Below are 72,089 nucleotides of genomic sequence, written 5' to 3' on the forward strand. Positions count from 1 at the left end.
AATAGTTCATCTTTTGAGAAGTAAAGAAGAGACCGGGAACTACGCGAACAAGAGGAGAAGGTGAGTTTCTTTTTTTATTTTTTTAACCCCTAATTGATCACCTACTAAGCATTCTGTATTCAGAATGCTATTATTTTCCCTTATAACCATGTTATAAGGGAAAATAATACAGTGAATAGACTGTCACCTAGCAACCATGCGTGAAAATCGCACCGCATCCGCACTTGCTTGCGGATGCTATGCGATTTTCACGCGGCCCCATTCACTTCTATGGGGCCTGCGTTGCGTGAAAAACGCTGAATATAGAGCATGCTGCGATTTTCACGCAACGCACAAGTGATGCGTGAAAATCACCGCTCATGTGCACAGCCCCATAGAAATGAATGGGTCGGTATTCAATGCGGGTGCAATGAGTTCACCTCACGCATCGCATCCGTGCGGAATACTCGCCCGTGTGAAAGGGGCCTAAGGGTGTAAATTCACAAGTAGCAATATTTGTGGCAGAAATGTTTTTGACTGTCACATTAACCTGGATAGAGCGTGCCGAAAAAAACAGATGGGCTGAACCGATTTCAGTTCCATTACAGAAAACTGGATGGAAAACCTGCTGCAGTCCGAGAACCACATCACCGGGAAGCTTTAAGGTAAATTCACATGTGGCAGAAATTTATGGACGATGCAGACAAAACGGATGAATTGAACTGATTCTCAGTTCCATTAGACAAATCTGGGTGTAAACCTGCGGCAGCCCGCAAGAGAACCGCATCACCGGGGAGCTTTAGGGGGAATGCTGAAGATTTCTCAAGTATTAGAATAGGATTTGTCCATGTGTTTTCCAACAAAACAATCCCAATCAGATAAAAAGACTAGACTGAAATATCTGCAACAGATCTGCTGTTTGTGAATATATTTTTCCAATTTTGACATGGGCCAAGGCAACAGAGCCCTCTCTAATCACACTTAAAGTTTCAATACCTACCAAACGTAGCCTGGCAAAATCATAACTTGCGGGTGTGAATACTTACGCACTGGACTACTTTGCATTTAATTTAAGCTAACTAACTAGCGATGGGATATTTATTATTATTATTTTATTTTTTTAATACACAAAATACAAAGTGAAAACACTGTGATTGGATGCCTGGGGGCGTGAATACTTTTTAGAGATACTGTATCCATTCTAACAGTTCAATATCCGGTAATGTACATCTTCTCCTCGTGTTACATTGTTATATTAATTAAATGATAAAAGAAGCGACCCCGCTCTATTCCTCACACATCCCTTGCATTGCGAGGGTCACTCAGACCTAGCCTAAACCAATGGCAACCCAATAATGCAGATTGTGCGTTCAGATCATCCCTGCGCAGGCGATGAGGTTGTAATACTTGATCACGCAGGCTTATATTCTGCGTGTGCCCACACAAAAGGCAATCTATGTAATTATTCAGAAGTCACATTTAATAGGATGATGGGAGTGCATGTGGCAAGCTCCGTAGTAGTTATGGCACAGGTGGCGCCCTGAGGTCTTCACGTTCCATCCAGTTGAAGTTTGCAGTACCGGTGCAAGGCTGTAGACTCTATATACCTCTGCATATAGGGGGCGCCGTTGTGTATTGGCAATACATAGTCGTTTTAGAGTAGTAGTCCGTGGATCGAATGGCGGAGTCCTGGGGTTATGTTGTCAGGAGGTCTGTGGAATGTTTTTCATTTTGTCTCCTCTTCTTCTTCTGGTTAGGTCAGTGCTTCTTGGGGGATTCCACCATGATCACCGGCCACATCCCAAACATGAACTGAAGAAGACCACAGAGCATACAATTACTACACATCTCCACTGTTTCCTCTAAGGCTACTTTCACACTAGATCCGGCAGGGTCCAGCAAAAACGTATGAATGGATCCGGTTGTATTATCTTTAAAGGGAGTCAGTCCCCTCCATGTGGCCATATACAGCGCTTACATTGTCCTATAGCACACCTGTACATGAATGTAACGGTACCTTTGTCTTTACACTTGCAGAAGCTGGAAAAACGAAGTTTAATACATATGCAAATGAGCGCTTGCAAGTGCCCCGGGGCAGCGTTACCCGTGTTGGAGCCCCGGGGCGGCGTTACCCGTGTTGGAGCCCCGGGGCGGCGTTACCCGTGTTGGAGCCCAGGCTGCTTTGCCTTTTTTCATTGTTTCCCCGCCCCAGCCTCTGCCTCTGCCCACCGTCATCCTTCGGTCCGGCCGAGATCCCCCGCATTGTGGGCAAGGCATCGCTTTAACTACTGCGCATGCGCCGGCAAGCGCAACATTGCTGCTGGTTTCACGCCGTTCGAGGTACCGTTACATTCATGTATAGGTGTGCTATAGGGCAATGTAAGCGCTGTATCTGGCCATATGGAGGTGACTGACTCCCTTTAACATTGCCAAGACGGATCCGGCATTACCCCCATTGAAAATCAATGGAGGACGGATCCGTTTTCTATTGTGGCAGAGAAAAAAACTGATCCGTCCCCATTGACTTGCATTGGGGGGTCATGCCGGATCCGTCTTGCTCCGCATCCCAGGACAGAAAGCAAAATACAACATGCTGCGGTTTGCTTTCCGGTCTAGGAACGCAACTAAACGGAACAGAATGCATTTCGGAGCGCTCCGTTCGGTTCAGTTCAGTTTTGTCCCCATTCATTGTCAATAGGGACAAAACTGAACTGAACAGAATGGAGCGCTCCGAAATGCATTCCGTTGCGTTATTTTCCGGTATTGAGCCCCTATGACGGATCTCAATACTGGAAAACTTAAAATGCTAGTGTAAAAGTAGCCTAAGATGTGCAGCCATGCAGATGAGAAACCATCCCCAGTCAGGTGAAGTGCTCCTGTGCAGACCACCTGAGCTCTCCCCGTAAGCACAATGGAGTGACCATTATTCCTTTCACTGACCCTGACCACCAGGGGGTACTGCCATTAAACCCTACACTGCCATAGTCCACAAGATATACTGACATTACCCCTTCACTGACATTTACCACCAGGGATTCTGACATTAACCCCTTCACTGCCCTAGACTGCCAAGGGTACTGACATCAACCCCTAGGCCTCTTTCAGACGGGCGTTGCGCGAAAATGTGCGGGTGCGTTGCGGGAACACCCGCGATTTTTCCGCACAAGTGCAAAACATTATATTGTGTTGGTACCCAAACCCGAACTTCTTCACAGAAGTTCAGACTTGGGATCGGTGTTCTGTAGATTGTATTATTTCCCCTTATAACATGGTTATAAAGGGAAAATAATAGCATTCTGAATACAGAATGCATAGTACAATAGGGCTGGAGGGGTTAAAAAAAAAAGATTTAACTCACCTTAGTCCACTTGATCGCGCACCCGGCATCTCCTTCTGTCTTCATCTGATCTCTGTGCAGCAACAGGACCTTTGGTGACGTCACCACAGGTCCTGTTGCTGCACATAGATCAGATGAAGACAGAAGGAGATGCCGGCTACGCGATCAAGTGGACTAAGGTGAGTTAAATTATATTTTTTTTAACCCCTCCAGCGCTGTATTACTATGCATTCTGTATTCAGAATGCTATTATTTTCCCTTATAACCATGTTATAAGAGAAAATAATAATGATCGGGTCCCCATCCCGATCGTCTCCTAGCAACCGTGCGTAAAAATCGCACCGCATCCGCACTTGCTTGCGGATGCTTGCGATTTTCACGCAACCCCATTTATTTCTATGGGGCCTGCGTTACGTACAAAGAGGAGCATGCTGCGATTTTCACGCAACGCACAAGTGATGCGTGAAAATCACCGCTCATGTGAACAGCCCCATAGAAATGAATGGGTCGGGATTCAGTGTGGGTGCAATGCGTTCACCTACCGCATCGCATCCGCGCGGAATACTCGCCCGTGTGAAAGGGGCCTTACACTGCCCTAGACCGCCAGGGGTACTGACATTACCCCCTACACTGCCATGGTCCACAAGAAATACTGACATTACCCCTTCACTGACCCTGACCAACAGGGATTCTGACATTAACCCCTTGACTGCCCTAGGCCGCCAGGGGTACTACCCTATTCCACCATGGGTACTGACATTAACCCCTATACTGCCATAGTCCACAAGCAATACAGACATTAACCACTTCAATAACCTGGTCCATTAGGAATACGGACATTAAACCCTTCACTGCCCTAGACCACAGGGATCCAGACAATAGCCTTCACTGGCCAACTCTAGATGCCATTTAATACTTTATCCTATATGGCGGTGTATGTTAATATGTATTTTGCGCAGTTCTGTATTGCTCGGCTTAGCACAGTCCCCATGTCCCTAACCTCCCCGCTAACTGGCTATATAGGCTTAGAGGGAACACTGGACACATCTACTGCATGTCACATGATTTGTCCTGGCAACCAAACGCCACTTCTATCCACAGGCCGTGTGTGGTATTACAGCCCAGCGTCATTCACACTTGAATGGAGCCACTGCAATACTAGATGCAACCAGTGGACTGGTGTGGTGCCGTTTCTGGAAGAATGTTTTTCTAATGCTGGACAACCCCCTTTGACTAAGCTAATGCAATCACTTACCAAGCACAAATATTGAAAAGGTCTGCCATATATGTTGTCAGTTTTTCAAGATTTAGGCTTGCTGTCAGTGAATGGGATACCACAGTACTGTTCACACTGTGAGCAGTTCTACACACCATGGTGAGCAATGGAAACTTCTCTGACATTGAGTTTTGCCTGGAGTGGCGGTATCCGCCAGACCCCCCCCTTCCCCCCCGAGGGCCCAATGTCTGCAATGGGGCAGACATTTTTGCCTCTGACAACCCCTTTAAGGAGGGAAGCATATGACTTATCCTAGAAACATCGTAAGCTTCTCATGTATCTTGCAAAGCAGAACTACTACTCTCAGCAGCGACGAGTCAGAGGTGTAATAAACAGGTACTTACCTTCACCTTGGGCCGATACCGAAGGTAAAGAGTCCGTGTATATAAGCTGAAACAGACAACACAAAATCCAGTCAGAAGAGACGACCCGTGGAGCACACCCGGATTAATATACATTTTTAAAACCCGATTACTGGAAAATTCAGAGGAGACCCCCCAATATCCCCAAGTCACATTTATTAGAGTCCAAAAAGTTGAGATGTGGCGAGCAGTTTGTTAAAGCCCTCACAATGCAATAAACCCGAACCAAATCCATGTGTGTCATATGCAACTTTTGAGGCATAGGTCTTCAATATCACAGGGGTCCAAATCCCATCACCCCTGCCAACCACTTGGGCGAGCACGGTGACGTCGAGTACACTGGTCAAAAGTGAATGAACTGCAATACCAAGCACAGCCACTATACAATGTATGGCGCTGTGCTTCAAATAATATAAAATGGCTGCAGGGCTCATCCCAGCGTCACAGCCACTTTAAACAGCTGATAGGTGTGGGTGCCAGGAGTCGGGCCCCCACCGATCAGATACTGAGAAGTCAACCAAAAAACCTCTTTAAACCTTGAGTGGCCAAGAAGGTACATAATCACCTAAACAAGATATGCAGGTAGGAGCCCAGTCCAGTCAGTATGTGCCACCAGGCATGAAACTGTGTCACAGCCCCGAGGACGGGAGGCATCTTCTGTCGGACATCCCTGCAAAATGAGAAATGTGGAACTGTCAATGCCAAGTATGTCTGTAAGAGAAACCTTTTACATCATTTACAGGGAGGCAGTACTAACTGTGCCTACATCATAACCGGCAGTACTGCTCCATCTGTAAATTAGGTAAGTACAACTGCCACTGTTTTCTAGTCAATGAAATAGGTACAGACAATTCTGCCTCCCTGTCTCTCTCTTTACATGATGTAGGTACAGACAGTACTGCCTCCCTGTAAATGATGTAGGTATAGATAGTACTGCCTCCCTGTAAATGATGTAGGTATAGATAGTACTGCCTCCCTGTCTCTCCCTGTAAATGATGCAGCTACAGATAGTACTGCCTCTCTCTCTGTATAAATGATGTAGGTACAGATAGTACTGCCGCTCTGTCTCTTTCTGGTAATGATGTAGATACATATAGTTCTGCCTCATTCTCTCCGTAAATTATGCAAGTACAGATAGTACTGCCTCCCTGTTTCTCTCTATAAATAATGTAGGTAGATACAGTACTGCCTCCCTGTCTCTCCCTATAAATGATGTAGGTACAGATAGTACTGCCTCCCTGTGTTTCTCTATAAATGATGTAGGTACAGATAGTGTTGTTTAAGCATGCATGGGATAGGCATAAGGCCATCCTTTATATAAGATAGGGCCAAGGGCTATTCAAAGTATTCAGTATATTGGGCAGACTAGATGGGCCAAATGGTTCTTATCTGCCGACACATTCTATGTTTCTCTGTCTCTCCCTGTAAATGATGTAGGTACAGATAGTACTGCCTCCCTGTCTCTCTCTATAAATTATGTAGGTACAGATAGTACTGCCTCCCTGTCTCTCTCTATAAAATTATGTAGGTACAGACAGTACTGCCTCCCTGTCTCTCTCAATAAATGATGTAGGTTAAGATAGCTCTGCTTCCCTGTCTCTCCCTATAAATGCTGTAGGTACAGATAGTACTGCCTTCCTGTCTCTCTCTCTATAATTGATGTAGGTACAGATAGAGCTGCTTCCCCGTCTCTCTCTATAAATAATATAGGTACAGATAGTACTGCCTCTTTGTATCTCCCTATAAATGATGTAGGTACAGATAGTACTGCCTCCCTGTTACTCTCTATAAATGCTGTAGGTACAGATAGTACTGCCTCCCTGTCTCTCCCTGTAAATTATGTAGGTACAGATAGTACTGCCTCCCTGTCTCTCTCTATAAATGCTGTAGGTACAGATAGTACTGCCTCCCTGTGTCTCTCTGTAAATTATGTAGGTACAGACAGTACTGCCTCCCTGTCTCTCTCTATAAATGATGTAGGTACAGATAGTACTGCCTCCCTGTCTCTCCCTATAAATTATGTAGGTACAGATAGTACTGCCTCCCTGTCTCTCTCTATAAATGATGTAGGTACAGATAGTACTGCTTCCCTGTCTCTCTCTGTAAATGCTGTAGGTACAGATAGTACTGCCTCCCTGTCTCTCCCTATAAATGATGTAGGTAAAGATAGTACTGCCTTCCTGTCTCTCTCTCTATAATTGATGTAGGTACAGATAGAGCTGCTTCCCCATCTCTCTCTATAAATAATATAGGTACAGATAGTACTGCCTCTTTGTATCTCCCTATAAATGATGTAGGTACAGATAGTACTGCCTCCCTGTTACTCTCTATAAATGCTGTAGGTACAGATAGTAGTACTGCCTCCCTGTTACTCTCTATAAATGCTGTAGGTACAGATAGTACTGCCTCCCTGTCTCTCCCTGTAAATTATGTAGGTACAGATAGTACTGCCTCCCTGTCTCTCTCTATAAATGCTGTAGGTACAGATAGTACTGCCTCCCTGTGTCTCTCTGTAAATTATGTAGGTACAGACAGTACTGCCTCCCTGTCTCTCTCTGTAAATGATGTAGGTACAGATAGTACTGCCTCCCTGTCTCTCTCTATAAATGATGTAGGTACAGATAGTACTGCCTCCCTGTCTCTCTCTATAAATGATGCAGGTACAGATAGTACTGCCTCCCTGTCTCATCCACCTACCTACACAGTCCTTACCTCCAGGTACTGCAGAAAATGTTGTCCACGTTCCAGAGCACAAATCCAATTAAACACAATCCTAACGAGGTGTAAGCCAGGCCCCTCAGCCACGGGTACACCCTGCAAGAAGACAGACGGCAATCAGAAACATCTTCAAGATGTCATTAATGGAGACCAGACCACTGGTCAGACACTGAAAGGACCCACAACATGTCACGTTCGGGATCACTTTCCCCGTCTTCCCAGAAGGTCACATCAGCACCAGGGAGAGGGATCTCACAGGCGACAAGTCAGAGCGTAGAAAAATATAGAAAATTACATTTTAATTTGACCCTTTCACTGCCATCACGTAATTAATAGGTGGGTAGCAGCAAAAAGCTTTAACCCTTTAATGACCAGGCCTGTTTTGGGATTTTCCAGGATTATGGGTGTATTTACCAGCCTCCAGAGCTCATACCGCTACCCTGTCCTGGAGCCCTGTCTCCTGTCTGCGGTCTTCTAGTCCCCGTCCTGTAAACTTCTGGACAGATGGGGTCAAGTGCACTGCTGCAGCCAATGACTGACCTCAGCTGTGACATGTCTGCAAGTAGCATGTGACCCAGGAAGGACATGCCGATTGGGATCACGTAACCCCTGAGGTCAGTCATTGGCTGCAGCGGTGCACGTGACCCAGTCTGAACCTCAGCTGGGAGTTAACAGACAGGGGGAGATGGACAAATGGAGCCAAGACAGAGCGGGGGGAATAAGAACAGATCTCATCTCCAGGCTGCCCTGCCGTGCAGATTTCCACTGTGCATTTCATCTTTTGTAATGCAAAAGGGTAAAATCGGTGGCAAATCCACAGCAAAACCTGCGACAAATCCACAAGTAACGCGCAGAGTTTTTCGTGGATCCAGAGCAAAAATACGCGTCAAAACCTGCATCCGTTACATATACAAATTTGCTGCAGATTTGCCATGAAATTTACCCCATGCTCTGCAAAGGGAGAAAACTGTGGTGGAAATCCGCAGACGGTACTTTACTGGTACTGTAATAATCCGGTGACCGGCAGCCATCGAAGGGTTAAACAGCTGGGAATCAGAGGTTGCTCCAATCCCAGGCGTTAGAACAGAAGAAGCTCCCCTCTCACTCGGGGTGGCACACAAACTAAAACTCCCAGCATGCGCACCGCCTCAACTGAACCCTCATAGAAAAGAAATGAGCATGCTGGGAGTTGTAGTTTCACAACAGATAAAGAGTGCCGGAAGCCGCTCCCTCTTAATCTACAGCGCCATAAAAAAACACATATATTGGGTGGTCATTAATGGGTTAACATTGCAAAGCGTAAGCCCAATGTCATAGGTCCTTGGTTCTGGGTTAATTGGGTTCAGCGAGTGGAGGGGCAGATACGGGTCAGGCCTTACCATGTCACTATATACACCGATCGGAGGACGAGGAAGGTCACCAGGACTCCGTACATCACCTGGAGGCAAAAAGGGAAACTAAGAAGATCAGACACGGATCCTGCAGCCACCGACCGGCGCTAAAACATATGAAACTTCTATAGTAACCACTTCATTACAGGGCGATTTTCTGTTTTTGCCTTTTCATTTTTCACTCCCTGCCTTCCTAGAGCCATAACTTTTTTATTCTTCCATTCATATAGCCGTACGAGGGACCTTTTTTTTTATCACTTTTTATTCAATTTTTTGGGGAGAGGTGAAGCAACAAAAAAAACTGTGAATGGGCCACTTTGATTTTTTTTTTTTTATATTTTAATAGTACAGGCATTTTCGGACGTGGCGATGCCCATGAGGTTTATTTTTTGTTTATTTTTATTTTGGCAAAGGGGAGTGATTACAAGGGCATGGCCCCAACCACTGCAAATGAGAGGTTAAATGTCTACGACTGGCGTTATCGCCGATCGCAGACATTAGCCCCAAGCGTCTGCTGTGTGAAACAGCAGGCACCTGTTGGTTATGGCGACCACTCGGCATCAGGTGCCATATTTAAAGAGCCTACCACTTAAGTATATAGTCGTACTATATAGTCGTATTGTCGTGGTAGGGAAGTGGATGAACCCATCTCCTCTCCTGACATGTCCGTTTTAGTAACTACCTGAATTCCCCATGTCATAACAATCCTGGGGCATCTTCCCTTGCGATTCTATATTGTGTCACTTCTCTATTACTCCTACCAGAAGTCTGCAATAAAGGTCCAGAGGGGGGTTACAAGTTGGGGATGTGTCCTTGCACAGTCAGACTATCCAATCAGTGCGGATGGTGTCTGACTGTACAGGGCTCAGGAATCTTTTATAAACAACAATAAACAAATAAAAAATAGGCTGATACATTGTAACAAAACCTCAGGGAATTGCGCTAAACTTAATGTGTATAAAACATAGTAACGTTACCTGATGAAACACCGGCTCCTTCCATTGCAAATAAACCTGAGGAAAAAACACAACGGATATTATTAACTCCAGTATTCAATTTCATCACAGTACTACACCACATGCTGATGTAGCAGAGCTCAGTCAGCTAAACATACCTGGTCATCAACCTTAAAGGGGTTTTCCATAGTTAATACGGTTGAAAAAGCAACATAAGTCCATCAAGTTCAACCCCGCGAATCCCCGAGATTTTTTTTTTTTTTTTTTACTGATGACCTATCCAGATGACCTCTGAATAGGTCATCAGTATCTGAACGGTGGGGGTCCGACACCTGGGACCCCCGCCAATCAGCTGTTTGAGAAGGCACCGCGGCCTTCTCTCTGTTCACTGGTCATAGAAGTGAATGGGGCTGAGCTGCGATACCAAGCACAGCCGCTATAAAATGTACGGAGCTGTGAGAAAGCGGCGGCTCTCACAGCAGCACCGGTGCCTTCTCAAACAGCTGATCAGTGGGGGTCCTGGGTGTCGGACCCCCACCGATCAGATACTGATGACTGATCTTGAGCATAGGTCATCAGTATTAAAATCTCAAAAAAAACTTTGAACGAATGAGCACCCAATAAGGAACCTATGAAAAATACGGTCTGAATTTTCCTATGAGGTTTCAGTTCATACAAAGTGCCACTAGAGGGAGCCATCTGCAGGCACTGCTACATCTACAGCTTACAGAGTATGGCTCCACAGTCTGCAGTCCTGGGGCGCAGGTCACGTGCATATAATGTGGTGTAGCTTTACTTGAAATCCATCATGGCTTCATCTCTAATCACATCCAGAGCAGCATTTACAATTTTTAAGTCCCTAATGAACGAAACGGCTACTACACACAGAGCCTAGTGCGACTTCTCCCACAATGCATCACAGCAGACTACGAGCTCTGCTACATCTTGCCTGTTCAAGTCCTGCATCGTGAGAGCGTATAGCATGAATAACCCTACCCCCAGGAATAAATATTACTTACTGTAGTTACTATCACACTGAAAAGTATTAACACGACGAGCAGCAAATAATTATAGGAGCTTCTGTGCTTGAAACATTCGTATCTGAAAAAAAAAAAAAAAAAAGAAGAGCAGAGCGTCACAGTGTGTACTCCAGGACAGAGACACGACAAAGGGTAAATTGTAATATGTTACTAAGACAAATGTTTTGATTTATTGTATATATAATAGCCCTTAGGTTGCCAGGAGATGGACTTGGGTCTTCCCTCCTTTCATAAGAATGCATGGGTTCCAATGAGCCGAAGTTAGTTATTCGCGAAGTCGTGCGAGACTTTGTTGAATAACTTTGGTAGTTTATTTTTAGTGGAAAACCACTTTGAAACTTGAAACCAAACGCTGCTTCGGCTCTGAGTACTACAACCCCCATCATTGCTGCTATCTATCTATCTTGAGGGGTTTATGGGCAGTGTACACCAATGGTATCACATCCAGGGCTTAAAAAGGGAGGAAAGGCTATTTAAGCCCTGGATGTGATGCCATCTGCGTTAATTGCCCATAAACCCCTGAAGAAGCCTGATCTTCTGGTGAAACTTGTCGGGAAGGGGGGGGGGGGCAGCGTGCGAGCGCATAGCATAACTATACAGTACAGGGTCATATAGATTTAATAGCTCTTGCCACTGGGGAATTACCACTGTGAATACTACTACCATCTTCATGGCCAAAGCTACCACTCCCATCCTCCACTGCCCTCTTCTTGGCTTCAGAAGCATGTGGAGGTAGGGTAATGACTGATGGTGGTGCACTTAGTCCAGATCTGCACATGATAATTGTCAGAAAGCATCACTACAACTCTGGGGACCGTCCTACAGGAACCTGAACATTTACACAGCTCCACCACTAGATGGCAGCAGAGGAGCGCACCAATGTAAAAAGTCTTCTGTACGCGCTATATACTGTACACCAACCACTAGTGTTGAGCGAACTTGTGTTTTAAGTTCGGCGTCTAAAGTTCGGGTTATCTAAGAATCGCGTTATGGATTCTAAATTCCGTTATGGTCCGTGGTAGCGAAATCCAGAACGCGATTCTTCGATAAGCCGAACTTTAGACGCCGAACTTAAAACACATTTTTCGCTCAATACTACCAACCACCTAAGCATCCAAAAAATGATAGAAATGTGTCAATAAACTCCAGGCCTCTGGGAATAGGAAGCCATAACTCTCATGGGAGCAGTGGTGGCGGCGGCGGCCATGTTGGTGATATTTGTGGGGTACACAATGTAGTACACAAGGTGTCACTTACAAGCAGTAGACGAACACGCTGCAGCCGTAGATCATGGGCAGTTCATCCAGAAGCTGCAGAGAAAAACAGAAAAAAAATAAACATGAGGACGGGATTAAAAAAACATTGAACCCATTAGTGACCACCAATACACGGGCAGCCGTGGAGGTGATGATGAAGGCCCCGGAGGTCTAACATGTTTGTCTGCCTATCACAGGCCCTAACACCATGCTTGTCAGCTTTACACTGACAGGCATAATACACTGCAATACACGAGGAATGCAGTGTATTAGGTCAGCAATTAAACAAGTCCCCTAGTGGGGCTTATAAATGTTATAATAAAAAATGCAATTAAAAAGTAATAATAGTAAAATAAATTATAGTTATAAAATAAATAAAATAGTTTCTAAAAAGGGTTTTCTGGGATTTTGATACTGATAGCCCATAGGATCAGTCACCAATATCAGATCGACGGGGGTAAAACTCCAGTGAGCGCTGTGGCCTCTCCCTCGGCCAATGACGTCACGTTCATCGGTCACATGACCTAGGCGCAGCTCAGTCCCATTCCAGTGAATGGAGCGGATCTGCAACACTAAGCCCAGCCACTATACAATGTACGGCGCTGTGCTTGGTGGTCTCTTTAAACAGGTGATAGGCGGGGGTCCGACTCTCTGCACCCCCGCCGATCATCTGTTTGAGGAGACCATAGGCCATGTGACTGATGAATGTGATATCACAGGCCTAGGAAGAGGGCTGTGGTCTCTTCACATAGCTGATCGGTGGGGATCTGGAAGTCTTAATTACAAGCCATCGGTATCAAAATCCCAGAAAACCTCTTTAATAACATCTTACTAAATTATTTTATTCATGCAAAAAAAAAAAGACATAAAAAAAAACAAAAAAAAACAACAACACACACAACATAAGATCTGTTATTGATGAACTTTTATGAGAATAGGCCATCAGTATAAAAATCCTGGATAACCGCCATTTTAATTTTTTTATTTTTATAAAGTATCCATAATTTGCATCGTCACATCCGAGACGACGCGTACTAGAAAATGTTTACAAAAAAAATGTTTACCAAGTCAGAATTGCGGTTTATAGAAACATAGAATCGGCAGATAAGAACCATTTGGCCCATCTAGTCTGCCCAATATACTGAATACTATGGATAGCCCCTGGCCCTATCTTATATGAAGGATGGCCTTATGCCTATCCCATGCATGCTTAAACCCCTTCACTGTATTTGCAGCTACCACTTCTGCAGGAAGGCTATTCCATGCATCCACTACTCTCTCAGTAAAGTAATACTTCCTGATATCACTTTTAAGCCTTTTCCCCTCTAATTTAAAACTATGTCCTCTTGTAGCAGTTTGTCTTCTTTTAAATCTTCTCTCCTCTTTTACCTTGTTGATTCCCTTTATGTATTTAGCAGTTTCTATCATATCCCCTCTGTCTCGTCTTTCTTCCAAGCTATACATGTTAAGGTCCTTTAATCTTTCCTGGTAAGTTTTATCCTGCAATCCATGTACTAGTTTAGTAGCTCTTCTCTGAACTCTCTCCAAAGTATCAATATCCTTCTGGAGATATGGTCTCCAGTACTGCGCACAATACTCCAAATGAGGCCTCACTAGTGCTCTGTAGAGCGGCATGAGCGCCTCCCTCTTTCTACTGGTAATGCCTCTCCCTATACACCCCAGCATTCTGCTAGCATTTCCTGCTGCTCTGTGACATTGTCTGCCTACCTTTAAGGCCCCTTTCACACGGGCGAGTATTCCGCGCGGATGCGATGCGTGAGTTAAACGCATTGCACCCGCACTGAATACCGACCCATTCATTTCTATGGGGCTGTTCACATGAGCGGTGATTTTCACGCATCACTTGTGCGTTGCGTGAAAATCGCAGCATGTTCTATATTCTGCGTTTTTCACGCAGCGCAGGCCCCATAGAAGTGAATGGGGTTGCGTGAAAATCGCAAGCATCCGCAAGCAAGTGCGGACGCGGTGCGATTTTCACGCACGGTTGCTAGGAGACGATCGGGATGGGGACCCGATCATTATTATTTTCCCTTATAACATGGTTATAAGGGAAAATAATAGCATTCTGAATACAGAATGCATAGTAAAATAGCGCTGGAGGGGTTAAAAAAAAAAATATAATAATTTAACTCACCTTAATCCACTTGCTCGCGTAGCCCAGCATCTCCTTGTGTCTCCTTTGTTGAAGGACCTGTGATGACATCACTCCGGTCATCACATGGTACGTCACATGATCATGTGACGTACCATGTGATGACCGGAGTGATGTCATCACAGGTCCTTTAACAAAGGAGACACAAGGAGATGCCGGGCTACGCGAGCAAGTGGATTAAGGTGAGTTAAATTATTATATATTTTTTTTTAACCCCTCCAGCGCTATTTTACTATGCATTCTGTATTCAGAATGCTATTATTTTCCCTTATAACCATGTTATAAGGGGAAATAATACAATCCACAGAACACAGATCCCAAGCCCGAACTTCTGTGAAGAAGTTCGGGTTTGGGTACCAAAGACGCACGATTTTTCTCACGCGAGTGCAAAACGCATTGCAATGTTTTGCACTCGTGCGGAAAAATCGCGGGTGTTCCCGCAACGCACCCGCACATTTTTCCGCAACGCCTGTGTGAAAGAGGCCTAAGTCTTCTGAAATAATGACCCCTAAATCCCTTTCCTCAGATACTGAGGTTAGGACTGTATCACTGATTTTATATTCTGCTCTTGGGTTTTTACGCCCCAGGTGCATTATCTTGCACTTATCAACATTACATTTTAGTTGCCAGATTTTTGACCATTCCTCTAGTTTTCCTAAATCCTTTTCCATTTGGTGTATCCCTCAACCCTGTTACAAATCCTGCCCCTCCCCCCCCAAAAAAGAAAAAATGATCAAAAAAAGAAGTCCTATGTATCCAAAAATGCTTATGCTGCAAAAAAAGCCCCCCAGAAAGCGCACAAAAGTTGTGTCAGAATATGACGACACAAAGCAATTTAATTTCATTAAAAAAAAAGAAAAAAAAAGAAAAAAAGGTATTTCTTATTTTATTTAAAACATAGTAAAAAATTAAAAACACTATAAATTATGTTATTTATAGCACACAGTTAAATCTATAAAAAAAAAAAAAAATCATAAGAAACTAATTGTGCAGCAGACCCCCCCTTAAAAAAAATAAAAAATTATAATAATAATAATTAATAAATTACATTTACCCCTAAATGGCACAATCAGAAAAAACTACTTGTTTGACTCTTTCATTGCGACAATTAAATAAAATAAAATATTAAAAATATCACTTAACCATTAGGGCCCAATACAGGCCAGTAACTACGGGGTTAAAGAGAGGAGCTTAACGACAACCTCTAAAGACTAACTGCGGCGTCCAGAAACAGATTCATCGCTGTGAATGTCGCGTTACTGATCATATTAAAAAAAAAAAAAAAAAAAACACAACAATCTCTTCTTGCGGTCAGCAAATGGAAATATTTTTGTCTGAGGCTAGAAACCTGTAGACTTAATACTTCTCACAGCTGAGGATTTGTTACAGTGGTATCCAGTTTACAGCAATCCCCTGTGAGTGAAATATAGCAGCGTCAGAAATCTCCCTCCTGATAGTCTGTTACAGTGTGTCAGTGCAGGGAAGGCTCTGTTCACATTGAGTTATATAAAACTTTACATTTGCTGATTTCATGGCTCCAAAATATGCAACCGCCTACACAGTCTCCAAGGTCCAGAAGAAAGCAGCCATCTTCTAGGACAGCAACGTCTGGCCAAGGAACACCACGGACAGGAGGTCACGGCTCGTCAGTGCAGGACTCCCACCTGATAAGACCCGCAGCACATCGCCTGCTATAGGGGGCGTGATCAGACTGACGGCAGCGCCGCCGTGTACCAACACGTTCCGGGTATTAGCATAGTCTACAAGGCTGGGACAAAAACCAGGACAACTCACATCTGACCAAAGAGACTCCTGTGACTGCTGGAGGTCAGTGTGAGGCCTCTTTCACTCGGGCGTTGCGGGAACATGCGTGATTTTTCCGCGCGAGTGCAAAACATTGTAATGCGTTTTGCACTCGCGTGAGAAAAATCAGCATGTTTGGTACCCAAACCCGAACTTCTTCGCAGAAGTTCGGGTTTGGGTTAGGTGTTGTGTAGATTGTATTATTTTCCCTTATAACATGGTTATAAAGGAAAATAATAGCATTCTGAATACAGAATGCATAGTACAATAGCGCTGGAGGGGTTAAAAAAATAATTAAACTCACCTTAAAGAGGACCTTTCACTAGAATAGAAAAATCTAAACTAACTACACAGACATGGAGAGCGGCGCCCAGGGATCTCCCTGCACTTACTATTATCCCTGGGCGCCGCTCCGTTCTCCCGGTATAGGCTCCGGTATCTTCATAGTTAGGCTCCACCCGGTTGAACCTGCCGGCGTCTCCTTCTCCCAGGCTGTAGCGCTGGCCAATCGCAGCGCTCAGCTCATAGCCTGAGGTTTATTTTTCTCTCAGGCTATGAGCTGAGCGCTGCGATTGGCCAGCGCTACAGCCTGGGAGAAGGAGATGCCGGCAGGCTCCACCCAGTTGAGCCTAACATATGAAGATACCGGAGCCTATACCGGGAGAACGGAGCGGCGCCCAGGGATAATAGTAAGTGCAGGGAGATCCCTGGGCGCCGCTCTACATGTATGTATAGTTAGTTTAGATGTTTTATTCTAGTGAAAGGTCCTCTTTAATCTACTTGATCGTGCAGCCGGCATCTCTTCTGTCTTCTTTTTTGCTGTGTGCAGGAAAAGGACCTGTGGTGACGTCACTCTGGTCATCACATGGTCCATCACATGATCCATCACCATGGTAAAAGATCATGTGATGGACCATGTGATGACCGGAGTGACGTCACCACAGGTCCTTTTCCTGCACACAGCAAAAAAAAAGCCAGAAGAGAAGCCGGGCTGCGCGAGCAAGTGGATTAAGGCGATGTAAATTATTTTATTTTTATTTTAACCCCTCCAGCGCTATTGTACTATGCATTCTGTATTCAGAATGCTATGATTTTCCCTTATAACCATGTTATAAGGGAAAATAATAATGATCGGGTCTCCATCCCGATCGTCTCCTAGCAACCGTGCGTGAAAATCGCACCGCATCCGCACTTGCTTGCGATTTTTCACGCAGCCCCATTCATTTCTATGGCGCCTGTGTTACGTGAAAAACGCACAATATAGAGCATGCTGCGATTTTCACGCAACGCACAAGTGATGCGTGAAAATCACCGCTCATGTGAACAGCCCCATAGAAATGAATGGGTCCGGATTCAGTGCGGGTGCAATGCGTTTAACTCACGCATCACATCCGCGCGGAATACTCGCCCGTGTGAAAGGGGCCTAACTGTATGTAAACGCCTGCAGGCACATAACATACTGCACTGGCAGAAGGACCCGGCTTCACACGGGTATATTTAATCTGTTTCATTTAATGTTTGTGTGTGTCGTTAGAAGATATCAACAGTATCCCCCATAATAGTGACCTCTACAGCACCCCGCCCTCTTAACAGTGACCTCCACAGCCCCCCACCCCTTAACACTGACCCCCCCCACTGCCCCGCCTCCTTAAAATGGGATCTCCACAGCAGCCCACCCCTTTAACAGTGAATTTCACAGCACCCCACTCCCTTGACATTGACCTAATCAGGGGCCTGCTCCCTTAACAGTGACCTATACAGCACCCCGCCCCTTAACACTGACCTCCATAGAGGACCGTCACCTTATCTGGACCTCCACTGTTCCCTGCCCCCATGACAGAGACATCCACAGCACCCATCCCTTTAACAGTGACCTCAGCAGGCCTGCCCCCTTAACAGCAACATCCACAGTGAACGCCCCTTTAACAGTGACCTTCACAGTGCCCGCCCCTATAACAGTGACCTCCATAGCAACTGCCCCTTTAATATTGGCCCCTGCCCCCTTAACAGTGACCCCCACAGCCCCCTGCTCCTTTAAGGCTAGGGCTACATGACGACATGGGTCGCGCGACATTTCGTCGTACCAATGTCGCGCAACAATTTTTATAATGATAGGCTATGGAGTCGCACTGCGACGTGCAACATACTGTGACACGACAGTCGCAAAAAAATCCATCCAAGATGGATGCATGTAGCAGTGTAGTTGTGCCCTATGTGCCGTGCGACTTAGTGTCGTCGTGTAGCCCTAGCCTAAAGCTGACCTACAGCAGCGAAGAAAAATGGCTGGGTTGTTATGGAAACCTGGAGTAAAACTGTGTGTATGTGGAGACTAAGGGCCTGCGAGCTTCTATTGGCTGATAAGGGACATGTGACCGTGTGTATGGCAGTAGGGATATGAAGAGAAAGACTTGCAGGCTTCTAATGGCTAATGCAGGTCATTTTTTGGGAATATCTCAGGAACGGTACATCCTAGAGAGCTGAGACCCCCACAAGATTTCTATTCAGGTAGCAAGGGATGTGTAGACCAAGTTACTTTGAAATAGACGGTTGCGTTTTTGAGTGATCACGGAACATACATATACACGTCCTTCTTATATATATTTTTTTTTCTAGGAATGTCCTTCTCATCACACCCAAGGATAGAACGCTTAATATTCTTCTACACCTGAGATCAGCTTCTTTCAGTGTGAATTGTCACCTCTACTGAGCAATGTACTGATATGTGAGCTGCCAAGAGAATGGGGGGGAAAGGTAAACGGGCACGCTTCAAGCACATGTCTGACTCCACATCAGCTCTGCTTGAAATCCATGAAGCCATCTTTACTGCAACAGCAGGAACTGCTATAATACTGCTCCTATGTACAATAATATAACTACTATAATACTGCCTCCTATGTACAATAATATAACTACTATAATACTGCCTCCTATGTACAAGAATATAACTACTATAATACTGCCTCCTATGTACAAGAATATAACTACTATAATACTGCCTCCTATGTACAAGAATATAACTACTATAATACTGCTCCTATGTACAAGAATATAACTACTATAATACTGCCTCCTATGTACAAGAATATAACTACTATAATACTGCCTCCTATGTACAAGAATATAACTACTATAATACTGCCTCCTAAGTACAAGAATATAACTACTATAATACTGCCTCCTATGTACAAGAATATAACTACTATAATACTGCCTCCTATGTACAAGAATATAACTACTATAATACTGCTCCTATGTACAAGAATATAACTACTATAATACTGCTCCTATGTACAAGAATATAACTACTATAATACTGCTCCTATGTACAAGAATATAACTACTATAATACTGCTCCTATGTACAAGAATATAACTACTATAATACTGCTCCTATGTACAAGAATATAACTACTATAATACTGCCTCCTATGTACAAGAATATAACTACTATAATACTGCCTCCTATGTACAAGAATATAACTACTATAATACTGCCTCCTATGTACAAGAATATAACTACTATAATACTGCTCCTATGTACAAGAATATAACTACTATAATACTGCTCCTATGTACAAGAATATAACTACTATAATACTGCCTCCTATGTACAAGAATATAACTACTATAATACTGCCTCCTATGTACAAGAATATAACTACTATAATACTGCCTCCTAAGTACAAGAATATAACTACTATAATACTGCTCCTATGTACAAGAATATAACTACTATAATACTGCCTCCTAAGTACAAGAATATAACTACTATAATACTGCCTCCTAAGTACAAGAATATAACTACTATAATACTGCCTCCTATGTACAAGAATATAACTACTATAATACTGCCTCCTATGTACAAGAATATAACTACTATAATACTGCCTCCTAAGTACAAGAATATAACTACTATAATACTGCTCCTATGTACAAGAATATAACTACTATAATACTGCCTCCTAAGTACAAGAATATAACTACTATAATACTGCCTCCTAAGTACAAGAATATAACTACTATAATACTGCCTCCTATGTACAAGAATATAACTACTATAATACTGCCTCCTATGTACAAGAATATAACTACTATAATACTGCTCCTATGTACAAGAATATAACTACTATAATAGTGCTCCTATGTACAAGAATATAACTACTATAATACTGCCTCCTATGTACAAGAATATAACTACTATAATACTGCCTCCTATGTACAAGAATATAACTACTATAATACTGCCTCCTATGTACAAGAATATAACTACTATAATACTGCTCCTATGTACAAGAATATAACTACTATAATACTGCTCCTATGTACAAGAATATAACTACTATAATACTGCTCTTATGTACAAGAATATAACTACTATAATACTGCTCCCATGTACAAGAATATAACTACTATAATACTGCTCTTATGTACAAGAATATAACTACTATAATACTGCTCTTATGTACAAGAATATAACTACTATAATACTGCTCTTATGTACAAGAATATAACTACTATAATACTGCTTCTGTGTACAAGAATATAACTACTATAATACTGCCTCCTATGTACAGGAAAAAAAAATACTATAATACCGCTCCTATGTACAGGAATAATGCTACTATAATACTGCCTCCTATGTACAAGAATATAACTACTATAATACTGCTCCTATGTACATGAATATAACTACTATAATACTGCTCCTATGTACAAGAATATAACTACTATAATACTGCCTCCTATGTACAAGAATATAACTACTATAATACTGCCTCCTATGTACAAGAATATAACTACTATAATACTGCCTCCTATGTACAAGAATATAACTACTATAATACTGCTCCTATGTACAAGAATATAACTACTATAATACTGCCTCCTATGTACAAGAATATAACTACTATAATACTGCCTCCTATGTACAAGAATATAACTACTATAATACTGCTCCTATGTACAGGAATATAACTACTATAATACTGCTCCTATGTACAAGAATATAACTACTATAATACTGCTCCTATGTACAAGAATATAACTACTATAATACTGCCTCCTATGTACAAGAATATAACTACTATAATACTGCTCCTATGTACAAGAATATAACTACTATAATACTGCCTCCTATGTACAAGAATATAACTACTATAATACTGCTCCTATGTACAAGAATATAACTACTATAATACTGCTCCTATGTATAAGAATATGACTACTATAATACTGCTCCTATGTACAAGAATATAACTACTATAATACTGCCTCCTATGTACAAGAATATAACTACTATAATACTGCTCCTATGTACAAGAATATAACTACTATAATACTGCTCCTATGTATAAGAATATAACTACTATAATACTGCCTCCTATGTACAAGAATATAACTACTATAATACTGCTCCTATGTACAGGAATATAACTACTATAATACTACCTCCTATGTACATGAATATAAATAATTTTATACTGTAGGGGAAGTAATCTGTCTCTGTTACCTGCATTTCGTACTGCAGTGTCATGTGGAAGCACCAGGATCCTATCCCGACAGCTGGAAGACACAAGATTGCGGTAAGCATTAGATGTACAGCGATATGGCGCTCTATATAGACTTCCATACATGGATGGGCTCCATAGTCTATAGGGACGGTTTATATGGACACTGCTTCCCCCCCCCCAGCACTCTCTGCCCTACTGCATATATGCATGCTGGGAGTTGTAGTTCTACAGCTTCGTTCATTCTACTCACCTGCTAAACCCAGGTAGGCGACCAGGTATCTGGTTTCCAGCCTGTTTTTAACCACTTGAGTGGCGCCATAGATGGGAGGTAGGATCATGATCAGGTTGCTGACTGTGTTCCCTGGAGAAAGAAAATGGGAAGTTACTAATTACGCCGTGTACTCTGCTGCATTGCATTGTGGGAGATGTCTTTTATTTACATTAGAGAACTGGGAAGCATCAGATATAAGCACTACAACCCCCACCGTGCACACACTGGGCAAAATGGCATTAGAACTGGGCAGGCTTGCCATTCAGCAGTCTGGGAAAGATGGGTGACAACCCTGTAGGAGTTGTAATGGCAGCATGAGTGGTTGTCACCCAGCTTTCCCAGAACCATTAAGAAGAATCATGAAATTAATTTGTGAAGTCACACGCTGCCACTGATGACCTTCGCTGGGCGGCAGGACACAAGGTCGGAGTAGGCGTCCAGACCTGACATTGTGTAACAGTATGTACAGGGATGAAGGAGTTGTGTAGTTTTCACACTGGCCACTAGAGGTCAGCCCTCTGCCGAACAGAACTTCTCATTTTACAGCCTGCAGCAAAACAGAGCTGCGCGCCATAGAACTGGTGGGCACCAGCTGCTCCTGACATCCAGCCGCTCCTTCATCAGGTTTCACAACAGTCAGTAATTACATTTTATTAAATCTTGTGTCTAATGGTAATTAGGGGTGTGTCTGAAAAATCTGAACTCTGAGGGGGGAGGGGCTGCAGATTAAATGACTCTGGGATAAATTTTTAATTCCTGTCTGTCAACCTGAGGAACAATCACACCCTGTGTGTGTGAGAATTAGTAATTCCAGCTCCGCTACAATGTCCAGAGGGGGAGGCTGCTGCTTGCTCCCCATGCTTTACACTGCAGCTTCTCTCTATTACAGCACAGCTATGCGCAGTGACTACCGTTTAGCTGCATTCTCTATAGGAGTCTGGGGGTAGTCTGAAATAGGCCATCTGTCTCAGTGACTGCTGCTATGACCATCCCCTTGCTTTACACTGCTGCTTTGCTCCATGATAGCACAGCTATGAGCAGTGACTTCACAGTAGCTGCATTCCAGGGGCCTGAAGTATTCTGAAAATGGTCACCTGTCTCATCAGTGACTGCTGCTCTGTCCCTCCCCTTGCTTTACACTGCAGCTTTGCTTGTTAAAGATTGGTTGGCTCCATCCCCTTCACTATTGGTTGTTTAGAACCTTTAAAAAAAAAAAAAGTGAGGGGGGGAATCACCACAATGAAAAGGAGGATAGGGAAGGCAAAAAGTGTGTATATATGTGTGTGTGTGTGTGTGTGGGGGGGGGGGGGTCCTATCTGCGACAGGGCCCCATTTACTCTATGTGCACCAATAGTCTGTGGCCCTATTGGCTACATGGGAGAGGAATATGTGCTTGACATGTGTGTAACTTTATCCAAGGGGAAGGACCCCTGTTTGTTTCCCTGCTGTTATTCCTCCTGGAAATTTATGACCACAGTAAGAACTGGATGTTACGAGTTGGGGGGGGGGGGAGGGGAGAGGAAGGAGGGGGGGGGGGGGTGTCCCTAGACACTCTGACATCATCCAATCAGTGCTGGCAGTAACCGACTGTGTCCATTTACACATAAATTACCAGGAGGAATAACAGAGGAACGGGCAGAATTACGAGAATAGATGCTCCAGAATTGTTATTTCGTGTTCGAATTTACTAAAACAGACATGGACGCCGGAGACCCCCTTGAAGTGACAGGTATAGTGGTGTGACCAGGTCAGCGGAACAAGGCCCTGGCAGGGGTCATTACACACATGAGCGAGCGTCCCGCTACAAGCTCCTCACGAGCTGCATACATACAGAACATAAAGCCTACAGACACTTCAAGGGCAAGTAAAGGTAAGTTGTTCTCTTCCCCAAACTGTAGTTCTTCCTTCTGTGTGTCATTGCTCCGCACAGGAGCTGCATACACAAAACGGTATTATATATATAAATATATATATATATATATTTTTTTTTTTTAAAGTAGCGAAGGGCCTGCATTTTTTCCCGCACTATTAAATAAGGTTGCGTCTCTTTAAGGATTGGCTTATTACTCGAGGCTAAATTCAATCCGTACACACCCCGAGGATTAGAAGCACTCCGCGGAAATAGAAGCTTTGGATCGGGATCAAACATTCGGGAAGATGTTTACCCAACATGAGAGGTAAGGAGGCCGGAACGACCGCGCTGCACCTGTACACACAGAGCACAATGGAGGCATCTGACAGCACGACACCTCAGCCCGCAGCGCAAGTAGGGGCAGCGCCCCTGACCTGTACGCAGATGTGGGCACAGGTTGGAAATAATTCAGGATAGGTCCCCAATATCAACTCCTGGTGCCCCAGCAGGGGTCCCAGCACTCAAATGGGCCCTGTGGCCCCTTCATATAGCAAGCAATGTCAACCCAGAAGATAGCACACCATATATTTTAGACATCTGTCAGGTGACTGCTCGTTCACCCTCCTCCTATCCCTATACACCTGCATCCTCAGCCGGGAATGCCTGTGTTCTGCAAGCTGCTGCCAGAAACCCATGGTGGCCACTGTACGAGTCATGTAGTACCACAATGCACTGAAGGGAGGCGCTACAAGGCATCCGATTGGTGCATGGACTTCAGTTATACGGGCGCTTTACTACTGACATGCCCATGCTGATTGGCGGAGTCTTCACTGGACTCTTTTGCCATAGTAGATTGAAGGCTGTTATATGGAAACCATCAACAAGCAGGCCGGTTGATACTGAATGTGCTCTAATGTTGACATCACATTCACATACCAGATGCTCATCAAAGATAGTCCAAGGGTGCCCAACCTGCGGAAACCGTGTGCGGATTACTGCTAAAGGAACGTGCCAAGCAAAGACATGTCCATCAATGGCAGCTTGCTGACGGTTTCCTTGTAGTAACAGATTTGCCTACACTACACAGCAAGACCAAAATTAAAAATAAGGGGAAATATTAGAGAGCCTGGATCTTGTATTTTATGACTACGAGGCCCCTCTGAATGGGATCTTCTGGGCAGTGACTGCAGAATAGACAAGCGGGGCGGCACAGGCTCCGGGACCGGTGAGCGCTGATAAGATGGAAGGACATGGTGTGACCAGTGGATGACAGAAGGAGGGACAAGGTGCAGGTTTTTCGCGCAATCGATCTTGGCGGTACAATTGTTCGGCTGTACGTTGGGAACAGGCTGGGCGTGGATGAGAGCTGAATAATCGGACACTTGTGTGGCGGCGCTCCAGCCGCCCCGCTCACACTCGATGCTCCTCATCGGCGAGGAGCCGGCTCTGGGACAGGCCATCCGGGTTAATATTTCGCCACAACTGGCCTTCTGCCGGCCCTGCTCTCCTGATCAATATCCGGACCTACCTCCCCCACAGTCAGATGTTCCAAATGTATCCTAGAAATCTACTGGGATCAATGACCTACTATTAATGTACAGGCAGAAAAGAGGAAGGCCCCCCACATACTCCAGAGCTGCACTCAGTGGAGCACATTTACTAACAGATTTGCGACTATTTTAGGCGTAAAATAGTCAAGAGTCCCTTTTTTTAAACCGGCCGTGAAACAATATTTAGTCGCTTGGCCGGTTTACGCTGTGTCTGCCAGTTAGGCGTGACGGGGGCAAGACAAAAGGGCGATCCCGTGACTCCAGCATGGGTAAGTTTACGAACATTTACACCTGGAAACAGGCGTAAATGTTAGCGAAAAACTACGCCAGCCAAGCGCAAGGTCTGCCACAGATGTACCTTACTAATGACAAGACGCATGCCTCATCATAAATTACACAAATCTAACAACAGACTGGCGTAAAAAGGCGGTAAATATGCCCCAATACTCTGCTGGTGAAGTCACTGTGTACATACATTACATTACTTATCCTGTACTGATCTTGAGTTACATCCTGTATTATACCCCAGAGCTGCACTCACTATTCTGCTGGTGAAGTCACTGTGTACATACATTACATTACTTATCCTGTACTGATCTTGAGTTACATCCTGTATTATACCCCAGAGCTGCACTCACTATTCTGCTGGTGAAGTCACTGTGTACATACATTACATTACTTATCCTGTACTGATCTTGAGTTACATCCTGTATTATACTCCAGAGCTGCACTCACTATTCTGCTGGTGCAGTCACTGAGTACATACATTACATTACTTATCCTGTACTGATCCTGAGTTACATCCTGTATTATACTCCAGAGCTGCACTCACTATTCTGCTGGTGAAGTCACTGTGTACATACATTACATTACTTATCCTGTACTGATCCTGAGTTACATCCTGTATTATACTCCAGAGCTGCACTCACTATTCTGCTGGTGCAGTCACTGTGCACATACATTACTTATCCTGTACTGATCCTGAGTTACATCCTGTATTATACTCCAGAGCTGCACTCACTATTCTGCTGGTGCAGTCACTGTGTACATACATTACATTACTTATCCTGTACTGATCCCGAGTTACATCCTGTATTATACTCCAGAGCTGCACTCACTATTCTGCTGGTGCAGTCACTGTGTACATACATTACTTATCCTGTACTGATCCTGAGTTACATCCTGTATTATACTCCAGAGCTGCACTCACTATTCTGCTGGTGCAGTCACTGTGTACATACATTACAGCGCCCACCCCAGATTTAGGGGGTGGGCACTGGGGTTGTAAACATTTGGGTTATATTTATGCTATTTCAGTAGACTGTCGCCTCTTGTCCAGCAGATATGATGAGGAGGGCGCTCACTTCGACGCATTCACTTTCTAAAGATTTTCTAATGTCACAGATAGGATGCAGTTGTAATAATAGGCACGGTCACAGCTGTAGGTGTGGCGCTGTTGCTGTGAGTCAGCAATTTCACACCTCCGGAGCAGCCTGTGAAGACGACCTGTGGATGTAACCGTTGTCGCTGACTACACGGCACATATTTCAGAATAACCCCTGTATTTCAATCCTGGAAATTCGTATCAAGTAATAAAAACAAGGAACTTCTTGCTTTTGGCAGGAAACATAATAAACTGCAGCACAATGGGGGGCGCTGTGGGAAGTCCGGCCTCAGGAGATCTCAGCCTGACCTGCGTTATCAGGGAGATAAACTGAGCGCCATACTACTCCCTGCGGCAGGGGCAGCCGTGCAGGGGCAGCCGTGCAGGAAACATTCCAAACTGTTACATTGTTTAAAATAATAAATAAATAAAAACTGAAACATTGTCAGTGCATATGTATTCACCCCCTTTTGCTAGGATCTGGTCTACTTCAGAAATCACATCATTTGTTGAATGAAGAGCGTAAAAAATAAAGTTTTCATTGTGAAAAGTAGTAAAAAAAAAAAACGACATGTATTTGGCATCGCTGTAATCGCACTGACCCAGGGAGTAAAGTTATGTTATTTTTTGCCACAAAACAAATGCTGAAAATATTGTCCTATTGTAAACACTCCGTTTTTACAGTATTGCTGTCCCCCCCCCCCCCCCCTCAAACAATTAATCAGTAAGTCATATGAAACCCTAAACAGAGCCATTAAAAACTACAACCTGTCCCACAAAAAAACAAGCCCTCATACGGCTACATAAACCGAAAAAAAAAAAAAAAAAAAGTTATAGCTCTTGGAATGCGACGATGAAAAAAAATGAAAAAGGCTACTTGGTCACTAAGGCAAAAAACAAAAAAAACAGGCTGGTAAACTAAGGGGTTAAAAAGTTTTTTCTTTTGTTGAACCGAGACTCCATTCCCGAGTTATGATGCAGTTTCTTAATATGCAAATTAGCCCTTTGGTGCAATGAAGGCATCACTGTTGCTCTTGGTGCACCCAAGCTTTGCTCATCTCTTTGACCATCCCCTCACCCGCTGCTTTGATTGACAGGAGCAGTCAGTGGCCAAACACTGAGGGAGGAGCTGGCCGCAGAAAGGAGCGGAGCTTGGGTGCAACAAGAGCCACGGTGGCGCCCTTATTGTCTGTGGGACCCGCACCTATATCAAGAACGGGGGGCCCCGAAAGTGGTGGAGAACGCACTGCGCATGCGCAGCGGCCCTCCATTCATTTTCAATGGGGGCCGCTGAAAATAGCTGAGCGCTGGTTCGGCTATTTCCATCAGACCCATAGAAGTGAATTGGAGCGGTGGCCGGTCCTGCACCGTGCGCTGCCGTCCCATTCACTTCTACTGGGAGAGTGCTTGGTGGTGGCCGGATCGGAGTCCTGCAGCCCCCCCCCCTGTAGTTAACACATTGGTGGCCAGTGCGGCCGCCCCCCCCCCCTCCCCTGTAGTTAACTCGTTGGTGGCCAGTGGGCCCCCCTCCCTCCCCTGTAGTTAACTCGTTGGTGGCCAGTGGGCCCCCCCCTCCCCTGTAGTTAACTCGTTGGTGGCCAGTGCGGCCGCCCCCCCCCCTCCCCTGTAGTTAACTCGTTGGTGGCCAGTGGGCCCCCCCCCTCCCCTGTAGTTAACTCGTTGGTGGCCAGTGGGCCCCCCCCTCCCCTGTAGTTAACTCATTGGTGGCCAGTGGGCCCTCTCCCCTCCTAATTCAAATCTCCCCCCCTATCATTGGTGGCAGCGGAGAGTACCGATCGGAGTCCCAGTTTAATCGCTGGGGCTCCGATCGGTAACCATGGCAACCAGGACGCTACTGCAGTCCCGGTTGCCATGGTTACTTAGCAATTTGTAGAAGCATTATACTTACCTGCGAGCTGCGATGTCTGCGTCCGGCTGGGAGCTCCTCCTACTGGTAAGTGACAGATCATTAAGCAATGCGTCACTTACCAGTAGGAGGAGCTCCCGGCCGGACGCAGACATCGGTGCTCGCAGGTAAGTATAATGCTTCTACAAATTGCTAAGTAACCATGGCAACCGGGACTGCAGTAGCGTCCTGGTTGCCATGGTTACCGATCGGAGCCCCAGCGATTAAACTGGGACTCAGATCGGTACTCTCCGCTGCCACCAATGATAGGGGGGGAGATTTTAATTAGGAGGGGGAGGGAGGGGAGAGGGCCCACTGGCCACCAACGAGTTAACTACAGGGGAGGGAGGGGGGCCGGCCGCACTGGCCACCAATGAGTTAACTACAGGGGAGGGGGGGGCCCACTGGCCACCAATGAGTTAACTACAGGGGAGGGGGGGGGCCGACCGCACTGGCCACCAATGAGTTAACTACAGGGGAGGGAGGGGGGGGGGGCTGGCCACACTGGCCACCAATGTGTTAACTACAGGGAAGGGCTGCCCCCTGCTGCCTGGCAGCACCTGCCAGGCAGCAGGGGGCAGTCATGTACACAGTTCTTTTAGTATATTCTAACCTGAAGCGTCCCCATCACCATGGGAACGCCTCTGTGTTAGAATATACTGTCGGTTCTGAGTTTTCACGAAGTGAAAACTCAGCTCTGAAAAAGCTTTTATGCAGACGGATCTTCGGATCCGTCTGTATAAAAGTAACCTACGGCCACGGATCACGGACACGGATGCCAATCTTGTGTGCATCCGTGTTCTTTCACGGACCCATTGACTTGAATGGGTCCGTGAACCGTTGTCCATCAAAAAAATAGGACAGGTCATATTTTTTTGACGGACAGGATACACGGATCACGGTCTCGGCTGCAAAACGGTGCATTTCCCGATTTTTCCACGGACCCCTTGAAAGTGATCTGATCGGCAGGGTGTTGGGGTGTCAGATCAGCTGCTCCGGGGAAGCTCTGCCGCTGGGAGTCGACTGTGGAACTACACAGCTTCACCCATTGCATAGCGGGTGGACCCGGTGACCATTGACTTCAATGGCAGCTGCGCTGAAGTTACCAGCTGCGTCCACTACACAATTGATGCAGCCAGGGAGTTTAGGCTACTTTCACGGATGCGGATCTGTCTCACAAATGCATTGCAACACTGGATCCGTCTCTCCAGTGTCATCCGGAAAAACGGATCCGGTATTTATTTTTTACATTTTTAAAGGTCTGCGCATACGCAGACCGGATCTGTCAGTGCGGCAATGTTAATGCCGGCACTAATACATTCCAATGTGAAAAAATGCCGGATCCTGCATTCCAGCAAGTGTTCCGTTTATTTTTTTTATTTTTTTGGGGGGGGGGGGGGGGCGTAAATAAACCCAGATAAAGAGGGAGCTATGCCCTGCAGATCATCGCATCTGTGGCAGAAGCTTTTCTTAAAGGGCCAGTAATCCTACAAGTTGCAGACCCCATTCTCCCCCTAAGTGACACCTGTATGCGCTTTATATAGGACCTTTTAATTTCAAGATCTCTGCTTGCAGTCAGCGAGTAGAATCATTGCTTTACATCCAGAGACTGAATATCCACACTGACAGGGACTGTAATGGTCTATTCACAAGTCGCAGTCCTATCGTGTCGGCTTTTCTTCTTCCCAGCCCTGCAGCTGAAGAGCTATCAGACTCCCACTGTAAACTGGAATGTTTCAATTCACTGACAGCAAGCAGCGACAGAACCAGGAAGAGTTGTATTTTACAGCTCCATGACATTCAGATTCTCTTACGCAACCATCAAGTCAAAGGAATAGGGTGCATCACCCACACGTCAGACGGAGGGTCTCAGGAACAAGACCCTTCAAAAATCAGGCTTGAAACTGGGGAGCAAGATAATAGGGGACAAGGGCAGAGCTGAAAATCGGAATAAGTCAACTTCAGAAATTATCTTTGTAGAGGTCAGAGAGCTCCAAACCCCCTACGTAGATAGACATAGGTAAATGATAAAATGTTGTCTGCCTGCAGTTGCCACTAGAGGGAGCTCTCCCCCTAGTGGAGGCTGCAGGAGGCCAGCAGGTTATCGTACAACTATGTCTATGGAGGGGATTTGGAGCTGTGAAGAAACGGACATCACAATTGATACTTCACTTAGTGCATGTCTAAGGGCTGGTGCAGTGTCTGCCGCCATCTTCCACAGTGTAGCATGCCCTCACGAAGACTGGTGATGGCGGGCATGTGCAGGTAGGTGTAGCCGTGAGCTAGAAAGGTGGGGGCACTGAACGCCACATGCAGCAGAGGACGGATAAGTGCTATCGCCGTTCACATGTAAATGATCGGTCTGTTATACAAATGAGGACACGAGGAGATGGGAGTGGCTGTGGCGGCTCCATATTAGTAGATGCCGGGGTTCTGCCCCTCACATCCGATGGAGGCATCTTGTGAGGCTCCTCGAGCGCGCTGCCTTCCATACCTCGTATCACACGACCAGTTCTCCCACCTTAGTGTGTGCATTCCTCAAAGCCCCAGCGAACCTGAGCAGCAGGTCTGCCCTGTATTCTCACTGCGGGCCCCTAACAGTACAACTAGCCCCTGCGAGTATGTTATCCACCACTGCCTTATGTACACAGTGACTCCACCAGCAGAATAGTGAGTGCAGCTCTGGAGTATAATACAGGATGTAACTCAGGGTCAGTGCAGGATAAGTTATGTAATGTATGTGCACAGTGACTGCACCAGCAGAATAGTGAGTGCAGCTCTGGAGTATAATAGAGGATGTAACTCAGGATCAGTACAGGATAAGTAATGTAATGTATGTACACAGTGACTGCACCAGCAGAATAGTGAGTGCAGCTCTGGAGGATAATACAGGATGTAACTCAGGATCAGTACAGGATAAGTAATGTAATGTATGTACACAGTGACTGCACCAGCAGAATAGTGAGTGCAGCTCTGGAGTATAATACAGGATGTAACTCAGGATCAGTGCAGGATAAGTAATGTAATGTATGTACACAGTGACTGCACCAGCAGAATAGTGAGTGCAGCTCTGGAGTATAATACAGGATGTAACTCAGGATCAGTACAGGATAAGTAATGTAATGTATGTACACAGTGAGTGCACCAGCAGAATAGTGAGTGCAGCTCTGGAGTATAATACAGGATGTAACTCAGGATCAGTACAGGATAAGTAATGTAATGTATGTACACAGTGACTCCACCAGCAGAATAGTGAGTGCAGCTCTGGAGTATAATACAGGATGTAACTCAGGATCAGTACAGGATAAGTAATGTATGTACACAGTGACTCCACCAGCAGAATAGTGAGTACAGCTCTGGAGTATAATACAGGATGTAACTCAGGATCAGTACAGGATAAGTAATGTAATGTATGTACACAGTGACTGCACCAGCAGAATAGTGAGTGCAGCTCTGGAGTATAATACAGGATGTAACTCAGGATCCGTACAGGATAAGTAATGTATGTACACAGTGACTGCACCAGCAGAATAGTGAGTGCAGCTCTGGAGTATAAGTACCAGTACGTGGTAGGCACTCCTTTAGAGCACTGACCACCTTGACATCTCTGTAGACTGAACGCAGTAATAATATTAATACAAGGCAGGGATGCAGAAACCAGCTGGCGCATGAAAGACGCCCAGAAACCTCCACAGAGAAGATCAGAGAGAAGGAGACATTAATCAGCACATGGGAGGAAAGACTGAATCAAATCAGATAAGGGAGGAACTCCGCTGCCAGGTACAGAACAGCTTCACATCTGCCGATCAGCTCTGGCGGAAAAGTCCAAGTGCAACTTATGTCCTTCTATTAGCCGACCACAAGACCTGTGCCCTTATTCCAGTCTTCACATCACAAATTCCACTAATCCGACCCCAGTGGTCGGGAAAAATCGGGATTGTGAACAGAGTCAACCAATATGGCGGCACTTTTGTTATCACTTGTACCAAAAAATTAAATAAAAAATAAAAGTACCAAACGACTGTAGGTACTTCGAATGTACTACTATTACTACTGACTATTTTAAGTCATCCCCTTTAAGCAATTAACTAAGGCAAAGTGCAGCTTCCGGCAGATCCTGGCTGCTGAAGTCATAAATGGAGCGAAGACAAGGCCGTTATGATAAGAGAGTGCTGAGTATTCTAGGTATGCGGAGGGAGAAGGAGCAGCGCCGCCAGAACTTCCTCTCCGGGTGATTACGGAGAAATCCAATATGCAGGGATTTTTTTATTTTTATTAGAATTTATTTTTTATTTGATTGTGATCCTTTGACCGTTTTATTACGCGGTAATGCTCGTGTATTCCGCCTGTCACTTTTCTGCCGACAGGTGGCCGATCTGGTCTGCCGTGTACCGTCAGCACCCCAGGATCCCATGGCAGAGGTGCCTGTGGGCTTACAGAGGGTGCTGCAACCAGTGCGGAACGTGGCATCTGAGGGGTTAAAACAACCGGGGATCAGAGTCCTTTCTGATCCCGACCTTTCGCAGACAGGTGTACGTTACAGCTTCCGATGGCGTGGGCACAACTCCCGAGACCGCACCACGCATTTATGGAGATGTGAAGCTACTACATGGCGGGCGGCCGGCGCCGTCAGTGCGTGCCTGTGTGCGGAAAGGGAAGCGATTAAAAGGAGTTTTTTGGAAATAACGTGTAATTATTACATTCAAAAGAACGTGCCGTGTTTTGCGGTCCAAAATTGCGATTGGGATACCAGCCGTGTGCGTTCCGCATTTTGCGGGGATGCACAGGGCCGGCACGATATAGAAAACGCCTATTCTTGTCCGGCATGCTCTATAGTTTTTGCGGGGCCGCGGAAGGGAAATACGGAGTGTGCTGTCCGCATCTTTCGCCCCAATGCAATGAATGGGTCCGTACGCAAAATTTATACGGACGTGTGAATGTACCCTAATGAAACCCTGGACCTGTAAAGGCTCTGGACTTTATAACTGACAGCAAGTAGAGATCTTGAAAATGGTGCAGAATAGGAACGCAGTCTGTTAGAGAGCTGCAGAGCTCGAGGTGTTGATCGATGGGGGAAGGGGTGCAGAGACCCCCACCTATCGCTAAAATGAAGGGGAAGCGGTGCTCAGCCAAAGTGTGCAGAAGTCAATACTCACAGGGTGGCGGGGGAGGGGTGGACCTTGTACCCAGACGAGTGGTGACAATGCAGGGATGGGCACTTTTATCTGTGGGGTAATGAGGGAAGGGGACGCCAGTGGCAGCATCACCGGGTGCTTCTGGCTACTGTAATGATTTACAGACGTTGCCAGCCGCATGTGTAAAGCATGGAGGACGCTTCTATACAGTGCAGATCTTAAAAGCAACATTGCTCTCCCACCAGTGGTTGCAACACTACAACTCCCAGCATGCCCTGACGACCTGCGGGTTTTGGAAAGAACAGCAATAAAGGGTGGGCCCCTTTTTGGAGGACACAGGGCTGTAAACATTGCCGTTGCCATGACTACAGCTACCATTAAAGGATTGTACAGTATCCCTTGGATACATTGTAGCAGCACTGGTTGCTAACGGCAACTCCTGTATTCTGCAGTCCATAGGAATCCCCCAATATACTGCCCCAGCAGAACCAAACACCACAGTGCAGCACAATATACCGCCCCAGCAGAACCAAGCACCACAGTGCAGCACAATATACTGCCCCAGCAGAACCAGACACCACAGTGCAGCACAATATACCGCCCCAGCAGAACCAAGCACCACAGTGCAGCACAATATACTGCCCCAGCAGAACCAGACACCACAGTGCAGCACAATATACTGCCCCAGCAGAACCAAACACCACAGTGCAGCACAATATACCGCCCCAGCAGAACCAAGCACCACAGTGCAGCACAATATACCGCCCCAGCAGAACCAGACACCACAGTGCAGCACAATATACCGCCCCAGCAGAACCAAACACCACAGTGCAGCACAATATACCGCCCCAGCAGAACCAGACACCACAGTGCAGCACAATATACTGCCCCAGCAGAACCAGATACCACAGTGCAGCACATTATACCGCCTCAGTAGAACCAGATACCACAGTGCAGCACAATATACTGCCCCAGCAGAACCGGATACCACAGTGCAGCACAATATACCGCCCCAGCAGAACCAGATACCACAGTGCAGCACAATATACTGCCCCAGCAGAACCAGATACCACAGTGCAGCACAATATACTGCCCCAGCAGAACCAGACATCACAGTGCAGCACAATATACCGACTCAGCAGAACCAGACACCACAGTGCAGCGCAATATACCGCCTCAGCAGAACCAAATACCACAGTGCAGCACAATATACTGCCCCAGCAGAACCAGATACCACAGTGCAGCACAATATACTGCCCCAGCAGAATCAAATACCACAGTGCAGCACAATATACCGCCTCAGCAGAACCAAATACCACAGTGCAGCACAATATACCGCCTCAGCAGAACCAAATACCACAGTGCAGCACAATATACCGCCTCAGCAGAACCAAATACCACAGTGCAGCACAATATACTGCCCCAGCAGAACCAGATACCACAGTGCAGCACAATATACTGCCCCAGCAGAACCAGACACCACAGTGCAGCACAATATACTGCCGCAGCAGAACCAAATACCACAGTGCAGCACAATATACCGCCTCAGCAGAACCAAATACCACAGTGCAGCACAATATACTGCCTCAGCAGAACCAAATACCACAGTGCAGCACAATATACTGCCCCAGCAGAACCAAATACCACAGTGCAGCACAATATACTGCCCCAGCAGAACCAGACACCACAGCACAATATACCGCCTCAGTAGAACCAGACACCACAGTCAGAGGTCACGCTACATTTTTTCTGGAAGAGATTTTTGAGGAGTATTTTTAGCCGATGAGGAGTAGGAAAGTTACAGTAAGGGTCCATTCACATGTCCGCAAAATGGGTCTGCATCTGTTCCGCAATTTTGCGGAACGGGTGCAGACCCATTCATTTTCAATGGGGCCAGAATGTGCTGTCCGCATCCGCATTTGCGGATCCGCACTTCCGCAATACGTGCTCCCGTTTCCGCAAAAAAATAGAACATGTCCTATTCTTGTCCGCAGTTGCGGACAAGATTAGGCATTTTCTGTTATACTGCCGGCGATGTGCGGTTAGCAAATTGCGGAATGCACATTGCCAGTGTCCGTGTTTTGCGGATCCGCAGAACACTTACGGATGTGTGAATGGACCCTAATTCAAATAGTTAAAGGGGTTCTGCAGTTTTATTTAAACTGATGATCTATCATCCTCTGGATAGATCATCAGTTAAAAAAAACAAAAAACCTGTAGAACCCCTTTAATACGTAGACCTACATAACATTAAGGGGTTGCTATTTATGCAGGGAAACCATTACTAGTATCTAGAACTGTCGTCCATGCATAAATAGCAAATTTAGACAATTTTAAATTTAGCTGACATCATAAACTAAACATAAGACCACGGCCACCTATACAGTGCCACCAGTTCTTGCCTTTATCGATGTGAGCAGTAGACTCCTTAGTCATTCCTCCAACACCTAAAGCTGGGGGCACTGTTACCCTCAGCGGAAATGGAGTTTAGGGGCAACTTGGTACAAAGCACCGCGCACATGAGGGCTTCCTCCTCTGCAGCGGTCTCAGATTGGATGCTAATGCTATGTAGGCTTAGGGTGGCACAGAGGGCTCTGCAGGGTCAGGATGGCACAGTATGAGGCTATGTAGGCCTAGGGTGGCAGAGAGCTCTGCAGGGTCAGGATTGCACAGTATGAGGCTATGTAGGCCTAGGGTGGCAGAGAGCTCTGCAGGGTCAGGATGGCACAGTATGAGGCTATGTAGGCCTAGGGTGGCAGAGAGCTCTGCAGGGTCAGGATTGCACAGTAGGAGGCTATGTAGGCCTAGGGTGGCAGAGAGCTCTGCAGGGTCAGGATGGCACAGTATGAGGCTATGTAGGCCTAGGGTGGCAGAGAGCTCTGCAGGGTCAGGATGGCACAGTATGAGGCTATGTAGGCCTAAGGTGGCAGAGAGCTCTGCAGGGTCAGGATGGCCCAGTATGAGGCTATGTAGGCCTAGGGTGGCACAGAGGGCTCTGCAGGGTCAGGTTGGCACAGTATGAGGCTATGTAGGCCTAGGGTAGCAGAGAGCTCTGCAGGGTCAGGTTGGCACAGTATGAGGCTATGTAGGCCTAGGGTGGCAGAGAGCTCTGCAGGGTCAGGTTGGCACAGTATGAGGCTATGTAGGCCTAGGGTGGCACAGAGGGCTCTGCAGGGTCAGGTTGGCACAGTATGAGGCTATGTAGGCCTAGGGTAGCAGAGAGCTCTGCAGGGTCAGGTTGGCACAGTATGAGGCTATGTAGGCCTAGGGTGGCACAGAGGGCTCTGCAGGGTCAGGTTGGCACAGTATGAGTCTATGTAGGCCTAGGATGGCACAGAGGGCTCTGGAGGGTCAGGTTGGCACAGTATGAGGCTATGTAGGCTTAGGGTGGCAGAGAGCTCTGCAGGGTCAGGTTGGCACAGTATGAGGCTATGTAGGCCTAGGGTGGCAGAGAGAGCTCTGCAGGGTCAGGATGGCACAGTATGAGGCTATGTAGGCCTAGGGTGGCACAGAGAGCTCTGCAGGGTCAGGATGGCACACTATGAGGCTATGTAGGCCTAGGGTGGCACAGAGAGCTCTGCAGGGTCAGGATGGCACAGTATGAGGCTATGTAGGCCTAGGGTGGCACAGAGAGCTCTGCAGGGTCAGGATGGCACAGTATGAGGCTATGTAGGCCTAGGGTGGCACAGAGAGCTCTGCAGGGTCAGGATTGCACAGTATGAGGCTATGTAGGCTTAGGGTGGCACAGAGAGCTCTGCAGGGTCAGGATGGCACAGTATGAGGCTATGTAGGCCTAGGGTGGCACAGAGAGCTCTGCAGGGTCAGGATTGCACAGTATGAGGCTATGTAGGCTTAGGGTGGCACAGAGAGCTCTGCAGGGTCAGGATGGCACAGTATGAGACTATGTAGGCCTAGGGTGGCACAGAGAGCTTTGCAGGGTCAGGATGGCACAGTATGAGGCTATGTAGGCCTAGGGTGGCACAGAGAGCTCTGCAGGGTCAGGATTGCACAGTATGAGGCTATGTAGGCTTAGGGTGGCACAGAGAGCTCTGCAGGGTCAGGATGGCACAGTATGAGGCTATGTAGGCCTAGGGTGGCACAGAGAGCTCTGCAGGGTCAGGATGGCACAGTATGAGGCTATGTAGGCCTAGGGTGGCACAGAGAGCTCTGCAGGGTCAGGATGGCACAATATGAGGCTATGTAGGCCTAGGGTGGCACAGAGAGCTCTGCAGGGTCAGGATTGCACAGTATGAGGCTATGTAGGCTTAGGGTGGCACAGAGGGCTCTGCAGGGTCAGGTTGGCACAGTATGAGGCTATGTAGGCTTAGGCTACTTTCACACTTGCGGCAGAGTGATCCGGCAAGCAGTTCCGTCGATCCGGCAAAACGTATGCCAACTGATTGCATTTTAAGACTGATAAGGATCCTGATCCTTCTTACAAATGCATTACAAGAACGGATCCGTCTGCCTATGGACAAACGGATCTGTTTCGATTTTTTTTTCGCATTTTTACCGGTCTGTGCACCCGGCATTCCGGTATTTTGAATGCCGGATCCGGCACTAATACATTCCTATGGAAAAAAAGGCATTCAAGCAAGTGTTCAGTTTTTTGGGCCGGAGATAAAACCGTAGCATGCTTCGGTTTTATCTCCGTCCTGATCAGTCAAAAAGACTGAACTGAAGACGTCCTGATGCATCCTGGACGGATCGCTCTCCATTCAGAATGCATGGGGATAAAACTGATCAGTTCTTTTCCAGTATTGAGCCCCTGTGACGGAACTCTATGCCGGAAAAGAATAACGCAAGTGTGAAAGTACCCTAAGGCCCCTTTCACACGGGCGAGTATTCCGCGCGGATGCGATGCGCGAGTTGAACGCATTGCACCCGCACTGAATCCGGACCCATTAATTTCTATGGGGCTGTTCAGATGAGCTGTGATTTTCACGCATCACTTGTGCGTTGTGTGAAAATCGCAGCATGCTCTATATTCTGCGTTTTTTTCACGCAACGCAGGCCCCATAGAAGTGAATGTGGCTGCGTGAAATTCTCAAGCATCCGCAAGCAAGTGCGGATGCGGTGAGATTTTCACACACGGTTGCTAGGAGACGATCGGGATGGAGACCCGATCATTATTATTATTTTCCCTTATAACATGGTTATAAAGGGAAAATAATAGCATTCTGAATACAGAATGCAAAGTAAAATAGCGCTGGAGGGGTTAAAAAAATAATAATAATAATTTAACTCACCTTAGTTCACTTGATCGCGGCCGGCATCTCCTTCTGTATTCTTTCTTTAGGACCTGGGTAAAGGACCTTTGATGACGTCACTCCGGTCATCACATGGTACGTCACATGATCTTTTACCATGGTGATGGATCATGTGATGACCGGAGTGACGTCACCAAAGGTCCTTTACCCAGGTCCTAAAGAAAGAATACAGAAGGAGATGCCGGCTGCGCTATCAAGTGGACTAAGGTGAGTTAAATTATTTTTTATTTATTTTTAACCCCTCCAGCCCTATTTTACTTTGCATTCTGTATTCAGAATGCTATTATTTCCCCTTATAACAATGTTATAAGGGGAAATAATACAATCTACAGAACACCGATCCCAAGCCCGAACTTCTGTGAAGAAGTTCGGGTTTGGGTACCAAACATGCGTGATTTTTCTCACGCGAGTGCAAAACGCATTACAATGTTTTGCACTCGCGCGGAAAAATCGCGGGTTTTCCCGCAACGCCCGTGTGAAACCAGCCTAAGGGTAGCACAGGGCTCTGCAGGGTCTGGGTGATAGGCTTAGGGTAGCACAGTGTCATAATACAGTATGTAGTGCACATAGTGGGATGGAGTGTGATTGTGTACTGTTATAGTGTACATAGTGTGATAATGTACTGTATATACTGTTATAGTGTACATAGTGTGATAATGTACTGTATATACTATTATAGTGTACATAGTGTGATAATGTACTGTATATACTATTATAGTGTACATAGTGATACAGTATACGGTATATAGTGTCCTAGACTATAGCGCACATAGTTTAATAGTGTACGGTATATAGTGGGACAGTGATGCTTTTTCTTGGCCACTACTGTCTGTGTGTGAACCCGACCCTACCCCTCATGCAGCCTCCTCTCTTCTCCCCTGTTATCTCCAGGATTAGCACTGGCAATGAGAGTAGGGGTATCTGTAAGTCGGTCGCTCTGTGACATCTGGAGGCTTGTGCTGGGCCCCGCACCGGGTACACAGGCACATCACAGGGTGCTGCACCTATAAGCTGCTCCTCCTTTTATTTTTCTGGCTATGGGACAATAGATTGACCTGCCCTGAGGGTCTCCCTCCCGTGTCCTCGCTGTCAGCTGGAGGTCAGACCCAAGTCTGAGGTTGGTGCTGCTTGCTGCTGGTCTCCCTCCCGTGTCCTCGCTGTCAGCTGGAGGTCAGACCCAAGTCTGAGGTTGGTGCTGCTTGCTGCTGGTCTCCTTCCCGTGTCCTCGCTGTCAGCTGGAGGTCAGACCCAAGTCTGAGGTTGGTGCTGCTTGCTGCTGGTCTCCCTCCCGTGTCCTCGCTGTCAGCTGGAGGTCAGACCCAAGTCTGAGGTTGGTGCTGCTTGCTGCTGGTCTCCCTCCCGTGTCCTCGCTGTCAGCTGGAGGTCAGACCCAAGTCTGAGGTTGGTGCTGCTTGCTGCTGGTCTCCCTCCCGTGTCCTCGCTGTCAGCTGGAGGTCAGACCCAAGTCTGAGGTTGGTGCTGCTTGCTGCTGGTCTCCCTCCCGTGTCCTCGCTGTCAGCTGGAGGTCAGACCCAAGTCTGAGGTTGGTGCTGCTTGCTGCTGGTCTCCCTCCCGTGTCCTCGCTGTCAGCTGGAGGTCAGACCCAAGTCTGAGGTTGGTGCTGCTTGCTGTTGGTCTCCTTCCAGTGTCCTCGCTGTCAGCTGGAGGTCAGACCCAAGTCTGAGGTTGGTGCTGCTTGCTGTTGGTCTCCTTCCAGTGTCCTCGCTGTCAGCTGGAGGTCAGACCCAAGTCTGAGGTTGGTGCTGCTTGCTGCTGGTCTCCCTCCCGTGTCCTCGCTGTCAGCTGGAGGTCAGACCCAAGTCTGAGGTTGGTGCTGCTTGCTGTTGGTCTCCTTCCAGTGTCCTCGCTGTCAGCTGGAGGTCAGACCCAAGTCTGAGGTTGGTGCTGCTTGCTGCTGGTCTCCTTCCCGTGTCCTCGCTGTCAGCTGGAGGTCAGACCCAAGTCTGAGGTTGGTGCTGCTTGCTGCTGGTCTCCTTCCCGTGTCCTCGCTGTCAGCTGGAGGTCAGACCCAAGTCTGAGGTTGGTGCTGCTTGCTGCTGGTCTCCTTCCCGTGTCCTCGCTGTCAGCTGGAGGTCAGACCCAAGTCTGAGGTTGGTGCTGCTTGCTGCTGGTCTCCTGTTGGCGTGTCCAGCGATGGGACCCTCGCTGACTTCTATGAGCAGGAGTCTGAAGCGCTCCGCCACTTATCCTCCCTGCTGAGCGCGGTAGTGAAGAGGGTCCCATAGACCTTCTATTGAGGCCGTCTTCAGTACCGCGCTCAGCAGGGAGGAGAGACGGCGCTCGGCGGAGGCTTCAGACTCATCACTATAGGCGATCAGATCCGGGACCCCACTACAGAGCAAGGCCCCTTACCTGCCAGTGAGGACCGTGCGCCTCCTTCCTCACTTCAGAGCGGTGTGCTCCGACAGCCTGCTGAAGCTGACCAATCACAAAGCTCCTTACTGTAAAGAGCTTTGTGATTGGTTGTTTCAGGCAGCAGCAGCATCGCTGCGCGGCCTTCACTGATGAATGGCAGGGAGAAGTCTAAGGCCTATCGGTACACCATAGAGTTAATCCAGGGAGTAAAATGGCCTGAGCAGTTGTCTATGACGCTTGTACAGACGTTATTGTGACCTCTGCTCACAGTGCAGCACAATATACCGCCCCAGCAGAACCAGACACCACAGTGCAGCACAATATACTGCCCCAGCAGAACCGGATACCACAGTGCAGCACAATATACTGCCCCAGCAGAACCGGATACCACAGTGCAGCACAATATACTGCCCCAGCAGAACCACATACCACAGTGCAGCACAATATACTGCCCCAGCAGAACCAGATACCACAGTGCAGCACAATATACTGCCGCAGCAGAACCAGATACCACAGCACAATATACCGCCCCAGCAGAACCAGATACCACAGTGCAGCACAATATCCTGCCCCAGCAGAACCAGATACCACAGTGCAGCACAATATACTGCCGCAGCAGAACCAAATACCACAGTGCAGCACAATATACTGCCGCAGCAGAACCAGATACCACAGTGCAGCACAATATACTGCCCCAGCAGAACCAGATACCACAGTGCAGCACAATATACTGCCACAGCAGAACCAGATACCACAGTGCAGCACAATATACTGCCCCAGCAGAACCAGATACCACAGTGCAGCACAATATACTGCCCCAGCAGAACCAGATACCACAGTGCAGCACAATATACTGCCCCAGCAGAACCAGGTACCACAGTGCAGCACAATATACCGCCTGAGGCCTCTGACGGTGGGACAGGGAACCATGGGCTCCTATGTTCTGCTGCTGTATGCAACTCCATCCTGAGAACGACAATGCAGCTGGATCCTGTAGCCGTCGGCAGTGGGGTCTATGGTGGCCAGACTGGCTATAAGGACAGCAACCTGTACAGTATGTAGTACACGGATAGCAGTATATAGTGTAAGGACAGTATAGTATACAGTGACAGCTGCAGTGTATACAGTATATGCTACATAGGAAGCAGTATATGGACATCGCACAGTCCATACAGTATTACAGTATAGTACAGCAATGTACAGTATATGGTACATGGAGAGCAGTAAACAGTGTACTGCAGTATACAGGAGAGCGGTATACAGTGTATGTCCAGTATGTAGGAGAGCGGTATACAGTGTATGTCCAGTATATAGGAGAGCGGTATACAGTGTATGTCCAGTATATAGGAGAGCGGTATACAGTGTGCGTGCAGTATACAGGAGAGCGGTATACAGTGTACGTGCGGTATACAGTGTACGTGCAGTATACAGGAGAGCGGTATACAGTGTACGTGCAGTATACGGGAGAGCGGTATACAGTGTACATACAGTATACGGGAGAGCGGTATACAGTGTACATACAGTATACGGGAGAGCGGTATACAGTGTACATACAGTATACGGGAGAGCGGTATACAGTGTACGTACAGTATACAGGAGAGCGGCATACAGTGTACGTGCAGTATACAGGAGAGCGGCATACAGTGTACGTGCAGTATACAGGAGAGCGGTATACAGGACAGGGACAGCAGTATACAGTACGGGGACAGCAGTATACAGTACAGGGACATGGACAGCAGTATACAGTACAGGGACAGCAGTATACAGTACAGGGACAGCAGTATACAGTACGGGGACAGCAGTATACAGGACATGGACAGCAGTATACAGTACAGGGACATGGACAGCAGTATACAGTACGGGGACAGCAGTATACAGTACAGGGACATGGACAGCAGTATACAGTACAGGGACAGCAGTGTACAGGGACATGGACAGCAGTATACAGTACAGGGACAGCAGTATACAGTACAGGGACATGGACAGCAGTATACAGTACAGGGACAGCAGTGTACAGGGACATGGACAGCAGTATACAGTACAGGGACAGCAGTATACAGTACAGGGACATGGACAGCAGTATACAGTACAGGGACAGCAGTGTACAGGGACATGGACAGCAGTATACAGTACATGGACAGCAGTATACAGTACAGGGACAGCAGTATACAGTACAGGGACAGCAGTGTACAGGGACATGGACAGCAGTATACAGTACAGGGACAGCAGTATACAGTACAGGGACAGCAGTATACAGTACAGGGACAGCAGTATACAGGAGAGCGGTGTACAGTACAGGGACAGCAGTATACAGTACAGGACATGGACAGCAGTATGCAGTACAGGGACAGCAGTATACAGTACAGGGACAGCAGTATACAGTACAGGACATGGACAGCAGTATACAGTACAGGGACAGCAGTATACAGTACATGGACAGCAGTATACAGGACAGAGACAGGAGTATACAGTACAGGGACATGGACAGCAGTATACAGTACATGGACAGCAGTATACAGTACAGGGACAGCAGTATACAGTACAGGGACAGCGGTATACAGTACAGGGACATGGACAGAAGTATACAGTACAGGGACAGCAGTATACGGACAGTGACGGGTGCTGCACGGAGCCGTTACTCACAGAACTCGGCGATGTAGTAGGACACGGCGTAGTTCTCCTCGCACCACTCCAGGGTGGAGGTCGGGGGCCCCCAGTAGCCGGGCCTGTCCAGCGCCGGAGCCATGGCTCTGCTGTCAGTCACAGCCAGCCGGGAAGGGGAGAGGTAGGACGCCTTCCTGGCCCCGCCCCCTCTTCGATCAATGACAACACTAATGGGCGGGGTTATACCACAGGGCCTGTGACTCAAAGGGGTGCAAGCCTCGAGGCGAAGGAGGCGGGGTCTGTGCACTCAGGTGACACCGACGAGGGCGTGGCCAACTAGTTGACTCTAAGCTGGGATAGGCGGGGCTTGGAGTGACGCGTAAGAGCGGGAGGTTTGAGGCGCGAAGTCCCCGGCACGTGACAGGAGTGGCGCGCTGTGTGACCTGAGGCCCAGTCTGAGGGCTCCTGTAGACAGGGTCAGTGGAGGAGGTGGGAATTAGGTTTGGAAAGCTGGGTGACAACCCCTGTTAGGTTGTAATGGCGCTCTAACTGGTTGTCAGAAGTCGGTGGCTTAAAGGGGATGTTCCTGACCTAATACACAGACTCACATTCCGCTTCATTTCGTTCCTAAAAACCAACTGACTGGGATAAGTCTGTGGGCAGGTGTGGCGCTGTTTTATTTTCCTCCGGCAGGGGTCGTCCTGTCATAGGAACCTCGAAGGGCTCATTCACTGAAATCCACGCTGACTCCATTGGTAATGGGAGTCCGCGCTGCAGTTTATCCGGGCGTGTTCCTTCTTGGCGTGGTTCACACACTGCAGATTTCCGCACACAGATCAGCCCCATCTGCGGGCGGCAGAAACCTTAGGCCTAGTTCACACGAATGTGTGTGATCCGTGGCCGTATTGCGGGCCGCAATACACGGCCACAGTTCCGTGTGCATTCCGCATCACGGATGCGGACCCGTTCACTTCAATGGGTCCGCAAATCCGGAATAGCGAAACGCCCGCACGGAACGGGACCCCTCGGAAGCACTACGGAATGCTGCGTGGGGTTGTGTCCCGTACTTCCGTTCCGCAAAAAGATAGAACATGTCCTATCTTTTTGCGGAAAGGGCGGATCGCGGGCCCATTAAAGTGAATGGGTCCGCGATCCGATGCGGCTGACCTACGGCCGGCGATCGTGCATTGCGGCACGGGCACGGGTCACACACGTTCGTGTGAGCTCGGCCTCCGGATGAGATCTGTGCACAGTGTGAACAGGCTCTAAGCTCTTACTGATTTCAGCTGCTTGGGTGAAGCTATGGGTGGCCTCTGCTGGTGACATATGGTATTACACACCCACTATATAGATGAATGGCCCTGCTCATGGGAGAAAGCAGAGGCGTCGGTGACGGGCGCAGAGTGGAGTCGTCGGTGCGGTGCAGGGTGGAGGCGTTGGTGCGGTGATGGGTGAAGGCATCAGTGCGGTGACGGGCGCAGGGTGGAGGCGTCGGTGCGGTGACGGGCGCAGGGTGGAGGCGTCGGTGCTGTGACGGACGCAGGGTGGAGGCGTCGGTGCTGTGACTGGCGTCCTGCAGTACAGCAGTGATGATGTCACTGTATGAAGTCTGTAGTTGGGTGTCATCATCGGCATAAAGATGGTGCTGAAAATCAAATCTGATGATGGTGTGTCCGATCGGGACTGTAGAGAGGAGCCATGACTGAACCCTGAGGAGGAGAGAAGGAATAGGGTCACTAGTGCAGGTAGTAGGGCGAGAAGCAAGGGCTTTAACCACTGGACCTCATCCGGATCTAGGGTGCTGTTGGGGCTATTAGACCCATCGTCAGTGTGGGTCTTGCTCCACCATACCTGGTATTCTCATCATCGATGGGTCCAGTACAGGCAGCAGCACCGCCATCTTTGTTCCTGTCAGAGAGCTCATTGAGGTTGAACATGGTGTCTGAGCCGCGGGCAGCTTGTTATGGAGCAGGAGGAGCTGAGCGGACCGAGGCAGAGTTTTATTGGAAAATATTCACTAAAATGTGGAATTTATGCATATACACTCACCTAAAGAATTATTAGGAACACCTGTTCTATTTCTCATTAATGCAATTATCTAGTCAACCAATCACATGGCAGTTGCTTCAATGCATTTAGGGGGTGCTCCTGGTCAAGACAATCTCCTGAACTCCAAACTGAATGTCAGAATGGGAAAGAAAGGTGATTTAAGCAATTTTGAGAGTGGCATGGTTGTTGGTGCCAGACGGGCCGGTCTGAGTATTTCACAATCTGCTCAGTCTTCTGCGGATGGGCTACAACAGCAGAAGACCCCACCGGGTACCACTCATCTCCACTACAAATAGGAAAAAGAGGCTACAATTTGCACGAGCTCACCAAAATTGGACTGTTGAAGACTGGAAAAATGTTGCCTGGTCTGATGAGTCTCGATTTCTGTTGAGACATTCAAATGGTAGAGTCCGAATTTGACGTAAACAGAATGAGAACATGTATCCATCCTCTGATGGCTACTTCCAGCAGGATAATGCCCCATGTCACAAAGCTCCAATCATTTCACATTGGTTTCTTGAACATGACAATGAGTTCACTGTACTAAAATGGCCCCACAGTCACCAGATCTCAACCCAATAGAGCATCTTTGGGATGTGGTGGAACGGGAGCTTCGTGCCCTGGATGTGCATCCCTCAAATCTCCATCAACTGCAAGATGCTATCCTATCAATATGGGCCAACATTTCTAAAGAATGCTATCAGCACCTTGTGGAATCAATGCCACGTAGAATTAAGGCAGTTCTGAAGGCAAAAGGGGGTCCAACACCGTATTAGTATGGTGTTCCTAATAATTCTTTAGGTGAGTGTATATTCATGCTGATCCAGGACTTTGAAGCCCAGGAGGTGCCCTCTATGAACTAGCTCGGAACTGGTTCCTGCAGCATTGGTGTTCATATCCAGTGTGGTCAGAGCTGCCCTTTACATGCTGTATGGAGGCTCTTTGAGATGCCGGTATACAGGGCATGACCTCACCAAGTACAGTATGGTGATAATTATGATTACATGCTGATGAGATAACATAGTAACAACATAAATACCACCGCCATATGTCATAATTACTAATCAAGGAAAAGTGGTGCAATGGAGGGGAGTCCAGACATGGCCGAGTTCACGTCACATTTTGGAAGTGTCATCAGGTAGTATTGAGCAATGAGGACGTGAATCAGTCAGTGTCTCCACACTATATAGAGGAAAGTGTCAGGCCCCGCGTTTTCATCATTGAATTCAGATGTTTCATTCAGTCCCATTAAAACAGGTGTATTGGGGGGGGGGGGGGGGGGGGGTGTCCTGCACGCTGATGGCTCCGGTCGCTTAATCCTTCTGCTCCGGACCTTTGCACTGGAAAGCGGTTCTCCCGACGACCCAGATAAAACTCTAGCAACTTCTAATATTCACCAGCCATGGGGAAAGTAAGAAGGTGCCCAGCTTCGGCGAAGTTGACCGAATTCTTCGGTAAAACGGGGCCAGTAGATTCGGGCCTAAGGGGCGCCACTCTCGCCAGCGCATATTCTCCTGCCTCCACTACCGCCACGCCGACGTCCTTGCCGAGTATCTCTATCGGCGCCAAAGAGCTGGGACATGACAGTCAGTTAACTTCTCACCTCACTGAGGATGTTATGCGGTCATTGCTGGAAAACCTGCGATCTTCTATGAAAGAAGATACAATGGGATTGTTGAGGGGTCTCAAAAGAGACATACAATGCATTGGTGATCGCACGGCGCACTTGGAAACTAAGATGGCGGAGTTCGCTATATCACACAACTCTTTTTCATAGACGCCCACGAGGCTATGGAGGAGGACATTTCCAAACTTTCAGCCAAACTACATAACCTGAAGGATCAACACCGTCAAAATAATATTAGAATCCGCGGGATCTCAGAAAATGTTGATTACTTAAGAAGCTTCTTAAAGCAGCATTGCCGACGGTCACTTAAAGAGACCTGATAATAGATTGCATTCACAGAGTGCCGAAAACGAGGGGTTTAGATGGGTACCTCGGGACGTCATAGCAAGGATTCACTTCTTCACGATCATGGAGGCGTTCCCGAGAGCTCTGAGGCGAGACCCCACGCCATAGGATGTTTTCAGGGGCATTTCTATCTACTCGGATCTCTCTGCAGCAACATTGGCCAAAAGAAAGGAATTTGCTCCCATTACCACAGTGTTGAGGGAGCATCAAGTAAAGTACCGGTTGGGTTTAACCGTGAAATTGCTGGTCACCCACAACGGGTCCCTACTGGCTCTCAACTGTCCACAAGGGGCATCCCGTAAGTTGCTGGAATGGGGCCTTATCACCGAAGAATCACAGCTGGCGGGAGACGCCGCCACTCTTCCAGACAAGATTACCCCGGACTGGGACACTGCCAGATCCGTGAGTTATGGAAGTTTATTGGAGAAGCAAGGACCAGATATAAAGTGTTGGTCCAAGGCGGGGCGGTTTTTTTCCTTTTTGGTCCCAGCGCTTTAACTTTTTCCTGACCATTGAGGTCAGAAGCCCTGATGGGGCATTTTTGCCATGTTGGCCTTTTTGGTACACGTCACCATTTTTGTTTTACATTTTTATTTTAAAGGGGTTGTCCGGGTTCAGAGCTGAACTCGGACATACCCATATTTTCACCCAGGCAGTCCCCCTGATGCTAGCATCAGAGCATCTCATGCTCCGATGCACTCCCTTTGTTTATAACACCACACTGCTGGGCAGGAGCTTCTGCCTGGCAGTGTGTCCGGTGATGTCCCTTGCTTGTCACGGTGGGGAGTGGGAGAAACTTCCCCACCGTACAATGTAAAAGGATAAGTAGATAGCTGCTAGGCCAAGAAGCCAGGAAAAGGGAAGCAGGTCACCTCCTATAGCGTCCCCAATTCTCACCCTAACTCCTCACCGTATGAGTGGACCCCGATGGTAGGACGGTTCATACCCTGGAACCCTGAGTCGCCCTGATAATCCCTTAGATAGGAGCAGGGGGGAGACGTCCTGTTCAACCAAGACACGGAAAAACAAGAGTCTCTAAAGACCTAATAGCAGGGAAAAGGAGAGACCATACACAGCAAGAGGATCGGCAGGTAAGAACACAAGACAGCACACTTGCCTGCCAAAGTCTCCACGACTGGAACCCGTGATTACGTACAAGAGCCCTAACACCAAACAGGACGCCGCACCAGCAACTCACACAGGTATCCAGCACACCAGACTCCGCCAGGACCCCCATGCCGCAAGGTGCATGGCAGCCCCAGGCAGCGCTGCATACAGGCTAGTGATTCACCCCTCCGGGAAACCAACCCCCTTCAGGAGGACACAAAACACAGGGAAAATGTCTTACATACATGCAGGGACAAACGCCAACAACAGCCCAGACATGAAACAACAATCAAGACGTACAACACACCCTGAACATAAACCCACAACAAGTGAGGTAGGGTATAAGGAGCATACAAAAGGAAGACAATTTATGTCCAACAAGGTCGCCCTCAAGGACTGGGCAGAAACACCCAGGAAAGGAGCAGAGCTCCAACACCAAACAAGGCTGGAGTCCCACTGCCCCCAGTCAGCAAGCCACAGATAAAATCAAGCTAGCGGCCACACCCAGGACACACCTAAATCCCCAATAGCTAAATGATTAACCCCTCACTTACCAAACCGCTGGGAGACACCTTAACCACCTCAGCCCCCCAGTGCTTAAACACCCTGAAAGACCAGGCCACTTTTTACACTTCTGACCTACACTACTTTCACCGTTTATTGCTCGGTCATGCAACTTACCACCCAAATGAATTTTACCTCCTTTTCTTCTCACTAATATAGCTTTCATTTGGTGGTATTTCATTGCTGCTGACATTTTTACTTTTTTTGTTATTAATCGAAATTTAACGATTTTTTTGCAAATAAATGACATTTTTCACTTTCAGTTGTAAAATTTTGCAAAAAAAAAGACATCCATATATAAATTTTGCTCAAAATTTATTGTTCTACATGTCTTTGATAAAAAAAAAATGTTTGGGTAAAAAAAAAAAATGGTTTGGGTAAAAGTTATAGCGTTTACAAACTATGGTACAAAAATGTGAATTTCCGCTTTTTGAAGCAGCTCTGACTTTCTGAGCACCTGTCATGTTTCCTGAGGTTCTACAATGCCCAGACAGTACAAACACCCCACAAATGACCCCATTTCGGAAAGTACACACCCTAAGGTATTCGCTGATGGGCATAGTGAGTTCATAGAACTTTTTATTTTTTGTCACAAGTTAGCGGAAAATGATTTTTTTTTTTTTTTTTTTCTTACAAAGTCTCATATTCCACTAACTTGTGACAAAAAATAAAAAGTTCTATGAACTCACTATGCCCATCACGAAATACCTTGGGGTCTCTTCTTTCCAAAATGGGGTCACTTGTGGGGTAGTTATACTGCCCTGGCATTCTAGGGGCCCAAATGTGTGGTAAGGAGTTTGAAATCAAATTCTGTAAAAAATGACGAGTGAAATCCGAAAGGTGCTCTTTGGAATATGGGCCCCTTTGCCCACCTAGGCTGCAAAAAAGTGTCACACATCTGGTATCTCCGTATTCAGTAGAAGGTGGGGAATGTGTTTTGGGGTGTCTTTTTACATATACCCATGCTGGGTGAGATAAATATCTTGGTCAAATGCCAACTTTGTATAAAAAAATGGGAAAAGTTGTCTTTTGCCAAGATATTTCTCTCACCCAGCATGGGTATATGTAAAATGACACCCCAAAACACATTCCCCAACTTCTCCTGAGTACGGCGATACCAGATGTGTGACACTTTTTTGCAGCCTAGGTGGGCAAAGGGGCCCACATTCCAAAGAGCACCTTTAGGATTTCACAGGTCATTTTTTACAGAATTTGATTTCAAACTCCTTACCACACATTTGGTCCCCTAGAATGCCAGGGCAGTATAACTACCCCACAAGTGACCCCATTTTGGAAAGAAGAGACCCCAAGGTATTCGCTGATGGGCATAGTGAGTTCATGGAAGTTTTTATTTTTTGTCACAAGTTAGTGGAATATGAGACTTTGTATGAAAAAAAAAAATCATCATTTTCCTCTAACTTGTGACAAAAAATAAAAAATTCTAGGAACTCGCCATGCCCCTCACGGAATACCTTGGGGTGTCTTCTTTCCAAAATGGGGTCACTTGTGGGGTAGTTATACTGCCCTGGCATTTTCCAGGGGCCCTAATGTGTGGTAAGTAGGTAAATGACCTGTGAAATCCTAAAGGTGCTCTTTGGAATATGGGCCCCTTTGCCCACCTAGGCTGCAAAAAAGTGTCACACATGTGGTATCTCCGTATTCAGGAGAAGTTGGGGAATGTGTTTTGAGGTGTCATTTTACATATACCCATGCTGGGTGAGAGAAATATCTTGGCAAAAGACAACTTTTCCCATTTTTTTATACAAAGTTGGCATTTGACCAAGATATTTCTCTCACCCAGCATGGGTATATGTAAAATGACACCCCAAAACACATTCCCCAACTTCTCCCGATTACGGCGATACCAGATGTGTGACACTTTTTTGCAGCCTAGATGCGCAAAGGTGCCCAAATTCCATTTAGGAGGGCATTTGTAGACATTTGGATACCAGACTTCTTCTCACGCTTTGGGGCCCCTAGAATGCCAGGGCAGTATAAATACCCCACATGTGACCCCATTTTGGAAAGAAGACACCCCAAGGTATTCAATGAGGGGCATGGCGAGTTCATAGAAATTTTTTTTTTTTGGCACAAGTTAGCGGAAATTGATATTTTTTATTTTTTTCTCACAAAGTCTCCCGTTCCGCTTACTTGGGACAAAAATTTCAATCTTTCATGGACTCAATATGCCCCTCACGGAATACCTGGGGGTGTCTTCTTTCCGAAATGGGGTCACATGTGGGGTATTTATACTGCCCTGGCATTCTAGGGGCCCTAAAGCGTGAGAAGAAGTCTGGAATATAAATGTCTAAAAAATTTTACGCATTTGGATTCCGTGAGGGGTATGGTGAGTTCATGTGAGATTTTATTTTTTGACACAAGTTAGTGGAATATGAGACTTTGTAAGAAAAAAAAAAATAATTCCGCTAACTTGGGCCAAAAAAATGTCTGAATGGAGCCTTACAGAGGGTGATCAATGACAGGGGGGTGATCAATGACAGGGGGGGGTGATCAATGACAGGGGGGGGTGATCAATGACAGGGGGGGTGATCAATGACAGGGGGGGGTGATCAGGGAGTCTGAATGGGGTGATCACCCCCCCTGGAAGGCTCCAGGGAGACGCCTGTATGTGTTTTGCGGATCCGATCCATCTATCAGTGGATCCGTAAAAATCATGCGGACATCTGAATGGAGCTTTACAGGGGGTTGATCAATGACAGGGGGGTGATCAGGGAGTCTATATGGGGTGATCACCACAGTCATTGATCACGCCCCTGTAAGGCTTCATTCAGACGTCCGTATGCGTTTTGCGGATCCGATCCATCTATCAGTGGATCCGTAAAAATCATGCGGACATCTGAATGGAGCTTTACAGGGGGTTGATCAATGACAGGGGTGTAATCAATGACAGGGGGGTGATCACCACAGTCATTGATCACGCCCCTGTAAGGCTTCATTCAGACGTCCGTATGCGTTTTGCGGATCCGATCCATCTATCAGTGGATCCGTAAAAATCATGCGGACATCTGAATGGAGCTTTACAGGGGGTTGATCAATGACAGGGGTGTAATCAATGACAGGGGGGTGATCACCACAGTCATTGATCACGCCCCTGTAAGGCTTCATTCAGACGTCCGTATGCGTTTTGCGGATCCGATCCATGTATCAGTGGATCCGTAAAAATCATGCGGACATCTGAATGGAGCTTTACAGGGGGTTGATCAATGACAGGGGGGTAATCAATGACAGGGGGGTGATCAGGGAGTCTATATAATAAGTGACGGGGGGGGGGTGTAGTGTAGTGGTGCTTGGTGGTACTTTACTGAGCTACCTCAGTGTCCTCTGGTGGTCGATCCAAACAAAGGGGACCACCAGAGGACCAGGTAGCAGGTATATTAGACGCTGTTATCAAAACAGCGTCTAATATACCTGTTAGGGGTTAAAAAAAACACATCTCCAGCCTGCCAGCGAACGATCGCCGCTGGCAGGCTGGAGATCAACTCTCTTACCTTCCGTTCCTGTGAGCGCGCGCGCTCACAGGAAGTCTCGGCTCGCGCGAGATGACGCGTATATGCGTGACTCTGCGCAGGGCTGCCACCTCCGGAACGCGAATCTGCGTTAGGCGGTCCGGAGGTGGTTAAAGGGGAAATGCACATGCAAACAGACAACATGTTGCCACCGGCAACCAGTCTGCACGGCAACCGCGTCACGGTCAAACAACAATATGACATGGCTCTGATGGGCGGGCATTAGCGCTGCCCTAGCTGTTTTACTGGCTAGGGCAGCACTAAAGTGCGCCCATCAGTGTTGGTGACATCACCGGGCTACCTGGCAGCCCCATGGAGAACCTGGTTCATCACCGAAACTCCTGAAAATGCCTTTGCCCTGCTCGATTCAGCGCAGGGCAAAGGAGAGCATCGGTGCATGAACTGCACCGATGCTCAAGTCAGGGGGGGCTGCCGGGGTGAAAATGGGGATATGTCCGGGTTCAGATCTGAACAACCCCCTTTAATATGTTCCTTCTTATCTCTTAAATGTGTTCCTGTGCTGGACATCTCTGCTCCATGCAGCACCGTGGTTTATCCTGTCACCACTCTGAGGAATGGGTGTATTCGTTAATGATGGTTTATGATTACTTGTCATGGGGTTAAAGATATATTTGCTCAACGTGAGGGGATTGAACTCCCCATACAGGCGTACGCAGCTATGGACAGAGATCCTCAAGTCTAAGGCCTCATGCACACGGCCGTTGGGCAGCCGTGGCCGTATTGCGGCCAGCAAACGGCGGGTCGGCAATCCACAGCTGCCGGCCGTGTGCATCACGGATGCGGACCCATTCACTTGGAGGAAACGGAACACCGGAAGCACAACGGAGTGATTCCGTGGTGTTTCTTTCCGTTGTTCCGCACTGCAAATAAATATGACATGTCATATTTTTTTGCGGTGTGGACAGACCACGGACCGATTCAAGTTGAATGGATCCGGCCCGCTGCACAGATGTTGCCCGTGCATTGGGGACCGCAATTGCGTGTGCATGAGGCCTAAAAGCGATGTGGTCTTTATACAAGAATCTCATTTGTTGGAGGCGGATGTACATAGATGCGTACACCGGAAGTTTCTCGGTATATTTCACTCTCATGCTGTAAAGTAAAGGAAAGTGGGAGTTTTTATTTGTATAAAATCCACAGTCACGTTCTCATTGACAAAGTGCATTACCGACTCTATTGGGAGATATGTCATCTTGGTATGCACGATTGATGGTAAACCATACACGTTGGTGTCGGTGTACGCTCCCAATGCCGGACAGTTGGCCTTTTGCAGGAGACTAAATAGGTGGAGACTTCAATGTCCCGATTAACTCAGACCTTGATTACAGTTCACCTCATAGCAGCCACCGGGTGGACCTTCAGGCAGTTCTTCATGAATCGCCTTATCATGATATGGAGATACCAGCACGCAGGAGAACGCGATTACACGTTCATTTCCTCAGTACATATGTCCCAATCACGGATTGATTATATACTAGTCTCCAGAAACCTGCTTCATAGGGTCCTGCGGGCTGACATTGGGAGCGCCACGTGGTCCGATCACTCGCCTGTGAGTATATTGATTGAAGATGGCCTTCCTAATTCTCCCCCTCCACAGTGGAAAATGAATCCATACTTAATCAAATGCCCTAAGAGGGTTGAGGGGATACTCTACCAACTTACAGGAATTTTTGAGTTTTAACGACCCTTCAGAAATTCACACAGATACTTTATGGCTTGCGCACAAAGCATATATGAGAGGTATCCTATCACAGTCCGCTGCACAATTGAAAAGAATTAGAGACCAGGCAATGAGAGATGCCCTGATACAATTGCAAGCTGCAGAAAAAAGGCATAAACTACACCAAAGTGCCTCTTCTAGCTGAGTTACAGCACTGCAGGCTTCACCTGAGGTCACTGCTCTTATATCGCCAGGAGTTAGGATTGAGGCGTTTTAAATCTACTTTCTATCACACGGGTGACAGAGCCGGCGCAATGCTAGCTCGTAGGCTAAACCGTAAACAGTCCGAAGCTAGGATTGACAGGCTGTGCTATGCTAACTCGCTAGTCACTCATCCACAGGAAATGGCTAATGCTTTTGCATCTTACTACTCCTCCTTATATAACTTAAAGCTAGATCGCAATACCCCTCAGCCCTCTTGAGTTAGCATATCCTCTTTCTTAGACTCAATATCACTCCCCACTTTGTCTACTGACGCCTTAAGCATCCTCAACCAACCCATAACTAAAGAGGAAATTCTGAAAACCATCAAGGCCACCCCAGATAATAAGGCACCGGGACCAGATGGTTTCCCAGCAGAATACTATAATATTATAGTTTTATAATACTATAAAACCTTCCACTCTACTCCCATCTATGGAAAAATTATATAATGGCTTTATGACGTCCGGGAATATACCTCCTGACATGCTTGCATCCAGAGTGGTCACCCTGCCCAAACCAGGGAAACCCCCTAATTCTCCGGAAAATTTTAGGCTATCTTTGCTTAATGCGGACTTAAAATGCCAAATTGTTAGCCGCCCCGAATCAACGACTTTCTGCCTTCCCTGATTGCTACTGACTAGGTAGGTTTTGTGCCCGGCAGACAATGCAGGGATGGTACTAAACGTATGGTAAACTTACTTCAGATAGCGAATTGGTCCAGGACCCCTACAGTATCTGTTCCCTTAGATGCTGAAAAAGCGTTCGATGGGGTCCACTGGGGGTTCCTGGACCAAGTGCTTTAAAAATTTGGATTTCAGGGGCACATATTAAAAGCTATATCTGGATTATACTCCTCCCACTCTGCAAGTGTTTTAGTTCAGGATTTTTATCAAAGGCTTTTCCAATCACCAATGGCCCCAGACAAGTGTGCCCATTATCGCCTCTTATCTTCACCTTAGTCATGGAGCCGTTGGCGGAAATGATTTGTACATGTAGGGACATCTTGGGCATCTTGATAAGTGAGCGTCCTCACATAATCGGTCTCTACGCTGACGATGTTATCTTGACACTATCGGACCCCCTAAGATCATTAGAGGCAGCTTCCAAAATTATAACTCAATATTCCTCACTTTCTTACAACAAGCTTATTGTTAATAAAACCAACGTGCTACCTATTAATGTTCCGGACACACTGAAAAGCAGAATATGAAGCCGCTTTCAATATATCTGGGCTGAGAAGTCATTGGCCTACCTGGGGGTGGAACTAAGGCTACTTTCACACTCGCGGCAGAGGATTCCGGCAGGCTGTTTCGGCAAATCCAGACACAAACGGATGCATTTGTGATCTGGATGCGGATCCGTCTGACAAATGAATTGCAATACCGGATCCGTCTTTCCGGTTGTCATCCGGAAAAACTGATCCGGTATTTATTTTTTCACATTTTTAAAGGGTCTGTACGAACCTTCCTGGAGCCCAGCCACGCCCCCCTGTGAAGGAGCCCAGCACCGCCTATGTCCTCCGAATCTCCTCCTTTCGCCACCGATAGATTGCCGTAATCTCGCGATGCGCGAGCTCGCACATGCGCAGTTCCTTCCCTGAGGCTGATGCCAGCACAGGGAAGGAACACTATACCGGCACTGCGCATGCGCGAGCTCACGGCAATGTATCGGTGACGAAAGGAGATTCGGAGGACATAGGCGGTGCTGGGCTCCTTCACAGGCGGCGTGGCTGGGCACAAGGAAGGTTCGTACAGACCCTTGGGCACCTTACAAGACTAATTTACATATCTCTAAAATGCTTTTTTAAAGAAAATAAAAGCACACAGCCCTATAGGACAGGTATATTGCGGACATGCTAGCCGCTATCTAGCCGTGCATGTCCGCAGCTCTATAGCCCAAAACTTGGTGACAGAATCCCTTTCAGACGCTTCACTCTAAATTTACATTACCTAACTCCCTTTTCTATCAGTACCTGCAGATTCGACACCTGCTTTCCAGAATTCCACCACAGGCAGCGGTGGACAGAGATGACCCATTGCAATGGCTATTCAGAGATGGTGCCACATGCTGCTCCAGCCTCTCCGTATGGTACTCAGTCCTACTCTCAACTAATAGTCGGGGAAAACAGCCTTTTTATGTTAAAGTGGGAGGCTGAGTTGGGGAAGGAATTCTCATGGGCAGCTGCTTTATACTGGTCTATGAAGTGACGGCAAGAGGTGTAGAGAGGAGAACCTTTACATGGAGGGATCGTCTGACTAGAAGAATGGCGCATAGTGACCCATTCTGTACTGCAGGTGGTATTGTCACATCCCAAACCTAGGGCGGCAAACAGCGTCTACACAAACCATTTGCCTCACGCAGTGCAACACATCTCCGTCGCATAGAGATGATCAGGTTGTTGATTGTGGCCTGTGGAATGTTGGTCCACTCCTCTTCCTCTGTGCGAAGTTGCTGAATATTAGCAGGAACTGGAACGCGCTGTCGTATACGTCGATCCAGAGCATCCCAAACATGCTCAATGGGTGACATGTCCGGTGAGTATGCTGGCCATGCAAGAACTGGGATCTTTTCAGCTTCCAGGAATTGTGTACAGATCCTTGCAATATGGGGCCGTGCATTATCATGCTGCAACATGAGGTGATGGTCGTGGATGAACGGCACAACAATGGGCCTCAGGATCTCGTCACGATATCTCCGTGCACTCAACATGCCATCAATAAAATGCACCTGTGTTCGTTGTCCACAACATACGCCTGCCCATACCATAACCCCACCGCCACCATGGGCCACTCTAACCACAACGTTGACGTCAGCAAACCCCTCACCCACATGACGCCACACACGCCGTCTGCCATCTGCCCTGAACAGTGAAAACCGGGACTCATCCGTGAACAGAACGCCTCTCTAACGTGCCAGACACCATAGAATGTGAGCATTTGCCCACTCAAGTCGTCGACGACGAACTGCAGTCAGGTCCAGACCCCGATGAGGACGACGATCATGCAGATGAGCTTCCCTGGTTTCTGATAGTTTGTGCAGAAATTCTTTGGTTATGCAAACCGATTGTTGCTGCAGCTGTCCGGGTGGCTGGTCTCAGACGATCATGGAGGTGAACATGCTGGATGTGGAGGTCCTGGGCTGGTGTGGTTACACGTGGTCTGCGGTTGTGAGGCCGGTTGGATGTACTGCCAAATTCTCTGAAACGCCTTTGGAGACGGCTTATGGTAGAGAAACGAACATTCACTGCACGGGCAACAGCTCTGGTAGACATTCCTGCAGTCAGCATGCCGACTGCACGCTCCCTCAAACGTTGTGACATCTGTGGCATTGTGCTGTGTGATCAAACCGCACATTTTAGAGTGGCCTTTTATTGTGGGCTGTCTAAGACACACCTGTGCAATATTCATGCTGTCTAATCAGCACCTTGATATGCCACACCTGTGAGGTGGGATGGATTATCTCGGCAAAGGAGAAGTGCTCACTAACACAGATTTAGACAGATTTGTGAACAATATTTGAGAGTAATGGGTCTTTTGTGTCTGTAGAAAATGTTTCAGATCTTTGAGTTCAGCTCATGCAAAATGGGAGCAAAACCGAAAGTGTTGTGTTTATATTTTGTTCAGTGTAAAAATATAATGATAATATGCATTGTTGCGTCCCAGAATGGCCAAACAATTCAAATATAAAAATAGTTATCTCATGCAGTAGGCACCATAACAGAATAAAAAAAAATCTAAATGGCCGATTCAACATTTTTTTGTCACTTTACCACCCCAAAGAAAATTTGAATAAAGTGATCAAAAAATGATACACACTCCATAATGAAATCAATAAAAATGACCAAGCATACCGCAAAAAAATAGCCCTCTTGCTGCTCTGTCGATTGTAGCTGTGAAAGTTTTTCTTTTTTAAGTATTAAAACACAAGGAAAATTACATAAATGTGGTATCGCTGTAATTAAGGATGAGCAAAATGAGCTTCGGATCCTAGATCCGAAGTAGAAAACAAGGATCCAGCACTGCCTTTCTCCGAACTGTAGACTTTATTGAGGCTTGCACATGCAATTAAAAAAGACTTTTCGGGCAACACTAGCCCTTAGTCAGAAGAATAAAATCTCACACAAAGCAACAGTTAAAATACACATTTGGAACCAGGTGTACCAATAGTGAATTAACACATACATGATCAGGTGACTAGCATTATGTCTCCACAGGTTCATGACTAATTATTCAAAGAGAGGGGAAGACGCCCATAATGAAAAGAACAATACTTCATACACATGATAACTTTGAAAATGACGTCTGCTCACTGCTCACCCTACAATAAAGTGCGTAATATATCATGATAAAATATCCTACTAATATTAATTAATTTAATAATAATAAATTACATCCTGTCTTTTATTTAGACCATTTGGGGCTCTAGTTTCTAACATGAAAATCCAGTAGGTTTCCCTGGCCAAAAGCTTTCTCTCATGGTCTCCACCTCTAAATGGTCCAGACACCCTTTCAATACCGGAAAAAGTAAAGGAGGATAAATCTCCCTTATGGATATCAGTAAAGTGTCTAGACACAGCAGAAATATTCAACGCCTTCTCATTATTGACATAAGAAAGATGCTTGCGTATCCTTGTCTTCAGGATGTTTGTGGTGCAACCTACGTACTGCAGCTTGCACAACCTGCAGTTCACAAATTTTGATATTACAATCAACCCCTTAACCTCCCTGGCGGTATGATCATGTCAAGAATTTTGTACCAAAAGTGGTAAAAAAAAATTGCATGGAAATCTGGTGTTATGTATTGTAGGCCTGCAATTCTTAGTAATTACTTACTAAACTAAGTACTTACTAAAGTTTGAAACACAAAATCATGAATTATAATCTAATTAATATAATTTTATTCAATAATGTAATAAAGAATAATGAAATTTGTCAAACAAAGAAAATTCAATAAACATCCTGAGTGTGATAAATTTTGAAACATGGGACTGCACAAATTCCGACGTCACAATCAGGACAATGGAACCTGGTTTCTTTTATCGGACTTTCTTTCCATTGCCATCTCTCTTTGAGCAGCAAACCACGCACATCCTGGTAGGTGCTGCCTTTTTCGGAGTTGGCGGGATGTAGTCCATAAAGTGGCGACCAGTCAGGCTTTCTGGGTTGACAACGTCAACAGCACGATGTCCAGGTCTGTTCACAGATACTGGTGGTTGACAAAAATCCGCTCAACCACCTTCCATATAAAGTCAGAATGAACAAGAGGCTTGTCACTCTTTGCTCTGTGCAGGATATATGCATTCCAAAGGCATTGTTCCAGAAGATGCCTGAAGATCTTCTTATAATATTTTTTTTGCTGTTTGCGCATAGCCGGATAAAATGTCATTGCCTGATCGGCTCTGTCGACACCTCCCTGTCGACACCTGTCGACGCTCCCATGGCGGCTTCAGCACATCTTTCCCACCTTTTGTGTGGACCATGGCAGTAGAGGTATTGTGCACAGTACTCATGAGACACACGTCCTTCTTGTCTCGCCATTGCATTGCCATCATCTTACCCTTCTGCCAGGCAACCATTTCTCCGATTTTGAGTTTATTCTTGGCAAACATAGATGGCATGTCACGTCGGTTAGGCCTAACGGTACCATATGCATCAGTCTTGTTTTGTAGCAAAACCTCATACAGTTCCGGAGACGTGTAGAAATTGTCCGTGGTCACACAATATTCCTGGTTCAGCAATGGCTCCAGCAGTGTAAGGACAGATGATGTGGCCATCCCATAGCCGCTGTACCTGGGGTTGAACTTCGTGCCTTTACCGGTGTAAATGACCGAATTCCAGATGTACCCAGTGGATGACTCTCAGAGCATGTAGGATTTGATGCCAAACCGCGCTCTTTTGCAATGTACTGTGTCCAGCTTAGGCGTCCCTTGTAGGCCATCAAACTTTCGTCGACGCTGATATCCCTTTCTGGCACGTAGGTCCGCTGGAAATTGGTCACAATCATTTGCCATACCTCCCAGATTTTTTTTAGTTTGGTCGCAGGATGCGTGGCCTCATCAAATTGTTCGTGAAGTGGAAATACTTCATGATAAGGGAAAACCGGTATTCTGACATCACGGTGCCAAAAAATGGAGTGGCCAGTAACTTATCGGTGGTCCAATACCATTTGTGGAGAGGTTTCCCAATCACCCCCTGAAGAATGATCCAAACACACTTTTGTAGTACAGTGGCGCTTTTTTGAAGCCATGTTATATAGTAAAGGTTTGAAACCGCGCTGCTTGTGATTTAGTCATACGATGCACAAGTGAATGAATCAGGGTATTAGCCTTCGTCCTCCTCTCTCAAAGGGTTCGATCCTCCTCAGACCGCCTCCTCTGTAAGATTAAATGACCGGCATATAGTGAGGTACCCTCTTAGTTGTTAATAAAAACAGTTTTATTCTACTCACAGACAAGGGTAGATAACAGGCATATCACAATGATAAAATCAATAAGGTTCCTGCCCGACCCGGGTTTCGCTCTCTGGCTTCCTCAGGGGCGACAACTGCGCATGTCCACAGTAGGGCCCTTTAAATAGCCAAATTTCCCATTCCCAAACTATGGGAGCCATAACTCAATCAGATCATATTAATGTAATGATGTATTTTAATATGATCTGATTGAGTTATGGCTCCCATAGTTTGGGAATGGGAAATTGGGCTATTTAAAGGGCCCTACTGTGGACATGCGCAGTTGTCGCCCCCTGAGGAAGCCAGAGAGCGAAACCCGGGTCGGGCAGGAACCTTATTGATTTTATCATTGTGATATGCCTGTTATCTACCCTTGTCTGTGAGTAGAATAAAACTGTTTTTATTAACAACTAAGAGGGTACTTCACTATATGCCGGTCATTTAATCTTACAGAGGAGGCGGTCTGAGGAGGATCGAACCCTTTGAGAGAGGAGGACGAAGGCTAATACCCTGATTCATTCACTTGTGCATCGTATGACTAAATCACAAGCAGCGCGGTTTCAAACCTTTACTATATGACTTTCCAGTGTGAATTACCCACCACACTACACCGGAACCAGCAGCGCAAATAACTGTCCGTGTTTTGGGACACAGGACTGACATTTTCTATTTTATTTTTATTGAAGCCATGTTATAAATAAGCACAAATGGCAGTAAAATTGCAGGCAAGGGGCACTTTACAGTGATCAACTGTCAGATCTGAGGTGATACAGTGCAATCCTCTCAGATTACAATGTATTACCTCTTTTATGTGTGTGTGTCACTTTATAATTTTGAATTTCCCGCCCAGTTCCGCTCCCATGCGCCGCAGGTGCACGCAGGGAACGGAACCAGGAAGTCAGATGCCGGCCGGCGCTCTCGCCTGCGATCACAGCGGAGAAGGTAAGGGGACTCTGCTGACAACTTTTCAATGTTACCCCGAGCGTGACTGGGGGTTAGCGCTCCTGGCAGCGAAAATTAACCCCGAGTCACGCTCGGGAATACCACTAGGAAGGTTAAAGGGGAATCTGTCACCTGATTTGAGAATATTAAGGTGTTACTACTGCCATGTACAATAAAATACCTTATTTCTTGCTGTAGTCTTCATTTTTTTTGTTTCATGGTTTTTATTAGCGATAAAATCCACTTTTTATGTTATGCAAATGAGTGCCCAGAGGGGCGTTATTATCCTTCTCTGGAGCCCAGTAACTCCCCCGTACAGTGCCCAGCCCGCCTTCCTTTAGCGCCCAAGCATAACTGCCCACACCGGAACTCTTTGCCGCCACCGCCCCCCTCCGCTATGTCATTATTTGGATGTAACTACGCCCACAGATTCCTTGCGTCCGCTCGGTGAAATCTCACGCAGGTGCAGTACCGCGGACTGCCTGTGCGATGTAGAAGCTCCTGAGGGCAATAGCTTTAAATTTGTCACTGGGCTCGGCGCATGCCCAGTGACACATTTGAAGCTGTTGCCCTCAGGAGCTTCTATATCGCGCAGGCAGTCCGTTATTCTGCGCCTGCGTGAGATTTCACATAGCGTAGGGGGGCAGTGGCGGCGGCAAAGAGTTCGGGTGTGGGCAGTTACTTATGCTGGAAGAGGCGTGCTTGGGTTATAAAGGAAGGCGGGCTGGGCACTGTACAGGAGAGTTACTGGGCTCCAGAGAAGGATAATAACTAGGGATTGACCGATTATCGGAAGTACCCATATTATCGGCCGATATTCTGGATTTTGTACATTATTGGTATGGGCATCTAACCTTACCGATAAGGCGTATAAAGCGAATACTAGTGAGCGCTTCCATTATGGAAGCGCACACTAGTATGCATCGGGTGCCGGGAGCGGGGAAGAAGCGCAGCAAGAGCTTCTGATACTCACCCTCCCTGGTCTTCGTACAGCGTCAGGACGTAGTGCGCGCACTATGACCTGACGCTGCACACTGTCAGGTGACAGTGCAGCGTGGGCCGGAGAACACAGGGGAGCGAGACGCCGGACCCGGAGATAAGGAGGAGCCACGTCGCAGGAGAGGTGAGGAGTTTTTTATTTTATTCATCTGAGGTCTGATAGGGGTTAATAAAGTCAGTGAGGAGGGGGGATGGTGTGGAAATTGGCATTTGGCACTAGTATATTATAAATGTAAATTATAAATTGACTACCAACTAAGGGCTTTATTAATTTATAATTTACATTTATAATATACTAGTGCCAATGCAAATGCAAATTTCCACCACCTTAGTGACTACCAACTAATATAATATATATTATGAGATATAAAATACTGGTATAAATTATCGGCTATCGGCCTGAAAGTTCACAGATTATCGGTATCGGCTCCAAAAAATCAATATCGGTCGATCCCTAATAATAACGCCCCTCTGGGCACCTTGGACACTCATTTGCATAACATAAAAAGTGGGAACCATAAAACAAAAAATGAAGACTACAGCAAGAAATAAGGTATTTTATTGTACATGGCAGTAGTAACACCTTAATATGCTCAAACCAGGTGACAGATTCCCTTTAACCCCTTAAGGACCCTATTTCACCTTAAGGACTTGGCCATTTTTTTGCAAATCTGACCAGTGTCACTTTAAGTGCTGATAATTTTAAAACGCTTTGACTTATCCAGGCCATTCTGAGATTGTTTTTTCGTCACATATTGTACTTCATGACACTGGTAAAATGAAGTAAAAAAAAAAAGCATTTTTATTTATAAAAAAATACCAAATTTACAAAAAAAAAAAAAAATTGCAAATTTCCAAGTTTCAATTTTTCTACTTCTATAATACATAGTAATACCTCCAAAAATAATTATTACTTTACATTCCCAATATGTCTACTTCATGTTTGGATCATTTTGGGAATGATATTTTATTTTTGGGGGATGTTACAAAGCTTAGAAGTTTAGAAGAAAATCTTGAAATTTTTCAGAAATTTTCAAAAACCCAATTTTTAGGGACCAGTTCAGGTCTGAAGTCACTTTGTGAGGCTTACATAATGGAAACCACCCAAGGTATTCAAAACTGATTTTACAAACTTTGTTAACCCTTTAGGTGTTCCACAAGAATTAATGGAAAATAGAGATACAATTTTAAAATGTCACTTTTTTGGCAGATTTTCCATTTTAATAATTTTCTTCCAGTTACAAAGCAAGGGCTAACAGCCAAACCAAACTCAATATTTATGGCCCTGATTCTGTAGTTTATAGAAACACCCCATATGTGGTCGTAAACCGCTGTACGGGCACACGGCAGGGCGCAGAAGGAAAGGAATGCCATACGGTTTTTGGAAGGCAGGTTTTGCTGGACAGTTTTTCTTTAGACCATGTCCCATTTGAAGCCCCCTGATGCACCCCTAGAGTAGAAATTCCATAAAAGTGACCCCATCTAAGAAACTACACCCCTCAAGGTATTCAAAACTGATTTTACAAACGTCGTTAACCCTTTAGGTGTTCCACAAGAATTAATGTAAAATAGAGATACAATTTCAAAATTTCACTTTTTTGTCAAATTTTCCATTTAAATAATTTTTTTCCGGTTACAAAGCAAGGGTTAACAGCCAAACCAAACTCAATATTTATGGCCCTGATTCTGTAGTTTACAGAAACACCCCATATGTGGTCGTAAACCGCTGTACGGGCACACGGCAGGGCGCAGAAGGAAAGAAATGCCATACGGTTTTTGGAAGGCAGGTTTTGCTGGACAGTTTTTCTTTAGACCATGTCCCATTTGAAGCCCCCTGATGCACCCCTAGAGTAGAAATTCCATAAAAGTGACCCCATCTAAGAAACTACACCCCTCAAGGTATTCAAAACTGATTTTACAAACGTCGTTAACCCTTTAGGTGTTCCACAAGAATTAATGTAAAATAGAGATACAATTTCAAAATTTCACTTTTTTGTCAAATTTTCCATTTAAATAATTTTTTTCCGGTTACAAAGCAAGGGTTAACAGCCAAACCAAACTCAATATTTATGGCCCTGATTCTGTAGTTTACAGAAACACCCCATATGTGGTCGTAAACCGCTGTACGGGCACACGGCAGGGCGCAGAATGAAAGGAATGCCATACGGTTTTTGGAAGGCAGGTTTTGCTGGACTGTTTTTTTTTTACAAAAGTGAATGTAAGGTACCAGCGCTGGGATAAAGGAATTTGGGCACAATCAAGTAACTAATACCTGTTCTGATGAATGTACAGTACAGACCAAAAGTTTGGACACACCTTCTCATTCAAAGAGTTTTCTTTATTTTCATGACTATGAAAATTGTAGATTCACACTGAAGGCATCAAAACTATGAATTAACACATGTGGAATTATATACATAACAAACAAGTGTGAAACAACTGAAAATATGTCATATTCTAGGTTCTTCAAAGTAGCCACCTTTTGCTTTGATTACTGCTTTGCACACTCTTGGCATTCTCTTGATGAGCTTCAAGAGGTAGTCCCCTGAAATGGTTTTCACTTCACAGGTGTGCCCTGTCAGGTTTATAAGTGGGATTTCTTGCCTTATAAATGGGGTTGGGACCATCAGTGGCGTTGAGGAGAAGTCAGGTGGATACACAGCTGATAGTCCTACTGAATAGACTGTTAGAATTTGTATTATGGCAAGAAAAAAGCAGCTAAGTAAAGAAAAACGAGTGGCCATCATTACTTTAAGAAATGAAGGTCAGTCAGTCAACCGAAAAATTGGGAAAACTTTGAAAGTAAGGGCTATTTGACCATGAAGGAGAGTGATGGGGCGCTGCGCCAGATGACCTGGCCTCCACAGTCACCGGACCTGAACCCAATTGAGATGGTTTGGGGTGAGCTGGACCGCAGAGTGAAGGCAAAAGGGCCAACAAGTGCTAAGCATCTCTGAAAAATCCTTCAAGACTGTTGGAAGACCATTTCAGGGGACTGCCTCTTGAAGCTCATCAAGAGAATGCCAAGAGTGTGCAAAGCAGTAATCAAAGCAAAAGGTGGCTACTTTGAAGAACCTAGAATATGACATATTTTCAGTTGTTTCACACTTGTTTGTTATGTATATAATTCCACATGTGTTAATTCATATTTTTGATGCCTTCATAGTCATGAAAATAAAGAAAACTCTTTGAATGAGAAGGTGCGTCCAAACTTTTGGTCTGTACTGTATGTTCGGAGGTGCTTGTGATGCCAGTGGAGTCTTCAGACTATCAACAGTACAGAGCGGGTAGCAGTACTTCTTGCTCTACTTCAAAAAAGGTGCGCGCTGCTCCGGCCGGCAGCTGTCGCGTGCACGAAGGAGCGCGTTGGTGAGAGGATCCGGAGCGTAGAGTGTGACGTCACACCTGTCGTACGGATACTTCCGAGGACCAAAAAGCCAAACCTACGCATTTCGAAGCCTACGGGCTTCTTCTTCAGGGATGGTTGCTGTAGTCAGTCCTGTGGAGTAAATAGGTATCCGGTTTCCATGGTAAATGCTATCCATTCCAAACCTGTTGTTCTCAGTCTGCATATTAAAGAAGAATATAAGGTGCATTCCGGTAGTTTGTGGGTTAGTATATTGAAATTTATAGTCTTCCTTGTCCGTCAGAGGTGTGTTTTTAGAAAGCAAATAGTTCCAGTTCTTGGTTTAGGCCCCTTGGGGCTAGGCTGTTTAATCTAAAAATCCATTTGCTTTCACACCGTGACATCTGCCGGATGAAGTCTCCGCCTCTTGCATTCGGTTTAACCTTTTCAGTGCCCCCGAATATGGAGCCCGAAAAGGTGCCCCATGATATTGGGCATAGTGGCGGGACAGAGGGTGGCCGTCATATTTTTTATTTATGTTATTTAGATGTTCTCTCAATCTGATTCCCGTTTTGTTCTACCTACATATAACTTTTGACAGGTGCATTTGATGAAATATATTACTCCCCTGGTATTGCAAGAAATATACTGGTTAATTTTGTAGGTATGCTGGATGTCACCTATCTCTACTATAGGATATTTGGTTAGGCCAGGTTTAATCTTTTTGCAATTCTTGCATAGTTTACAGGGAAAAAAAAACATTTGTCCTATGTGGGTGGGTTTATTTTTTTTCAGATAACTAGCTGATTTACAGGCGGGTGCTATCATGATGGCTAGGTTGGATGCCCTCTTGAATACAAATGTGGGGTATGTCGAAATTTTCTCCCCTATCATTTTGTCTTGGCGTAGCATTTCCCAATGTTTCTTAACAATCCTTTTCAGGATGAATGCCCCTTCACTGTATGTTGTAATAATGGGGATTTTAATAAGAGTATTAGTTGGGTTGGTTTCCTCAATACTTTGTTTATTCTCTCTAACATCCTGCAGGAGTACCTTACGGTCAACTTCTCTGATTTGTTTCACAATAGGTTCTAGATCTTTGCTGTTATATCCCTTTTCCATCAGTTTATTATTTAGCTCCCTAGTCTCTTCTTCAAAATGAGTGATCTCAGAGCAGTTCCTGCGTATCCTTATATATTGGCTCCGGGAAATATTTGTCAACCAGGTGGGCAAGTGGCAACTATTAAGGGGGATAAAACTATTACAATCAGTAGGTTTGTGGTATGTTTTTGTCTGGATAATTCCTTCGTTAATGGATATTGTTAGGTCCAGAAACTTTACCTGTTCTTTGCTATAGTACGGTGTAAAATGTAAGTGAAATTCATTTTTATTTAAATCATTTAAAAAAAAATTAAGTTCCAAATAAAAACAATATCGTCAATAAAACGCTTCCAGAGGACCAGACCCGCACCAAGCCTGCCATGAGGGAAGATGGTAGACTCCTCCCATCGACCCATATATAAATTAGCGAAGCTTGGTGCGAATCTGGTCCCCATCGCTGTACCCCATGTCTGCTGATAAAAATCATGGTCATACTTAAAATAATTATGAGTGAGGATGAACATAATACAGTCTCTAATGAAGGTAATCTGGTCTTTAGGCATCTTTCCGTCTTTTTCCAAGAAATATTCACTTGCGAATCTCCCTTTTGAATTTTCTATAACAGTGTACAGGGAGGTTACGTCTAGGGTGCCCAGAATATAGCCGTCCTCCCATTTAGTATTTCCCAACAGTTGTAAAATATGTTTAGTGTCCCTGAGATAGGCTGGGAGTTTCTGTACGTGACTTTGTAGTAGGATGTCGACATATTTGGATAAATTGGCTGTCAAACTGTCGATACTCGAAATAAAGGCGGAGGCCGGGGGGGTTGGTTTGATGTTTATGGATTTTCGGCAGGTAGTAAAAGATGCGAATTTTCGGGCATTGATTGTTCATGTATGCTGCTTCTTCCATGGTTAGTATACCTTTCAATTTTCCTTTTTTCATTAATTGGTTTAATTGATATTTATAGGTGTTAGTCGGGTCAAAGTCCAATTTTTTATATGTTTTCTCCTCACTAAGGAGTCGGATAGATTCCTTATGATAGGACTCCTCATCCAAAATTACTATTCCCCCCCCCCCTTTGTCCGCAGGTCTTATCACTATATCATTGTTGGTTTGTAGTGTACGGATAGCCTTTTTTTCCCTAAATGATTAAGTTTGAGGGCCCGTTCGTTTCTTATTGGGGTTGATCTTACGTAGATCACGTAGTACTAGAGTCTGGAATGCTGTGAAGGCGTCTGAATATTCACTTAGAGGGTTAAAATGGGACTTGGGTTTTAGTTCTGTATGTATTGGGGCTTCTATCATAGTAGTAGGGCTATTAGCATTGGTGTGCGTGGTGTCTGAAGGTGGGTTAGATAATTGCTTGGTTGTGGTTTTATGGTAGGTTTTTTTATTCTTTTTATTTTTGAGGTTAGGGCTCTTTCACACTTGCGTTCTTGTCTTCCGGCATAGAGTTCCGTCGTCGGGGCTCTATGCCGGAAGAATCCTGATCAGGATTATCCTAATGCATTCTGAATGGAGAGAAATCCGTTCAGGATGCATCAGGATGTCTTCAGTTCCGGAACGGAACGTTTTTTGGCCGGAGAAAATACCGCAGCATGCTGCGCTTTTTGCTCCGGCCAAAAATCCGGAACACTTGCCGCAAGGCCGGATCCGGAATTAATGCCCATTGAAAGGCATTGATCCGGATCCGGCCTTAAGCTAAACGTCGTTTCGGCGCATTGCCGGAGCCGACATTTAGCTTTTTCAGAGTGGTTACCATGGCTGCCGGGACGCTAAAGTCCTGGCAGCCATGGTAAAGTGTAGTGGGGAGCGGGGAGCAGTGTACTTACCGTCCGTGTGGCTCCCAGGGCGCTCCAGAGTGACGTCAGGGCGCCCCAAGCGCATGGATCATGTGATCACATGGATCACGTCATCCATGCGCATGGGGCGCTCTGACGTCATTCTGGAGCGCCCCGGGAGCCGCACGGACTGTAAGTATACCGCTCCCCCGCTCCCCGCTCCTACTATGGCAACCAGGACTTTAATAGCGTCCTGGGTGCCATAGTAACACTGAACGCATTTGGAAGACGGTTCCGTCTTCAAATGCTTTCAGTACACTTGCGTTTTTCCGGATCCGGCGTGTAATTCCGGCAAGTGGAGTACACGCCGGATCCGGACAACGCAAGTGTGAAAGAGGCCTTATTTGGGTTTTTTAAAAGAACATTCAGGCATGTGATATCTTTTCTTTTCATGAAATATTTTTTTAAAGCAAGATTTCTTAAAACCTTTTTTTAACCCCTATAAAGGCATTAAAAGGGCAAAATTTGGAGGTGGGGGCAAATTTCAGCCCCTTCTCCAAAAGATCCAGCTCATTATCTTTTAATTTATAGCTACTAAGATTGTGAATACCCCGTCCTTTGGTTTGACGGTAGATTAAGCTTTTCTCAGTTAGTCCTTTCCCTCTAGACCCTCTTTTGGTTTTTTTCGGGATGGTCGTGCCTGAAAAAAATCATTTTTTGCTATCTTTTTTTATTGTTTTTTTATTATCCATTTTTTGAGGTTTCTCCTTTGGTCGTAAATGAATTTTGATTACCGAACTATAACTATTATTTTTATCATACGGTATTTTCTAGGGGTCAAGGTGTATGGGTGGTATGTGGGGGCATTAGGGTCTGTGCTTTCTGTCTCATCCTCCATAGACGCAGATACATGGTTATTTGGGTCCTCACTAAGTGTTTCCAGGATTTCGTACCGATTGCTAGTTTGTATTGAGCCATTAGTTTTAGTGGATTGTATCATTACTTTTGGAGACAATGGTTGTGGGATAGTGGAATTTTTGGCGTAGGTAGTTGTTATAGATTTCTTCTTTATTGTTTGGTCATCTATTACATTGTCGCTGAAATTTTCACTAAGGCTCCCTTCATGGATAGAGAAATCACTATAGCGGGTGTTTTCACACACAGTATTATTGTAATGACCGACGTCACGCACAGGGAGGAAAACAGGGAAAGCCCTGCCCAAGGGAGAGGGAAAGGTGGTGACCCCTAACTCACCTTGCGGCTGGCACCTGACTGCCCTGACGTCCCTAGACGGGTTCCTCACCCGTGCGGCGATCACGTGCCTAAACCCTGGCTTTCCCTAATATGAGCCCTAGATAGTGAACGAGCCGGTGGGATCGCTAGTCCGCACCACTATCACTAAGAGGGAAACACCAGGGAGAGGACAGACAAATACAGACAAACACATACACCCAGGTGGGCGACCACAGCAGTCCACAAAGGTCCAACAGGGATCCGGAGGGTAGCGTTCTGGACCAACTACCAGAGAACGCAGCAACACAGCTACAGAAGGTCAGAATAGATGTCCAGGTAGGAAGCTCTATCTCTGGCAACCAGAGAAGTGTGAGAGAGGAATATAAGGAGGTCTGGGAGTGCTGGACAAGGAACAGCTGAGGGGAAGGAGCTACGGATCCCTGAGTGAGCCAAAAGGGTTTGCAAAGCAAACCCAGAAAGCTACCACAAGGAAAACAGCCCTATCTTAAATAGAGCGTGCAGCCAACCGCTGCGACTTCCTGACCCCGGGTATAACGGAGTAAGGCGTGGTTCTCGATACCCTCGTGACAGTACCCCCCTCTCTACGAGGGGCCTCCGGACACCCAGGACCAGGTCTCTCAGGATGAGAGGCATGAAAAACCCGAACTAACCTGTCGGCGTTTACCTCAGACGCAGGAACCCACATTCTTTCCTCGGGACCGTAACCTCTCCAATGCACCAGATATTGAAGAGAGCGGCGGACCCGATGAGAATCAACAATTTTGGATATCTGAAATTTTAGATTACCATCCACGACAACAGGAGGGGGTGGCAGCGGTGATGGTTCTAGGGGTGGAACATATTTTTTGAGTAACGACTTATGAAAAACATTATGAATTTTAAAAGTCTGAGGTAACTCCAGGCG

General features: G+C 46.2%; 1 protein-coding gene across 1 annotated transcript; it reads right to left on the minus strand.

Annotated features, from left to right (window-relative positions):
* Positions 1-1,068: 1,068 nt before the first annotated feature.
* Positions 1,069-44,342, minus strand: ACER3 (alkaline ceramidase 3). The gene is made up of 11 exons (XM_040426429.1): positions 44,188-44,342; positions 22,051-22,161; positions 21,800-21,852; positions 12,317-12,369; positions 11,039-11,120; positions 10,041-10,076; positions 9,052-9,110; positions 7,667-7,768; positions 5,520-5,624; positions 4,937-4,982; positions 1,069-1,791 (listed from the first exon to the last, which is right to left on the minus strand). The coding sequence occupies exons 1-11, from the start codon at positions 44,288-44,290 to the stop codon at positions 1,738-1,740; spliced, it is 804 nt and encodes a 267-aa protein (XP_040282363.1). The 5' UTR covers positions 44,291-44,342; the 3' UTR covers positions 1,069-1,737.
* Positions 44,343-72,089: the final 27,747 nt, after the last annotated feature.

This window comes from Bufo bufo, chromosome 3 (assembly GCF_905171765.1).
Source record: "Bufo bufo chromosome 3, aBufBuf1.1, whole genome shotgun sequence".
NCBI classification, from domain to species: domain Eukaryota; kingdom Metazoa; phylum Chordata; class Amphibia; order Anura; family Bufonidae; genus Bufo; species Bufo bufo.

What these genes read in the sequence shown, in the direction of transcription:
- ACER3 (XM_040426429.1), bottom strand. Translation starts at nt 44,290, where the DNA reads ATGGCTCCGGCGCTGGACAGGCCCGGCTACTGGGGGCCCCCGACCTCC. An exon ending in AGGAGCCGGTGTTTCATCAG is followed by an intron (nt 9,111 to 10,040) that starts GTAACGTTACTA and finishes TTTTGCCTCCAG; the next exon opens with GTGATGTACGGAGTCCTGGT. An exon ending in ATTTTCTGCAGTACCTGGAG is followed by an intron (nt 5,625 to 7,666) that starts GTAAGGACTGTG and finishes CTCATTTTGCAG; the next exon opens with GGATGTCCGACAGAAGATGC.